The following is a 72,089-nucleotide window of genomic DNA, read 5'->3' on the forward strand; positions in this document are numbered from 1 at the left end:
GTGAAGCAAGGGAGGTGGCCAAGTTTTTGAAGAGTCATATTTTCAGCCGGTTCGGAGTGCCAAGGGCGATCATATCGGACCAAGGTACACACTTCTGTAATCACACAATTAAAGCCTTAATGAACAAATACAATTAAAGCCTTAATGAACAAATACGATGTTCACCACAGACTGTCAAGCGGAGATTTCTAACCGAGAGATAAAGAAGATTTTGGAGAAGACTGTCAACCCTTCGAGAAAAGACTGGAGTGCAAGGTTAGAGGATGCTCTATGGGCCTATCGGACAGCCTACAAGACCCCCATAGGGATGTCCCCGTACCGGATTGTTTTTGGGAAGATGTGTCATTTACCAGTGGGGATCGAACATCGAGCATACTGGGCAGTACAGCAAGTGAATATGGATGCTAAGGCCTGTAAAGAGGAAAGGAAGCTGCAACTACAGGAGCTCGAGGAGCTTAGATTGGAGTCGTTTGACTCAGCCATGTGGTATAAGGAGCGAACCAAATTGTGGCATGACAGGAACCTGAGGACCAAAGACCTCCATGTTGGGCAGAAGGTACTACTATTCCAGTCAAGGTTGAAGCTAATGCCTGGGAAGCTCAAGTCAAAGTGGACATGGCCTTATATCATAACTGCACTCCGTTCTAATGGAGTGGTGGAAATATCAGGGAGTCTTCCTAACTCTGAACCTTTTATCGTGAATGGACATAGGCTAAAAATATTTAGGGAGAATAGTGATGTGGGTGTAGTGGATGAGATTCCACTACAACCACGTACTTTGGCCGCATACTGACCAGTAGGATAGGAATTTGGAATTCCACTGGGCCAATTCTTTTGAAAGTCTATATATACTGGCCAAGTAGAGTTCCAAATTGCCTAAGAGAAATGTAAATATTGTAAATACGTAGTTAATTTTTGCAGGCAAAATAATTTCTAAAAATCCAAAAATATTTTCGGGCCTTAATTATTATTTTGGAGTATGCATTGACCACGAGATTACTTATATGGTGCAACTTCAATTTTATTTAAGTGCCTATTTTAACTATTTTCCGTATTAGGTAAAAATAGGGGAAATTTGAATTATGGTTTTTGCAGCCTTGCAGGTGAGGCAGCAAAAGGACGGGCATTGTCCAATCAGAAGGCAGCCCGCCCAACCGTCTCCGACAGGTGATAAGGGCGACCTGGAACCGCCAAATGCCGGTTGAAACAACCTACAACTGCACTCTCTCTCTCCCAAATAACTATACTGTCTCACCCATTCTCCCTCACAAACCCTCATTTCCATTTTCTCTCTTCCAAATTTCCTTTCCATCTCCACCAGGAATCGAACCCAACTTTCCACCAACAAATCACCATTTTCAAACCATGGGAAAGAAGGCATTCGCAACAAAAATCAAACCTCCTTCCAGCAGTCGTGAAGAACCCCCAAAAACGCGACAGTCACGAGAAGAACCACCGCCGAACCCACAACCAGCCGACCCGGCTCCGCAAGCCCCAGCGATGGTCTCTTTAGACGCAATGGCAGAGTTTCTTAGGTTACAAGATCCGACCAGAAATTGGGCGGCGAAATTGGCAAATTTCAGCCGAATCGGAGAACAGGGGAACCTGACCAGAGCGAGCCCGGCAGTAGCCGTATCAGAGACAAGCGCGCAGCCTACGGCGCAACCTCCATCTACCATGCCGATTTCCCCAATGATTCCGCAAGGAGAGGAAACTCTCGTTGAAGCCACACCATCAGAAATCTCGAAACCCTCCCCAAGTCACCAAGAGACAGATCCAGAAGAGAGGGAAGAAAGGCTGGGGGAGGAGAAGAAAAATCAAGAAGGAGGAAGTACGGCAGAGGAGACGCCGACGGATGAAGAATTTAATTCGATTCTGAACAGGGTAAGCATAAAGGAAGATGACACTGCACCAATGGCTGATGGTCTAGACCTCGCATTGAGGGAAGAAGGAGAGAGTGAAGAGACGGGGGTAGTACACGTACCAGAAGGCCTAACCTCCCAGTCTGGAGACCAAGCAGTTGGAAGCCAAACTAGGGAAGGAGAGATAATGCCAGAATCACCCCAGCCAGAAGCAGAGAGGGGTGATACATCTATTGAAGAACAGAAAACGGAAGCAAAGGAAGCAGAGCCGGAAATTGAAGTACCCGTCCCAGTAGCGCCGCCTGTTTTGAACCCGAACCCAGTCAAGAGGCAGTTGATTTTGAAAGGCGATCCAAAGACAGGACGGCCGAAACCAACAAGGGTGTCACTGAGATGCCTGGGAAAATGGGCAGCAAGCAAAGCCAAGGCAAACACAGCGGAAACTCCGGTAGAAATATAAAGTGAAGGGGAACGGCCCACTCCCACAAAACCTAGGGAGGAGCTTCTGCCTGCTACTGACCTGGAGGACGCTGATATGGAAATCGAAGAAGCCCCTCAGGTACAAGGTGGCCAAAGCGAAGAAGCTGAGTCAATTCCTACTGCCCAGGATCAGTCCTGAACTCAAGTGGAGGAGGAAGCCAGATATCAACAAGCAAGAAAGAGGAAGGGGAAGGCCCCAATTCAGAAGAAATCGGTCACCAAGAAGACTCGAGTAGTAAATACTGGAATAGTCATCAGGGAAGCTGCTCACAGAACTCCGCCGAGCCGAAGGGAGTTGAGCGATAGCGAGTATACAGCCAGTGAAGAATCAGCCTCCGACAGTGACATTTCTTTGGAAGATGAGGAATATGACGAACAGCAGCTTCTGGATGATCATCGGGAGCTAGTACACCCCCCCAGTAGAGAGATTAAGGTACCGGAGGTGGACAGTGGACTTCACAGACGAGATAGCGGAGGAGATGAAGCTTTTTGAATCAAAGAAGCTGCAGGATGTTTTTGACAGCATGGATGATGGGAGTAAGGACGTCAAATGCGGAAAGGTAATGCATTATCCCTCTTTGGATGAGTTGGGTGTACGCGAGCAATTTCTAGCCTATTTGAATGCATTAGGATTTGAGTGGTTGTTGCCGAATGGAAATCCGAATATTTGTGTTAGGCTTGCGAAGGAATTCTTCACTACATTCAGGTTCAGGGTAACTACAGATTTGGATGAGGTTTCTATAAGTTTTAGGTTGTTTGGAGTGGAGATAAATATGAGTCTGATTGAGTGGACGGTTGGGGATGTGCAGTCTTGAGGAGGCCATAGGGCCAGATTGGAGGAATAGGGAACGGGGAATCCCCCGTAGACATGTCGATTTTGACCCACAGGAGGCTTGGGCAGGGTTAACTCATCCAGATGCTGGGGAGTTTGTTTCAACCATCTCTCGCTCAATCCATTTCAATGACCCCATCTTACGTCTAGTGCAACTCCATCTAGATTTCAACTTGCTGGGCCAGTCAAACTCAGCCGTCCGTACCACAATGACGAAATTATATCTGCTTTGGTGTGCAAAGCATGGACGGAGATTGCATCTAGGTTTCTGGACTGCGTACCAATGCCATTTGATCGCCACCCATCCTGCCCGAAATCTCACCCTATGCAATATTCTGGGAGTATTTGTCGGGAACAACGTCATCGTCACAGAGGCTGAGGACTTATCCCCTCTAACTATGGTAAGCCCTCCGGGGTTGTTTGACATACCATTCTTCATCCGGACAAATGCTGTGTACATGAGGGAAGGTGTCCCGCATTTCTACGCAATGGGAGAAGAAGCTATACCAGCTGGGAGAGCTTCTGCAGGACAGAGAATGCAAGCTCAGAGGCAAGCGACTTTGGAAAGGACAGTGGCAGAGATGGGAGAGGAGAACCGACAGATGCGGTTGGAGTTGACCAGGATAGCGTCCATGATGGAGGAAATACTGAGGGAAGTAACCAAGGGAAGACAGGAAGGAGCAACCGGAGCCAGGGGCCATGAAGGCCAGTATACCAAACCCAATGTGCAAGAGGAAACAGAATCAGGGAACAAGAGTGCCGAGGTGCCGGCAGAAGCCGAGGAGCCGGTAAAGTCTGATGAGAACCAGTCCGAGAATGTGGAGGGACAACCGGAGGAACAACCTGCACCACCTGCACCGCGGAGGAGCAGGAGACACCGATGAACCACCCCCTACTGACCAGTTAGTTTTCGTTTTAATTTTCAGTTTTTTAGCTTTACATATTTTTTATTGTGTTTTGGTGTTTGTTTAGGTAGTATAAATTGTGTATGTGCGCAAACCCCATTCATAGCACTTAGCCTATTTTATAGTCTAAGTGTGAGAAGTACAGGGTTTGCTACTATGGCGCATGTTTCTGTGTTTTTCTTGTTTGTTGTTTCTCGTAAGCATGTTGACTCGCACTTAGCCCATTGCATGTCCTAAGTGTGAGGAGTTTATGTATATATGTGTTTTATAATTGTTGGTTTTTGCTTATATTTTAAATTCTCTCACTCAGCCTATTCTATAGTCTAAGTGTGAGAAATTTCAGTTTTTAGTATGTCGTTTTGTTTGTCATGTCTGTGTGTCAACCATACTGGCCATTACCTTTTCCACTTCACAGCCTTATCTGAGGGCAGACACTGGTGAAATGGGAGGGGGGACGCAATGGCCAGTATGACGTATGTGTATATATGTGGGTTGTGTCTATGTCTTGTTAGGTCTAAGTTTTTTTCTTTGATGTGTTAATTGGGCTTAAAACTCAACTGTCTTGAGCTGACGGTGAGGGGAATTGAGGGAGATATGACATGCTGGAAAACAGAAACTACCCCTTAGTATCTCCTAACTAGGATAGATGGCGCAAGTATGAGAGAAAAGCCCATCCTTAGAGCTAAACACGAAAGCCCTCTTAAAATGTGAGTCATAAGCCTAAAGTGGAACCACTTTCCACAAATCCAGAAAAGAAAAGAGTGGCTGCCACAAATTGTCTAGGGCGAAGTGACCGTGGTTAGCAAACACTGAAGGCAGTAGGAAACTCCCCTTTAAAAAAAAAAACCCCACCTTTAGAACCCCACTTCCTAACCATATACACCCCTAGCCATTGGACTATGTGTGTACAAGGCATAAGACAAGAGAGGCAACTGGCCAGAAAGGTGTACAAGAAATCAGAAACCAACTGGGCAAGAGAGATTGAAAAGCTCGGAGAAAAAAGTCGACCATGGAGTCATTCCAGGTCCAAAAAAAAAAAGAATAAGGGTGGCGAAGCCACAAAAAGAAAAGAAGAAAAGAAAGGAAAAAAATGGTCAGAAAGACCTGACCACAAAAAAAGAGAAGGAATAAGGGTGGTGAAGCCATAAGGAGCTACTGACCAGTTGGATCAGGAAACGCCGGCCAAAAGAAGCAACAACCAAGAGCCCGAGTGCACACAGTCCCCCGCATCAAAATAAAGTAGAAGTTTTTGAACCTTAGAGCCTTAGGAACATCCCCCGTTACAGCCTTAAAGCCCTTCAGTCGCTGCACGTGAGACCTAAGTTCGAAGCAGTTTGTGGTCCGAAACATTCCCAGTGAGGTATGAGTGACTGTGTGAACCTAGTGTTTGGCCGAAATTGTGGGCGATCCTGACGAGCGGATATACTGACTGGGAAAGAAAGGGGGGGCGGCGGAAGTTCAAGACTGTCTAAGGCCGGATTGCACCTGATCCCGATGGGAGGGATGATTGAAAATATAGCCCAATCTTTGTGTTTTAGTCTCTTGTGTTTGTTTGTGTGTTTTTTCTGTGTTGTCTATGTATTTTTCTTTGCGTCGTAGTTTAGAGTCTAGATTAGGTTTGAGTCGGTCAGGGGAGTAACCAGGCTAGAATTCGACTTATTTCTTTTTGTTTGTTCTTCACGCTTGAGGACAAGCATGTGGTAAGTGTGAGCAGTTTGATAAGTCGTGTTCTAGGCCTTGGTTACTGGTCAGTATGATGTGCATAATTGGATTATATCTGCAAATTAGTTGCTTAAGTGTGCAGGTTGAGTGTCCTAGCCAGTAGGCAAAGCTTCGGATACTTCAGGTGAAAAGGGCGTCAGAAGGATTCGATACTGACCAGGATGCATGCCAAAACTGCTCGAGATGGAGAAGAAGGATAGCTGAGACTGATCGACCACAATTAAGGGCAAGGAAGTCATATCGCAACGAGGTTTTACCCTAAAATCAAGGGTAAGTCTCCCTATAAAAGGAAGCCACTTGGAGGGAGAAAGCATCATCTATTCACCATCATCCACTCTTAGGTAGAATTCTCTCGGTAGTTCAGTTCTTCAGCTCAGTCCAGAGTCTCGTTCCTCGCCACACCAATGATTACCTGAGTTTCAGAAGTTCGCCGGAGTTCCAGATGTTCTCATTCTAGCCAGTGTGATCGTAGTTAGCTGTGTCATCGCCCGGAGTGGCAAAACAATCTTTAATCGCTTTCGTAGTTAATTTTACTTGTGTTTCTTACGTTGGATCTGTTGCATTGCTCTATATTTTCTAACTTGAAGTATTTTGATTGTGATCCAAACGTTTAATAGCTAAGAATTGCTTTTGATGATCTTTTGCGTTCGATTTTTTTCCTTCCGGCCTAGATAGCTTAGATCTAGCTGCTTTGGTTATTCTCAAGTGTGGCAAGCATGTTTCATTTATGTCTTGATAGATTCACGTACAATAGTTTAGATAGCTGTTAGAATTTAGATCTGAGTGGATTAAGAGTGGAAATGTGATTTACGTAATTTTCGTCACCTTTGCATGATGCCCAGTAAGTGAAATTTCAGTTTTCGTTGTTTACTCTCTCGAATTCAAAGCTTTTATTGGTGGATCTGAGTTTTGGTTTGTTAATTCTGAAGTTCTTAGAATTTGGAGCTGTTTGATTTTCGTTTGTGTTGGTTGAAGAAGATGATGTCCATATCCAAGTTTGGGACCACTTCGCCTTTTAGCTGCTTTTTACTTCTGTCCTTCACTTTTTAGTTTGTACCCTGCAGATCTGTCAGCCTAGTCACCAAACTACCACTACCTTCTGATATTCCGTTTAGTCTTTTATAGTAAACCAGCACTTTCCACTTATTTTCTGTTACATAATGTTCACCTATTTCCACGTACACAGCTGCATGTCTACATCTTTTCTCACCTCCTAGTCAATAGGATACACCCTTTAATTTCTCGCCTAGGTAGAGACTCAACCCGAGCGTGGTAGCTAACCAAACCTTCCAGAATATCACCACAATCACTCCAAATCGTCATCATCTCTGTGGGATTCGACCCCTACCTTCACTATACTGCCCAGTAGAAGAGGGTTGAGGATTTATTGATATCAGGTTCAGGCTTAGCTGGGGATTCATCCTGATCAGTAGGATATTCCTTCGCTTTAATGACACCTACGCAAACCTGCTCTTTCAGGAACCAACGGACCTCTGAGGAACGAAGAACGGATGATGATCGGTCCAAATTGGTTTGTACCAATTGTGGAAAACGCAAGCACACAAGAGAGCAGTGCTTCGAATTGGTAGGGTATCCGAAATGGTGGGAGTCGAAGCACAAATCGGCGGCTACTCGGCCACCGTGGAGCAAAGGCCACGCTGCCGCAGCCGTTGGAACGGATGGAGGAATCGCAACCCTCGCCGCCACCGAGGGCATCCGTGACACGGCCACTCATACCCGGGGTAACGAGCAGCTGACCGGCGCACCACCGAGAACAACCGGAATCGCGCAGTTCGCCGCTGGAGGATCCCAATCAGACGGAGAAGTAATGAGGGTGACGGCGGAAGGTAACGCGGTATTAGGGTTAGGTTTGCAACCTAACCCTCAGCCTTCCTTACCTTTAGAAATTATACCCATGCTGAAAATATATTTGATTTGGCCCTAAATAAATTCCGAAATTCTAAAGTAAACCCCAACATGTTCGAAAACTATAAATCAGCCCCCATTGAATGTAAAAATAGTTTTCAAGTCCTAGAAAATTTTGGGACAGCATGTGCTATGTCCGCAGGTATCGAAAAAATCAATAGGTGGATTTTCGATTGCGGGGCCACTGACACGATGACTTATGATGAGTCGGATATTACTAAAATTCACAAGCCTCACCTATCTCATATTCAGACTGCTAGAGGGGATTTTACGGTTGTAAAGGGGACTGGGACTGTGAAGATTTCTCCAACTTTAGAATTATCAAATTATTTGCATGTTCCCTCACTCTCCCATAAACTACTGTCAATCAGTCATGTGACTCGGGAATTAAATTGCACACTGCTAATGCAACCGAATTTCTGTCTACTGCAGGATATCAGGACTGGAGAGATTATTGGGCGTGGCACTGAAAGTAACGGGCTGTACTACATGGATGAGATAGCCCAAAAAGGAGCTGCCATGCTAACTCACGGGTCTGCCGATAGGGAAGCTTGGCTTTGGCACCGATGCTTAGGACATCCTTCTCCGGGTTATTTAAAAATGTTATTTCCTAATATCATTCCAAAATCGAGCATGTATTGTGAAACTTGTGTTTTGGCTAAAAGCCATAGAAACTCCTATCCGTTGAGTAATTCTCGTACTAAATCTATTTTTGATTTAATACATTCTGATGTTTGGGGGCCCGCACCAGTAGTTTTTTTTTCTTCTTTATAAAGGAGGATGAACGATGGTTCCCCATCTACCCCCCGAAGTGACTCAGACCCTCGGCCTAACGGTCGGAGGTGAAGCGGCTTACCACCGAGTTGTGCTTCGTTGTCAAGGAGGGGACCAACGGGACCACCAACCTCCCCTCTGGCACGGGTCCAGACCAGTTAACCTATCTTCCCAAGCATAGGCCTGACCAGTTAACCTATCTCCTCCGATACCTGGGTACAGGCCAGTGAACTCATCACCCCCCGGGGAAATTAATCCCCAAGTTGCGCCTCCCAGGGGTCGAACTTGCTAGGATGGCGCGGTATCCTTGCCCCTCAACCACTTGAGCTAAGGGGCTTGGATCCGCACCCGTAGTTTTTTTTCTCATACATAGGAGTTCGAGATACATTTGGCAAGCGAACTAGTCCAACACAGCCCCTCGTGGCTCGAATACTTTAGCTTCCCTCCGACGGGTTCGGCCCGTGAACTAGCCAATGTCCGGCTCGTAGACTAGCCTCCCTCCGACGAGTTCAGCTCCGTAGACTACCCGCCACCCTCAGACGCGTCCAGGCTCGAAAGCTTGCCAAGCCCCAAGAAAACAACCTTGAACAGGCCCACAGGGAAATTAATCCCAAAGTCGCGTCATCCAGGAGTCGAACTCAAGACCAACTATGCCAATGGGCTTGGATATCCGCACCAGTAGTTGGGGGACAAGATTTTAGATACTTTCTTATCTTTGTTGACCCGTATGACTTGGGTATACTTTATGAAGCATAAATCTGAAGTTTTCGAACACTTTGTCCACTTCTATAATCTTGTCCAAACACAATACCAAAAACCCATCAAAATCCTTCGATCTGATAATGGGGGGAGTTTGTCAATTCCAAAATGAAACAGTTCATCCTAGAAAAAAGAATGATACACCAAACCACCTGTCCCCACACTCCAGAACAAAATGAGGTAGCCGAAAGGAAAAACAGAATCCTACTAGAAATGACCCGTGTCATACTCATAGAATCACAAGTTCCAAAGACCTTCTGGCCTAAAGCCCTCGCCACTTCCGCTTACCTTCTAAATCGGCTACCTACCCATATCCTAAAATTCCAAACGCCATTCGATACCCTAGCCCTATACACGACTATTCCTCAACATCTTTGATAAGGCTAATTTCATGCATAGGTCTAGGGGATAAATTCGTGAATTTACTGGGTCTAACACATGTTTTAAGCCAGGTGTGTAGAAGAAATTCGCCAGGTCCAAGAAAAGAAGAGGACAATCACACGTCCGAGGAAACTGGCGAATAAGTGAACATTGTGAAAGAAATTGCAAGACGGAGTAAATCTCAGAGCTGAAGGGTAGAACGAAGATTTCTACGAAGGTTCTAGAAGATTATGTCCGTGTCTATAAAAGGAAGGATGCATGCATTCTGGAGGGACCTTCTCGGTGGAGGCCTCACTAACAGTCTGCAGCTCGTAGTTCACTTTTCTATACACTTGGGTTCTTAGAGGGAAATTCAGGGGGTTTCGCACTTGGGTTCACTTTCCGCTTTCTCATATTTTCAAGCTATAGTGTAACACCGTCCTGTTGAGGGTGAAGAAACAAGTTCCCGTTTACTTTTCTCGTATTTTGTGGATTCCACCGAGCTTCGTTGTTCGAAGCTCGGCACTCTATTTTACCGACTATTCCCGTGTTTTATGCAAGTTTAATTTTCTGTTATGTCGATGATGTTGATTTCTGATTTTGCCGTTGTGATTTTCTGGAGTTTGAGCTAGTTTACTTGTTTTGGATGCTTTTCGCAATTGTTCACTGAATCTGTGCAGAGTAATGGCTGGATCGGATTGATCGGAGTTTGTTGGTGAATGAATCGGAGGTTTGAATTCGGTTTTGTAGTTTTGATTGTGGAAACGTTTAAATTCGGAGTTGATCGGAGTAGATCTGTTAAATCGAAAGTTATGGAGTTGATTCCAGTTGTTGTTGGTTTCGGATTGCTTGGATCCGGAGTGGATTAAGCGTTCGGCGTGAGATCTGAGCAGAGTTGGTTTATTTTGATGCCTAGTCTTCGTGTCTTCATTTCGCTTCGTCTAGTATATTTAGATCTGTGTTATTTCTGGTTTGTCTAAATTTCCGACGACCAAACCTTTACATTCTGTTCGAATCTGGGTATGTGCTCTGTTTCCTTCATTTTCGTGTTTAATTCCGTTGAAGAAATGCATGCCATTGTTAGTTAAATGTTCAGTTAGTTATTTGCAGCTTTTCTGCTGTACTTGCTATTTCTGGGTCACGGTCCCCACTGTTAGTCGTTTCCTGTCTAGCTAATTAGGTAGTCGTTTACACGGTCTAGGAAGTGAATTTAATATACCGAAGTTTTGATGATGTTTGATCTCAGCATGTTTACAGTTTTCTAGGTCAAGCGTTTACATTTCCTGCCTAGGTCTAGTAGTAGTTATACCTCAACCCTGTTTGCGTGGCAGCAGCCGCCTTTGTCAAGAGTCTCTAAATGCTTTCTTACGTGTCCATCTTCGTGGGATCGACCCCTACTTCTCTATACTAATCTATAGTATTCGGGTTGAGGGATCTTTGTAGGGGAGTTTTGTATGTACAACGACAGAGTATTCCGTGTTACATTGAGTTCCTAGACCAAGTGATCTAGTGGATTCATAGGACTTGGTGTCTCGACCTAGCATCACATTTTCACACACTCGCTCACATAACCCCGCTTTCAAATGGCGCCGTTGCCGGGGATGGATGGCGTATTTTGTGATTGTTTTTAGAGGTTTTTGGCGTACATAGTTTTGATTTATTTTTCTTTTATTTTCAGTTTATGAGCAGAGGCTCGCGGACTGGATTATGGAGTAACTCATCTGGGTGGAGGGACGATAGATTTATTTGGCAGATCAAGGATACAGCATCCATGGTCACTACCAGATCAGGGTTATCTACGGGAGATCCATTTCCGTTTGGTTCGGAAAGTGAAGAGGATTGGAGTTCATCCGGAAGGGAGGATCCCAAGTCACCACCAGAGTCGGAAACAGAGTCAGAAATAGAGGAAGTAGTCATGGCGCAAGTAGTAGATCCAGATCCAGAGATCGGTTCGTTAACCGCCCATTTAGATGGAGAACCAGCTCAAGCTATAGTGATGAATCCAAGCCAGAGGGCTATTGAGATCAAGACAAACGTACTCGGCATCTCGCCAACGTTCTCTGGGCGTAGAAATGAGTGTTCGTACGAGTTCTTAAATGAATTCAGTAAGTTGTGTGGTTTTCAGAAGAGGCCGAATGATGCAACAGATGAGGATTATCGCCTACGTGCAATTCCGTTTGCCTTGAAGGGGGAAGCCAACACGTGGTTATTGAGGTTGCCCCCGGATTCTATCCGCACATGGAGGGACTTCAAGTTGGAATTCTTAGATTATTTCTTCCCATCCAACAAGACGAATGCACTGAAAAAAGAAATATTATAGTGTAAGCAGGATTACGACGAATCTTTGAGTCAGTATTGGTCGAGATTTAAGGGGTTGTTGGATGCATGCCCGAATCACCGAATGATAGAGGCAGAGACCTACTCTCTGTTTTACGAAGGGGCGACCCCTGAGTCGAAGGACTTAATGAATTCCTCGAGTGGGGGGAATATCACAAGAAAGAGGGGAAGTGAAGTAAGAGAAATCCTAGGGAAGTTGATCGACGCTAAGAAGGCATACGATAACCCTAGGAATGCAGTGAGGAGAGGATCGGTGAATGCCATAAGAGAGCAAGAAGATGATAAAGTAGAAGCAAGGATTGACAGGCTCGAGAAGGCTCTTTTGAACGTGATTGAAAAAACAAATCCACTAGCTTCACAAGGGAAGGAGAAATCTCCTGGTCCAGGAGATAATCAAATTCAGCAATATTACGGGACCCAGGAAGGAGATTATCAGGCTCAAGTTAATGCAATGGGAAGTTGGAATCCCGATGGGAGCTGGAATCCAGGGAGACAGAGAGATGCACCCTGGAGGAACCATTCAAATTTCAGATGGACTGACAACGAATAGAATCAGCCAGCACCACAACAGAATCAGCAGTTCGCACCTCAGCCCGAGAGACAAGGTAATTGGTCAGGAAGGAACCAAGAGGGGCAGGGCAACTGGATCAATCGGAACCAAGGAGACCACTCGAGCTGGGGAAACAGAAATCAGAACAATCAAGGGAACTTCTATGTACCACCGCACCAAAGGAATTTTCAAAACAATTACCAGGGTCCAGGAAATCAGTACAACAACTCTTCAGGAGGTCAAGGAACCGCTCGTCAGAATCAAGTGAGTGGACAGACTCTAAGTATAGGGCCAGGGCCCAGTCAGCCACCAAAGCCACCAAAGAGTATCGATGATATGGTGCACGACCTCGTCAGTTCTCAGCAACATATGCAAAACAACCTGCAATCGAACAATGACGTAGTGCACAAGCTTCAAGACGCTCAGCAGGAGCAAAAGGCAGCGATGGATATGCTGGCAAAGCAATTATCCCAAATAGCCACTTCTTTGAGTGATATGAGGGGAAATGAAGGAAAGATTCCCGCCTCAGTAAGGTCACCGGATAGAGCGAATATAAGTCAGATTACCTTGAGATCCGGGAAGGGATATGAGGGGCCAGTGGTAAGAACGAAGGTAGCGACAGATCCCAAGGAAGGCAAGAAGGAAGAGGATACAATTCCTAGGCCCAGGAACTTGGAGGGCGATAATCCCTTGGTCAAGGATGACCTTAAGGCAGGAGATTTGGAGAGACCCTTGCCTAGATCAACTGAACCATTTTTCCTCGATCCAGAGCCGGAGTTGGAAAACGAGGCAGTAGGGGAGGAAAATGGAGAGTTCTCGGCTGAAAGTTCTACAGGAGCAGGGAAGCGACTGAAACCTTTCCCAAGCCGGGGGGAAGCCAAGAAGAAGAAGGAAGAGCCGGTAGACTTCATGGATATTTTTGGGAAGTTGGAGATTAATCTACCATTCTTACAGGCTTTGAAATTGCCGGTGTTTAGCAAGTTCATCAAGGAATTTATAGCTGGGAAGGCTAGACCCAGTGGAAAAATTTTGATAGGCGAGAACGTCTCCGCAGTGATTCAAAAGCGGAGGATGCCTTCGAAGTGCAATGATCCAGGTATGTTTACTTTGCCCATCTCTATTGGTGATGTTAAAATCGAGCATGTTATGTGTGACTTAGGTGCATCCATAAATGTGTTACCACTGTCTATATACAAGAAGTTAGTAGGAGTAGGCATGGTGGACACGAAAGTTGTGATCCAACTGGCAGACAGGTCATGCATTTGTCCTGAAGGAGTGCTTGAGAACGTGATAGTGAAGGTACATGACTTCTTGTACCCAGCTGATTTCCATGTGATTAAAATGAGTGATAGTGAGTCTGCAGAGTCTGGCGGAGTACTTTTAGGGAGACCTTTCCTACGTACCGCTAAGACTATCATTGATGTCTTTGATGGTACCATCTGCCTTGATTACAATGGGGAGAAATATACATTCAGCATAGATGAGGCAATGAAGAAACCTCTTGACGTTGAAAATTTGCATGCTATAGATGTTATTAACCCCTTGGTTCAGGAATATCTTGAGACCGAATTAATGCAGGAGCAGATTGCGAATTCTGAGATGAGTCATGCTATTGATAGAGAAGTAGCCGGTTGGTGTCAAGCAATGAACACGAGTGAGTTATCAGATGATGAACTAGCTGAAGCGATTCTGGAATTCTGTACGAACTCGGAGCTAGCTAGATCAAGGAGGACACCTTATGTGGCGAGCATGGAAATTTCTACTGAGTCTACGAAGGGAATAACAACTAGGTCGACAGAGAAAAATCCCTTACCCTAGGAAAAAGATGTCCCCAAGAAAGAATTGAAAATACTTCCACCTGGGCTCAAGTATGCGTATCTAGAGGAGAATGAAAATTTCCAGGTGATTATTAACAGCAGCTTGACCGAGGGACAAGAAGAGGAATTGCTGAAGGTAATTCGGAGGAACAAGAAGGCTATTGGGTGGACACTCTCTGACTTGGTAGGAATCAGTCCTGATCTGTGCATGCATCATATTCGGCTAGAAGAAGGAGCAAAAGCCTGTAGGGACCCGCAACGCAAGATGAATCCGAACATGAGGGAAGAAGTGCTGAAGGAAGTATTGAAGCTACTATCCCTAGGAATCATTTATTCCATACCAGACAGTGAATGGGTTAGTCCAGTACACATGGTACCAAAGAAGTCGGGAATACAGGTGGTCAAGAACGATAAGAATGAGCTGGTCCCCACTCGACTTGTAACTGGGTGGAGGATGTGTATTGACTACCGGAAGCTGAACGAGGCTACTAAGAAGGATCACTTCCCATTACCTTTCATTGACCAGATGTTGGAGAGGTTGGCGGGCAAGCAATATTTCTGTTTCCTGGACGGATATAGTGGGTATTTTCAAATCTACGTGGATCCCGAGGACCAGGAGAAGACAACTTTCACGTGTCCCTTTGGAACGTATGCTTACAGAAGGATGTCGTTTGGTCTGTGCAATGCGCCAGGCACTTTTCAGCGGTGTATGATGAGTATCTTCTCGGAGCTCCTGGAGGATTGCATCGAGATTTTTATGGACGACTTCACTGTGTATGGGAATTCGTTTGACTCATGTTTGGCAAGTTTGGATATAGTGCTGAGAAGGTGCCAGGAAAAGCATTTGGTTTTGAATTTCGAGAAATGCCACTCTATGGTCCCTGAGGGAATTGTCCTAGGGCATGTGGTATCGGAAAGAGGCATACAGGTGGACCAAGCAAAGATTGATGTGATCTCAAAACTGCCTTACCCGACGAATCAGAAAGAAGTGAGAGGATTCCTATGGCACGCAGGATTCTATAGGAGGTTTATAAAGGATTTCGCAAGGATTGCTCAGCCACTCACTCACTTGTTGCATAACGATGTTGATTTTGTTTTCGATGAGGAGTGCAAAAGGGCTTTTCAGCTGTTAAAGGATAGACTAGTATCTGCTCCCATTATCAGAGCACCAGATTGGAGTTTGCCATTTGAAATAATGTGCGACGCAAGTGACTACGCAGTGGGAGCGGTGCTAGGTCAAAGAGTTGATGGGAGAAGCTACGTGATTTTCTATGCTTCGAAAACGCTCAATCAAGCCCAGAAAAACTACGACACCACTGAAAAGGAAATGCTGGCGGTAGTGTACTCATTTGAGAAGTACCTGCTAGCGAAGCATAGAAGGAGTCTAAACCGAAGTTAATTCGTTGGGTGTTACTTTTACAAGAATTTGATTGGGAGGTTAAAGACAAGAAAGGAACTGAGAACAAGGTGGCTGACCACCTGAGTCGTATTTTTCAAGGTGAGACCGACGAAGCTATACCTGATGTGTTTCCAGAAGAGCAACTGTACTATGTAGGGAAATTTCCTAGACCTATCAGTTGGGAAAAGATCATGGCGTTAACAGGTCCAGGAGATTTTGAGAAGGGAAAATGTCATCTAAACGATGAGCCATGGTTCGCAGACCTGGCAAATTACTTGGTCACTGGAGAGGTGCCCAGTTTGCAGGAAATCTCCTGGGCCCAAAGGATGAAGCTCAAAAGCGAAGCTAAGTATTATTTTTGGGACGACCCGTATTTGTGGAAAATGGGAGCTGACCAAGTAATCCGGAGGTGTATCCCGGAGTGGGAACAGAGGGATGTGCTGAGTCATTGCCATGCCCTAGCTTGTGGAGGTCACTTTGGACCTAGGAAAACTGCAAGGAAAGTGTTAGATAGTGGTTTTTACTGGCCTACATTGCATAAGGATGCTTTCGAGTTTTGTCAGAACTGTGAGAGATGTCAACAGACAGGGGGAATCTCCAAGAGAGACGAAATGCCGCAAGTCCCAGTGATTGTCTGTGAGATCTTCGATGTATGGGGGATGGACTTCATGGGTCCATTTCCGTCTTCATACGGGAATACATACATACTTGTGGCAGTTGATTATGTTTCTAAATGAATAGAGGCCAAGGCGACCACATCTTGTGAAGCTAAAGAGGTAGCGAAATTTCTTAGAGCTAACATCTTTAACAGGTACGGAGTGCCCAGAGCTATAATATCTGACAATGGGACGCATTTCCGTAACCGGACTATTGAAGCTCTAATGAGAAAGTACGGAGTTCACCACCGCCTTTCCACACCGTACCATCCTCAATCAAATGGGCAATCGGAGATCTCCAACAGGGAGATAAAAGCGATACTGGAGAAGACGGTTAATCCATCTAGGAAGGACTGGAGTAAGAGGCTTGGAGATGCACTATGGGCTTACAGGACAGCATACAAGACGCCTATTGGGATGTCACCCTACAGGCTTGTGTTTGGCAAAATGTGCCACTTGCCCGTGGAAGTAGAACACCGAGCATATTGGGCGGTCAAGGAGATCAACATAAGACCCCAATCCTGCGAAGAAGAGAGAAAATTGCAGCTACATGAGTTAGAGGAGCTAAGGCTGGAGTCATATGAATCGGCAATGTGGACAAAGAAAAGACGAGACTCTGGCATGACAAGAATCTCCGGACCAAGGAACTGCAAGTTGGGCAGAAAGTTCTCCTATTCCAATCCCGGCTCAAGTTAATGCCTGGTAAGCTGAAGTCCAAATGGATTGGACCATACACTGTTGTGAGTCTTCGTGCAAATGGAGCAGTAGAGATCCAGGGAAGTGCTTCAAACTCTACTTCGTTTCTTGTCAATGGCCATAGGGTGAACGTATTTAGGGATAACTCGGAGATATGTGTAGTGGACGAAGTGCCACTACGCGCACTCCCTGATATCGCCTAACTGGTCTGGGAAGGAAGTGTTCTTAGAGAATTCCTGGGTCAGTTAACTAAGAAGTTTCTATTATAAACCCTGACCCAGGGAATCTTGAGAGCACTTGAAAACAAAATTTGTAAATATTTAATCGCTTTACTTAAATCAAGAAAACCCAAACAAATCAGAAAAAATAATCTTCCAAAAATATTTTTCGAAATACCAGACTACTTAGGGGAATTTTTATACTGTCATATCCTTGACCTGGGAGTCTGGCGTTTCATTTTTCGTTTGATGTTTTTCTAAGTGTGATGTTGCGGAGATATTCACATGGGGCAGGGAGTTGAGGAGTAAATTTTGGAGGGAGTTAGCACCGGTTCGAATTTCAAAAGGTAACTTTATGGGGAGCCGTACGGTTGCTGGCGTCACGCCTGCAACCGCCTGCAGAACCGTCCTCTCCCATACCCACAGGCTATAACCGTGCTTTAGCCTTTATTTTCCATATCATACTCTCCCTACAAAAAATATTTCCCCAAAATTCTCTCTCAAATCCTATTTTTCTCTAACCCTAATCGGAGCAATTTTCTTCCAAGTTCTTGTCAAAATTCTACAGAATCTGCCATGGACAACACAAAGAACACAGGAAGCACCTCTGGAACCGCCGAATCTAACGCGGCGGCGTTCATGGCCGACCTATTGCAAAAGCTTGGGGGGCCAGCGGAGGCGATGAAGACGTTCGCCATGTTCACCACTATGATGGGGACGACCACACCGGCCGCAACCACCACTGCGCTACCACCACCACAAGTTTCAGAGACTGAGAGACCCCAATCGGAGGCCGTACATTCGATGGCTGAGCCAGCCACCATCGTAGCAGCAACAACCGCCGCGGACAGACCTGAGGAGGAGGCAGACCTGGCTGCGGGTTTGGAACTCTTGGCTGTAAGCGAACCAAGGTTAGACTCTGTTATTGAGGGGGAAACCTCTATTTTGGTTGATAAATCAGTTGGTGTGTCTGTGGGGGAAACCCCGGTGGATGTTATTTCCGAGGTTATTGCTGGTATTTCTGAGGGGGAAACCCCTGTTACTGAGGAGTTAGGAGATGGGGAAGCTCCTAGTGTTTGTGAGAATGTTGTGGAAGGAGAAACCCTAGAGGAATTTGGGGACGATGAGGCCCAAGTTTCTGAGAAAGACGTTGGTGAGGGGAGGACCCCTGAAAAAGCTGTGGGTACTGAGGCCCACAATGAACAAGATTTGGTTGGGGTGGAATCCCTTGTTTATATCACGGGGGCAACCCCTTTGCTGTCTAAGGAGGGAGAAGCCCTCGCTACTAAAGATGTACAGGGCCCCGTCGACGACAGAGTAGATTTAGGCGTGGATTTGACAGATGTCCCAGAGGGAGCGATTTCACCGGTAAATGCAAGGGAAGCCCGGAGACAAACTCGCCGGAGCTTGTTAGATGAAGTTGTGACTCTGTCCAGCAGACGGAAAGGGAAGCGCTGGGTCCAGAGACTAGAGCCCGTGAGAAGGATGACTCTCCTAGACACAGTGGTGGGGAGAGTGATGAGGAAGAGCGCCGCCAGTCGGCTGACAGAAAAAGGAAGGGAAAGCAGGCCGCTCCTTCCTTGACCAAGATATCGAAAGGAAAGTTTGTTGAAACCTCTCTTCCTCCACCCGCAAAGGTTTCATATGCTGCCGAATCTGACAGCCCTGCTGGATCTAGCGACTCCGAAGAGGATCTTGAAGAGGAGCTTAATTTCGAGCCTACAGAGGTCTGGTTAACCAAGGAACTACTGGATGCAATGAGGAAGTTCACTGACCCCAAGCGTGCAGCGACGTTTAAAGAAAAGAGTGCCCAGGGTAAGTATGCTAAGTCTGGGAAGAGATATGATCCCGCGGAGCTGAAGGAGATTGCTTCCGACGCTGAGTTCCGGGAGTACATTGACGCGATCGGTTTCGACTGGTTGCTGAAGCACAGCTCTTTTGAAGCCCCTACGGCGTTAGCGTGTGAGTTTTTCTCGACTTTTCGTTTGAAATCTACAACTGATCTGGATGTCGACTCTATTACCTTCCGCCTTTTCAATGAGGAGAACGAAATGAGCATCCGGGAGTGGTCGTTACGCATGGGATTGTTATCACGCACACAGGATGATGAGGACTTGTGGAATGACAGGATGGTGGGTCCACCTAAGTTTACCCCAGGTTTCAAACCACAAAGCGCTTGGGAGTACATAACTCACCCAAAGGTGGGTCAGTTTAAAACAAGTTGTTCGAAAGCTTCTCTCATAGAGAATCGGGTCCTGCGATTCGCGCAAACGTTCATCAGTTACAACTTGATGGGAACTGCAAATGCTGCTTTGACCACCGCCGACCTATACTTCACTTGGTGTATGGCCAAGGGAGTCCGTGTACACCTGGGCTACTGGCTAGCCCTGGCTTGCCATCAAATGGTCGCCAATCCTTCCAGGCACATGTACGCATGCCATCTCCTAGGGGCCTATCTTCAACGTAACGTGATCCTGAGGATAGCCAAGTCGTGCAGGGATGTGGAGATGTGCATGCCCCCAGAGGTTTTCAGTGTCGAGTATTTCTTCAACAAGGGGCTTCTAGTCATGCATGGGAAGGAGGTGTGTTTTTACGAAGTCGGCAGAACAGAGTCCCAGGTGAAAGCGGAACCAGAAAATGTGGAGGCAGGTACCAAGATTGAGGTTGAAGAGATGAGAACGGAGGTAGGATGGATGAGATCGGAAATGAAGATGGTAAGAGAAGAGATTGTGGCCCTATGGGGTATTGTGAAGGAATCAGAGGTCGTAGGAGTGAGGAAGGAGGTAACCGAGGCAAGAATGGAAGTCAGGAAAGTCAGAGAGGAGATCGTGGCCCTCAAGGGACGTATTACTGATCTTGTGGCAACGTCGTCCAAGCACATTGAAAGGATGACAGAGGCTGTCGCGCTGATGATGACGATGGCGAAGTGGTTTAAAGAGAAGTTCCCAGAGGCACTGAAGTTGCTTCCTGGCCCCGGCAGCGTTTCTAAATCGCCAGGTCAAGGAAGTCTAACTCTCCAGAAGCCTTCCCAACCGTCTGCCCCGCCCCCCGAATTGATTCCCCCCAAACCAAGTAACTTTTACTTTTCCATCTTTTAATTTTTTACTTTCTGTTTGTGTTTATCCGTGCCAGCATGCTCTGTTCTGTATATATGTGTTGCACCTTCCCACACTTAGCCCAATCCTTGGTCTAAGTGTGAGAAGGGGTTATTCTGTTTTTGCATGTTTTGGTTTTGGTTGTTGTGCTTTCTCCCACTTAGCCCGGTGTACGGTCTAAGTGTGAGAAGTTTGTTTTGTTTTAAGCATGCTGTTTGTTTGTTTTGTGTTGTTTGGTCTGTTTTGTGTTGTGCATACTTCCCTATTTCCCCACTTCACTAGGATAGCTTGGGGACAAGCTTGAGTGAAGTGGGAGGGGGAGGGAGTAAGTGCAGTATTTGTTTGTTTTTTTTTTGTTTTGTTTTGTAAATAGGAGTCTTAGAGTCTCTAGGTTTTTGTGTTTGTGTGTTGCATGAGCTAGTGGATATAATAAGGCAAAAATTCCCTTAGTGAGAGCGATTGAAGAAAGGATACACGTCAACTTTGATGCCTTTTTCCTTAAGAAACTAAAAGCGGTTTGAATGAAGTAAGGACGATAGAAAATGCCTTAGATAACCTAGCTGTGCAGCCCTACTATAAGAGCGAGTTATAAGCCTAAACACTTTACGCTAACATGAAAAAAATGGGCTGCCACTTGATGCTTAGGGAGTAGAGTATAAAGGAAAAAAATGGGTTATGGAGGAATAAGCTGGACGAAGTCCAGAACTGGTGGTATAAGCTGGACGAAGTCCAGGAAAAGGAGGTATAAGCTGGACGAAGTCCAGGGGGAAAATAGAAAAAAAAGGGGGAAAAAGAAGGTTAATTACCTAAGGGCAGGAAGTAATAATTACCTGACCCAAGAATGAAAAAAGATAGAAAAAAAAGGGAGACGATAGAAAGGAGAAACTCTCATAACCCGACGCATTAGTGGTGTAACTTTAACTTTGGAGCGTTTCGATCCTAACATCCCTGGTGAGGAATGAGTGATCGAGCGAACCTAACCGCTGGGAAATCAATAGGCTATCTTGACGAACTGACGGACCGTTTAGGTAGAAGAATGAAGGGGGAGGATTTGAAGACTGTAGACGATCGGAGAGAACTTAAGCTTGTGGGGATAGTCGCCTAAAAGTTGAAAATAGTTCATGCTTATCTGTTGTGTTTTGTTCTCTTTGTGTGTTGTTTTCTTTTATGAGTCTGTAGTTATCTAGGTCTAGGAGTCTGTTTTTGTGTTAGTGTCTTGTTTGTAGAGTCGTTCTTGGGAGCCGTGCATTAAAATTTGCCTTATTCCTTTTTCTTGTCTTTCATGCTTGAGGACAAGCATGGTTTAAGTGTGAGCAGTTTGATAAGGCTAATTTCATGCATAGGTCTAGGGGATAAATTCGTGAATTTACTGGGTCTAACACATGTTTTAAGCCAGGTGTGTAGAAGAAATTCGCCAGGTCCAAGAAAAGAAGAGGACAATCACACGTCCGAGGAAACTGGCGAATAAGTGAACATTGTGAAAGAAATTGCAAGACGGAGTAAATCTCAGAGCTGAAGGGTAGAACGGAGATTTCTACGAAGGTTCTAGAAGATTATGTCCGTGTCTATAAAAGGAAGGATGCATGCATTCTGGAGGGACCTTCTCGGTGGAGGCCTCACTAACAGTCTGCAGCTCGTAGTTCACTTTTCTATACACTTGGGTTCTTAGAGGGAAATTCAGGGGTTTCGCACTTGGGTTCACTTTTCGCTATCTCATATTTTCAAGCTGTAGTGTAACACCGTCCTGTTGAGGGCGAAGAAACAAGTTCCCGTTTACTTTTCTCGTATTTTGTGGATTCCACCGAGCTTCCTGTTCGAAGTTCGGCACTCTGTTTTACCGACTATTCCCGTGTTTTATGCAAGTTTAATTTTCTGTTATGTCGATGATGTTGATTTCTGATTTTGCCGTTGTGATTTTCTGGAGTTTGAGCTAGTTTACTTGTTTTGGATGCTTTTCGCAATTGTTCACTGAATCTGTGCAGAGTAATGGCTGGATCGGATTGAACGGAGTTTGTTGGTGAATGAATCGGAGGTTTGAATTCGGTTTTGTAGTTTTGATTGTGGAAACGTTTAAATTCGGAGTTGATCGGAGTAGATCTGTTAAATCGGAAGTTATGGAGTTGATTCCAGTTGTTGTTGGTTTCGGATTGCTTGGATCCGGAGTGGATTAAGCGTTCGGCGTGAGATCTGAGCAGAGTTGGTTTATTTTGATGCCTAGTCTTCGTGTCTTCATTTCGCTTCATCTAGTATATTTAGATCTGTGTTATTTCCGGTTTGTCGTAAGTTTCCGACGACCAAACCTTTACATTCTGTTCGAATCTGGGTATGTGCTATGTTTCCTTCATTTTCGTGTTTAATTCCGTTGAAGAAATGCATGTCATTGTTAGTTAAATGTTCAGTTAGTTATTTGCAGCTTTTCTGCTGTACTTGCTATTTCTGGGTCATGGTCCCCACTGTTAGTCGTTTCCTGTCTAGCTAAATTAGGTAGTCATTTACACGGTCTAGGAAGTGAATTTAATATACCAAAGTTTTGATGATGTTTGATCTCAGCATGTTTACAGTTTTCTAGGTCTAGCGTTTACATTTCCTGCCTAGGTCTAGTAGTAGTTATACCTCAACCCTGTTTGCGTGGCAGCAGCCGCCTTTGTCAAGAGTCTCTAAATGCTTTCTTACGTGTCCATCTTCTGGGATCGACCCCTACTTCTCTATACTAATCTATAGTATTCGGGTTGAGAGATCTTTGAAGGGGAGTTTTGTGTGTACAACGACAGAGTATTCCATGTTACATTGAGTTCCTAGACCAAGTGATCTAGTGGATTCATAGGACTTGGTGTCTCGACCTAGCATCACATTTTCACACACTCGCTCACATAACCCCGCTTTCAATCTTTCCCTAAAACCTCGGATCTTTCGCTGCTCCGTCTTTGTCCATATACCAAAACATGAACGAACAAAATTATCCCCGTGCGCTATTAAATGTGTATTTGTGGGTTACGGGGTGAACCAAAATGGTTATAGATGCTTTGATCCTAAGTCAAATCGTATGTACACGACCATGAATTGTGATATTAGGAAAACTATTAGTGACCCACTAAGCTGGGTGTCAATGCCAAGTGTACCAAAAGTGGACCTACTAGAGGAAGTAGTACGCAACTCCGCTGGACAAGTCTCTGACGTGGTGCAGACTGAAGCGGCAGGTGACACAAGTCCTAGTATTGACTCTCCGCTTCTGATATCGAATGTAAGTACTCTTGCCCTTGTCAATGAGATTACTGGAACTAATGTTGTGGATGAGACTCAGGGGGAGAATAGTGATCAACCTGAAGAAGTTGAAACAGATGAAGTTGAGGGAGTCGATCCTGACACTGAGAGATATATACTACTTCCAAGGGCAAACAGGGGAGTACCACCAAAGAGGTACACTCCAGAAAAAATCAACAGAAAAGCAAGATACTCTATTGCGAACTTGGCAAAAGGGCACCTGACTGAGATGGCTCAGGCATTCGAGGAAGCACTCTACGACGAGGAGGAAATCCCACAGTCAGCCGATGAGGCGATGAGGAACAAGCATTGGAGAGAAGCTATGAAAAAGGAGATAGATGCTTTAATGCGTAACCACACCTTGACAAGTGTATACTCCCCGAAGGAAAGAAGCCAGTTGGGTGTAGATGGGTGTTCACCATTAAGCGGAGACCGGATGGAAGTATCGAGCGGTATAAAGCTCGAGTGGTGGCTAAAGGGTACACTCAGACTTATGGAATAGACTAATCAGAAACTTTCTCTCCTGTAGCTAAGATGGGCACGGTCCGAGTACTACTTTCCATTGCCGCCAATCGAGATTGGCCACTGTACCAGTTCGACGTCACTAACGCCTTTCTTCATGGGGAGTTGAAAAAGGAAATATATATGGAGGCGCCACCAGGCTTCTCTGACGAGTTCAAGGCAGGTGCAGGATGCCAATTGAGGAAGACTCTGTATGGGCTGAAGCAGTCACCGAGAGTCTGGTTTGGTAGATTTGCAGACGCAATGAAGAGCTATGGATACAGACAAAGCAATTCAGATCATACACTGTTCCTGAAAAGGCACGAGGGAAAGACTACCTGTTTAATTGTGTACGTTGATGACATGATTATTACAGGCGATGATGCAAAGGAGATTGAGAATTTGAAGGAGAAGCTTTTCAAAGAATTTGAGATGAAAGATTTAGGTGATCTCAAGTACTTCTTGGGAATTGAAGTCCTTCGCTCACCACGGGGGATATTCTTGAGACAGAAGAAGTACATCTTGGACATCTTAGCAGAGACAGGCCTACTAGAGTGTAAGCCAGCCGAGACCCCGATTGTACAAAACCATGGCTTGAAGATACAAGATGGAGCTGAGGCCGCAGATCGAGGGCAATATTTGTGACTAGTTGGGAGACTCATCTATTTATCTCACACTAGACCTGACATTGTTTATGCTGTAGGGGTGGTAAGTCAATTTATGCATCAACCCCAGGCCGAACACTTAGAAGCTGCACTGAGGATAGTTCGATATTTGAAGGACACCGTCGGACACAGAATAGTGTTTAAGAAAAATGGAGACTTAGACATCCATGGGTATATTGATGCAGATTGGGCAGGTAATCCAGTGGATAGATGGTCGATGATAAGGCCTATTTCATGCATCGGTTTATGGGTGAAATGCATGCTACTTGATCGGTTTATCGCGCAAAACAAGTGTTAAATGTGCAGAAATGCCGCTTGACCAAAGCAACTGAGCCAAACTGATCAAGCAAGTACAATCGGCAGAAAAGGCCAAATAATCAGGGGAGTTGATCAAGGGAGAGTAGCCAAGCAGTTGAGGAGGGGACCACTGGCTTCTGGAGGAAGGTACGTGGGGAAATGAGCTGGATATAGCGCACCATTCTGTTAGCAAGGACGACGTTCTAGAAGGGGACACGTACTGGAATATAAGACGCAACAACGGAGCTGAGTCACGAATCTTTTCTAAAAGGCGTCGACATTCTAGAAGAACAGCACGTAGCAATCAATGAGTCGCTCATTCTCAGAATGAGTGAATATTCCCTGACAAGATCGTTATTCAGCTGGAGGCAGAATCGAGCCTATAAATAGAGGGTGTGCCACCACAAGAAAAGAATCCGAGACTTTACTTTCCGTCTAGTTAGCTTAGATAATTATCTAGTTTAGTTCAGCTCTCTAGCTTAGCTTAGTCCAGCTCTCTAGCTTAGTTTAGATAGCTTAGTTAAAAGGGTAACCAAGGAAGCGCTGCAGAATACTTATTTCTGTTAGCGTAACTTAAGTTTCCCGCTGAGATTTCTTTCTCAGTTTACCGCTTTCTAGAATTCAAGAGTTAGCGTAGTTTAATTTCACACTATAATCAGTTTTTAGTTTAATGAAGTTCTTTTCATTTTAAAACCCGCGCATTTACTTTTCTGCAAGTTACTTGATCAAGTAGTTAAATTTACCTTGTGCAAGTTAGCCAGTTTAATTTCTGCCTAGATTAAAATCAGTAGTTAAAACTCCCAAGTTAAAGCGTGGCAGCAGCCAACCCCTCTCTGTTCACTACTCACACACTCGACACACCAACTTCCTTGTGGGATCGACCCCGACTTGCCGCTTACTGTTAAAGTTGAGCAAATTGGGAGTTATAAATTACTTTGGCAAGGAGGAAAGAGCGAGAACTAGAGTGCACTGATTAAGTGGTAACGACATTTGCTAACTGAATCAATCGGTTCGGTTATCATTCCATATAACTTGATCCGCATTCTATCCGTGTTTTCGACCCTTTCTAAGACCTTCCAAAATGGCGCCGTTGTCGGGGAAGCATGGTGTTACTTTATGTTTGTGCGTAGTGTGTAGGTGTATATAATTTTGTTTCTCATTTTTTCTTGTTTTCTACTGCGGATGAGAAGGTACAACTAAGGCGATTACTGGAATCATCCCTTGATATACAAAAGAGCTAACACTCAGTGGAGAATCCAGGAAGCCGACGTTGTCATCACTCGTCGTAGGGCCGCATTGGAGGCAGCAGCAGCCACTGAACAGAAAACACAACCACCACCACCAGAACAAACGGCAGCAGAGATGGCCGCCGTCATCGATGATTCAGGGATCGGTTCTCTACATGCTCATGATGAGAGAGAGCCCACGCATGCTATTACAGCAACTCCTGGAATGAGGACCATCACCATCAAATCAGGAGTACTGGTCGTCTTGTCCCACTTCTATGGCCTTTCAAATGAATGTCCGTACGCCTTCCTGGAAGAATTTTGCCGATACTGCGATATTCAGCCTGTGCCGGCTGGGTCCACGTCCGAAGATTACAAGCTCAAAGCCATTCCCTTCGTATTGAAGGGCGACGCAGGCGTCTGGCTGTCAAGGCTGCCAGAAGGATCCATCAGGACATGGACCGAGTTTCGCATGATATTCCTTGATCGATTCTTTCCAACATCAAAAACAAGTGCCCTAAAAAGGGAAATTACAGAAGCCAGACAGGAGTACGACGAATCCCTCGAACAGTACTGGGATAGATTCCAAGGGCTGCTTCAAGCATGCCCTAACCACAAATTGGCAGAGAAGGAAGTCTACTCGATTTTCTATGGCGGACTCACGGTGGATAGCAAAAACGACCTCAATCTCGCAGCACAAGGAGATTTCTCGAAGACCGCATTTAGCCAAGCCAAGAATATACTGGAAAGGTTGATCGAAGCTAAGCGATCATATGAAACCTCTCGAGGGCAGTACAGGAGAGGAGCAGTGCATGCAGCAGAGGTGCGCAACGATGAAAAGCTGGAGGCTCGATTCGAGCAGATGGAGAAAAAACTGCTGGAAGCAGTAGAAAAAACGAGACCACCACCACCAATTTCACCAAAGGAGAAAAGGCACATACCACAGCCGCCACCTCCAGAAGAGCATCATTACTATTACTGCGAGTTTCCTCCAGAGGTAGAGCCGCAAACTCAGGTGAACGTTGTTGGTCACTGGGATACAAATAACAACTAGATCCAAGGAAGGCAGAAGGATGCTCCATGGAGGGACCACCCCAACTTCAGATGGACTGATCAGAATCAAAGCCATCCACAACTGCCCTCGACACAGCAGATACAAACCTCTGACGGGCAGTCCGACTGGCCCGTCCGCATCCAGGATGGGTCAAACACTGGACGGAACAGAATGCAGGGGGGTCAAGCAGAATGGACAAATGGATCTCAAGGGAACTGGTCCAGTGGCAGGCAGCTCAACTGGTCAAGTAGGCAGCTTGGTTTTCAGACGAACAATCAGGGAAGGCAGCCGAACAACCAACTAGTTAGTTATGTTCCGCCGCATCAACGAGGGAACCAACACCAAGGAAATCAACTCTACAACGAGGGAAGAGCCCAATGTAGCGGATCAAGCGAAAGAGAAAGGCAAGGAAAAGATAGGAGGTGAAACCTCAGAAGGAAATCAGAAAGCGGAGGTTGAGAAAGTTAAGCCGTACCCGTACCGCGGAATGGTGACAAGAAGGAAGGATGCCACAATCGATGTGGCAAGTATGTTCAAAAACGTAGAGGTGCAAGTACCGCTCTTAACAGCATTGAAAATGCCCCCAATTAGCAAATTCATCAAGGATTACTTGGCTGGAAAGGTCAACGAGGACGGAAGGCTAATTACAGAAGAGAACGTCTCTGCCGTAATCTAGAGAGGCGACCTGCCGTCCAAAAAAACTGACCCAGGAATGTTCACACTCCCAATCTCAATCGGAGAAGTCCAGGTGGAGCACGCCATGTGCGACTTAGGGGCATCTATCAATGTTCTGCCATACTCCATCTACCGAAGGCTGGGAAGGGCAAAACTGGTCGACACAGATATAATGATACAGCTGGCCGACAGATCATGTATTCACCCGGAAGGAATTTTGGAGGATGTTATTGTTAAGGTGAATAACTTCCTGTACCCAGCTGATTTTTTCGTAATCAAGATGACGGAGCCCGCAACAAAGAATCAAGCGGAGTCCTACTAGGACGGCCATTCTTGTCCACAGCCAGCACTATCATAGACGTTCGAAATGGAACGATCAGTCTAGATTTCAAAGGAGAATAGTACACGTTCAATATTGATAAGGCCATGAAAAGGCCAGTCGACGGAGAGAACATATACTCCATCGATGTGACTGAGCCCTTGGTACAGGAGTATTTAGAAGAAGAATTCTTAAAAAGGCAGTTCACTGACTCCGCTGCAGATGAGGAAGTCGAAAAAGAAGTAGAAGAATGGTTTGAAACCATGAAGGTCGGGGGGATGGACGACCAAGCCGTCGCAAATGCAATAAATGATTTTTGTGAACGTCCAAGGCCGGCTGGGACAAGTAGAACAGCTCAAGTGTCTAGCCTAGCAAAGCGGCTTGATCAAGGCGAGCTACTGGAAAAAGAAGCAGCAGAAAACCCTCTGCCTAATGAGGATCCAAAACCAGCAAAAGAATTAAAACCTCTTCCCTCACATCTAAAGTACGCTTACCTGGGTGAAGGTGAGACCAAGCCTGTCATCATCAAAAATCAATTTACCCAGGGGCAGGAAGACAGATTGCTGGAAGTATTAAGAAGGAATCAGAAGGCTATCGGCTGGACGCTGACAGATTTGGTGGGCATCATCCCGGACTTATGCATGCATCACATCCGACTGGAGGATGGAGCCAAGCCACACCGCGACCAATATGAGGGAAGAGGTGCTAAAGGAAATTGTCAAGTTGGTTTCGATTGGGATTATCTATTCCATTCCCGATAGTAACTGGGTTAGCCCGGTACACATGGTGCCTAAGAAAGGAGGTATTCAAGTGGTAAAAAATGAGAAAAATGAGCTAATCCCGACAAGGCCAGTTACTGGATGGAGAATGTACATAGATTACAGAAAACTGAACCAGGCTACGAAGAAGGACCACTTCCCTCTACCGTTCATTGATCAAATGTTGGAGAAGTTGGCAGGGAAGCAGTACTTCAGCTTCCTGGATGGGTATAGTGGCTATTTCCAGATTGCTGTAAATCCAGAAGACCAAGAGAAGACGACGTTCACCTGCCCTTTTGGCACTTACGCTTACAGAAGGATGCCTTTTGGCCTCTGTAATGCTCCAGGCACCTTCCAGAGATGCATGATGAGCATTTCTCAGACCTATTGGAAGATTGCATTGAGATTTTCATGGATGATTTTACTGTCTATGGGGATGATTTTGATCAAGGATTGCATAGCCTGAACAGAGTATTGGAAAGGTGCCGCCAGAAGGACTTGGTTCTAAATTTTGAAAAATGCCATTTTATGGTAACCGAAGGAATAGTTTTGGGCCACGTAGTGTCAAGCAGAGGGATCGAGGTTGACCCAGCAAAGATAGCGGTCATTGCAAAACTGCCATATCCTACCAACCAGAAGGACATCAGAGCCTTTCTAGGGCACGCTGGGTTCTATAGAAGATTCATAAAAGATTTCGTGAAGATAGCTCAGCCACTGACGCGACTTCTTCAGAACGAAGTGGAGTTTGAGTTCTCAGATGCTTGCAAAGCCGCGTTCCAATTTATGAAAGATCGATTGATAAGCTCTCCAATAATACGTGCCCCCGACTGGAATCACCCCTTTGAGGTGATGTGCGATGCTAGTGACTATGCTGTGGGGGCAGTATTAGGTCAGAAAATCGAAGGGAAGAGTTACGTCATCTTTTACGCCTCCAAAACCCTGAACCAGACGCAAAAGAACTATGATGTGACCGAAAAGGAAATGCTATCGGTAGTCTTCGCGTTTGAGAAATTCAGACCATACCTGCTTGGTTCCAAAATAATCGTTTACACGGATCATGCGGCCATCAAATATCTCTTAGCAAAGAAGGAGTCAAAGCCGCAGTTGATTAGGTGGGTACTCCTTCTACAGGAATTTGATTGGGAAGCAGTGGATAAAAAGGGATGTGAGAACAAGGTGGCAGATCACCTAAGTCGAATTTTGCAAGAGGATAATGGAGAAGCAATTCCAGACACCTTCCCTGAAGAGCATCTCTGTCTGATCGAATCATCGCCTGAATGCCAATGGATCAACCAAGCGGAGGGAATTGATCAAGGCAACCAAGGAAGCAAGGGGCAAAACACGAAAAAGGAACCATGGTTCGCAGACATGGCCAACTATTTGGTAACGGGCGAGTTACCAAGAAGTGATGATATTACCAGAGCACAAAAGTTAACGCTTAAAAGCGACTCCCGATACTTCTATTGGGACGATCCTTACCTATGGAAAATGGGGGCAGATCATGTAATCCGACGATGCATTCCGGAATGGGAACAGGAAGATGTGATGATTCACTGCCACGCACTGGCTTGCGGTGGGCACTTTGGACCGAAGAAAACAGTAAGGAAAATACTTGATAGTGGGTTTTACTGGCCTTCCATTCATAAAGATTCTTATGAGTTCTGCAAGAAGTGCCCTCGATGCCAGCTTACTGGAGGGATATCTACTAAAGACGAGATGCCTCAGATCCCCATTATTGTCTGTGAAATATTTGATGTATGGGGAATGGACTTTATGGGACCCTTTCCCGCGTCTGAAGGCAATCTCTATATACTAGTGGCAGTGGACTATGTGTCCAAATGGATCGAGGCAAAGGCAACTAGGACGTGTGAGTCCAGAGAAGTGGCGAAGTTTTTGAAATCAAACATATTTACCCGATACGGGGTACCACGGGCTATCATCTCTGACCAAGGAACTCATTTCGTCAACAGAACCATCGAGGCCTTGATGCGAACGTATGGAGTCCACCACCGCTTATCCACACCTTATCACCCGCAATCCAATGGTCAGGCCGAGGTTTCTAATAGAGAAATAAAAGTTATCCTAGAGAAAACAGTCAATCCCACAAGAAAGGACTGGAGCCATCGTCTGGAGGACGCACATTGGGCATACAGGACCGCTTTCAAAACACCTATAGGGATGTCCCCATACCGGCTGGTATTTGGAAAAATGTGCCACCTGCCAGTGGGAGTGGAGCATCAAGCTTACTGGGCCATCAAGGAGATGAACATGAATGCCGACACAGGAACTGCAGAAAGAAGAATGCAACTACAGGAGCTTGAGGAGCTCCGTCTGGATGCCTATGACTCTGCTATGTGGTACAAAGAAAAAACGAAGATGTGGCATGATAAGAATCTCCGCAAGAAGGAGCTCAAGGTGGGCCAGAAAGTGTTGCTGTTTCAGTCCAGGCTTAAACTGATGCCAGGGAAGCTCAGATCAAGGTGGATAGGTCCTTATACCATTGTCGCCGTCCGAGCAAATGGAGCAATCGAACTCCAGGGAGGCGATCTAGATTCTCTTTCCTTCATGGTGAATGGTCATAGGGTGAAGCCATACAGAGAAGGAATGGAGGTATTTGTGGTGGATGACATTCCACTACTCATGCCTAACTCCCCCCAGTAATCAGGTAAAGGGAATGATCAGGTACTCATAGGTAGTCTGCTTGATCAAGCGGAAAAAGTTTCAATCTATTAAACTGATCAAATGACAGCCTAAGGGAACCCGATCAACACCCTTATTAATTAGTGTAAATAGTTTTTAGTAAGTTTTATTTTCTTATTTAAGATAAAAATTTGGAAGAAAGGACGGAAACTGATCAAGTGGAGCTAATTGAGTTTTTGCTAGAAATTAATTGTCCACTTGATCAGTGCATTTTAAATTTAACTGGTGGTACAGTTGTTAAGATAAGCAGGGTATGAGATGAAAGGACGTGCGCAGCCACTGAAAAGGTGTCAGGAAGCACCAACCGCCACAGTGAAAGGACACCCTGGAGAGAGAGACGAAGCGTATCAAAGAAGCTAAGCCAGCTGGCACTCTGAAAAGGCGCGACGGTACTTGAAAAGCCGTAGGGATCTCAACAGTAGAGAATCCCAACAGTCGCGATATCATTATAAAGGGCGGCTTTCAGATCCGCAAATTACTTTTACTCAAGCCGTCTATCTATCGCTCCTTTTGCTCTCGCCAAAAATTCCCTCAAAAAAAAATCGGAATCTTTTCCCAGAACATCATCTTCTTCACAAGAAACCTACATTACCAGGAAAAATGCTGCTCAAAAACTCTCAACTTCATCCTCCTCTTCCAGTTCCCGTGCTGATGATAACCAAGAAACTACCTCACAAGCCCATTTAGAAAACCCTAGCCCATCTATGCCGACCACCGCTCCGCCCCAAACAAACGCCGCCACTTCATTACCCGAGGTGGACGAGGAAGCGCAACGGCGCTTGACGAAAATCCTCCGAAGTCTTCCCTCTGATATAGATATCGCGACGGTTTACGCAGCTGTAAAAGCCCAAATGGGAGTAACCTTGTCAAAGGACAAGGCCGTGGCCTCCACATCCCAGGATCATCCCCAAAACCCTTCATCCACCACTCAAACACAGACACCCTTCGTTCCCTTGGTACCATACGATGAGGACGACCTTGAAGAAAAGGAAGAGGAGCAGCCCCCCGCCGCTCCGACTGAAGGGATATCGTCCGTGCCGCCTCTGCGTGCAGAAGGAACGGCTGTTTTTAGTACTCCGACGCCATCCAATGGCGACGGCTCCGGCTCCCTTACTCTCCTCGAGCCAACACAGTCGATCGAGGTCATAAATGTTGATGATGAGTCTGCGGAGGGCCTTCCGTTTCTTCCCAGCGAGATATTACAGAGGGAGGCAGGATGCTATTTTATTCCTCGCGCAGAAGATGACTCGGTCCCGGAGGAAGAAGAGGAGCTGCTGCACCGCAGGACGCGCAGGGGGGGTCAATAAATTGGCGGAGGAGGTGGAGGCCAGGATGGCCAACATGCAGCGAGCAAAGGAAGGGAAGGAGGAGAGACTCGAGGTAACACGGCAGCTATTAAATGAGCCAGAAGAATCGGAGAACCTAGGAGCCGTTGGGGCGATAAACCAGGAGGTCAGAGAGGCTGAGGAAGAGGAAAGGGCTGTTGAGAACAGCCGCCGAAAAGCAGAGAGGAAGAGGAAGGGAAAGGAGGTTGCCCCTCCCCCAAAGAAGATGCGCTCCGCAAATCGGGGCATTGTTATTTCTAACCAACCTCCTCCTCCAAGCGAACGTAATGAGGGCATCGATGATGAGGAGAGTGAGCTCCGGTGGGCCCGAAAATCCCGCAGGCAGCAAGGAAGGTCTACATCGCCCCCCGCCGCTGAGTATATTAAACAAACGGTGATACTGTCCACGGACCTCCTCCGGCAGATGGTGGTATTCGAGAACCCCAAGTGGAATGAGGAGGTCCACCTGAGAGTGACAGAGTCAAAAACGCTGAAGGCGGGCAGGAGACTCCACCAACCATCCCTGGAGACAATCAGGGTTGAGGAAAAGTTTACCCAGTACATCACTGGGATTGGTTTTAAATGGTTGTTGGAGATTGAGGACACCTTCGTACCTACGGAGCTGGCCAAAGAATTCTTCACGCCCTTCCAGTTTTCCGGAAGTACGAATTTGGAGGCAAAAAGTATTTCCTTCCGGGTGTTCGGACATAAACAAAGGATGACCCTGAACGAGTTTTCCGTAAGGATGGGGCTCCACACACAGGCCCAGGTTATCAGTGGGGAGTGGTTTGGACGCGACATTGGCCTGCCTCAAAGGAAATCGGATTTTGATCAGCAGGGCGTCTGGCAAATCTTATGCAATAAACGTGCCCCCGAGTTTAAGGCTTCTGAGTCTAGAGCGGAGCATATTGCTGATCCAGCCCTCCGCCTTGCCCAAGTTTATCTAGCCTGCAATCTCCTCGGCCAAACCAACACATTGGCAATCCTTACTCTGGCCGAGCTCTATTTTATGTGGAGTATGAAGGAACAGAGGAGGGTGCACTTGGGATACTGGATTGCCCATTCGATAAGTCAAATAGCCAACCGCCCTGCCCGCCACCTTAACGTCTGCCACCTTCTCGGAGCTTACCTAAGAAGAAACTGGGCTCTGGAATTCCAGGAGGGAATGGAGATCCCCAGGCGCTGTCCGAAACCAGAATTGTTCAACACTGACTTCTTTGTACGAATTTAGGTACTAGAGAGGTTGCGCGATGGGAAACTCCGCTTCATTTCGAAGACTCGGAAGGAAAGGCAGGCGGTACAACAGGGAACCGGCCAAAATGAGGAAGAGAAGGCGACTCACAAAAGAAGGAGCATGGCGGTAGATCGTCCGGCGAGCCCCGAAAGACAGCCAAGGCAGAGGTTGGACCTAACAACCGCAACAGAGCCAGGGGAGGATGTACATGCGGTAAATGAATGGAGACTCCGCATCGAGCAAATGCTATCGACGTTAGTGGAGAATTCGCACACCCAATTGATCGCTCAATCGAGGGTTCTACAGGCTATTCGCCACCAAACCCCCGCCATGCCTACGCCACCTCCCTCTACAAGCTCTCCTCCACCTCGGGGCCCGGCGTCCTCCAGGCCACCCTCGGCATCTCCAAGACAGCCTCCCAGGAAACCATAAGTACAACCTCCCCCCGTATCTCAGCTCCTTTTAAGCCTCAAAAACAATTATTAGTTTTCCTTTTCGGTTTATAAACACTGATGTTCTTTTGATCTCTCACACTTAGACCTTTGTTGGGTCTAAGTGTGAGAAGTATGCATGCCTATTTGCTATGGTTTTTGTCTATATTTTGCCCTTCTGTTTTATCATGTTTTGATTGTTGGCACTATCTCACACTTAGCCCAGTACCTGGTCTAAGTGTGAGAAGTTTTCCCTGTTTGCATGTGCTGGTGCCTGTGCCTAACCCTTTTTCCACTGCATCCAGTCCCTCGAGGACGAGTTCATATGTAGTAGGGAGGGGGTACGGGTTAGTTACAGTAGAATCATACATGCCAAAATTCTCAAAAATCAAAATTTAGTTAAAATGATAAATAGGCAGTATGTATGAAATCGAATAAGTGAAAGACTTGATTACCTTTTGGAAGAGTAAGAAAAAAGATGCAGTATGCTTACATGCAAAAAACTTGATTGCAATAAAGCTTGATCAGTTTGAACGACGTAAGTATGATGGAAGCGCTCAATTTCTAAACCAACTGTGAAGCCTCTCTATATGTGAGTTAAAAGCCCAAAGTAGAACACTTTCTACTATTTTTACAAAAGAAAAAAATTATTATGAGAGGCTGATTTTTAATATTGAGATGAAAATTGCACAAGTAGTAATGACTAAAGGCATTAGGACTTAGCCATGTTGAGCCGTGTTCTTCCTTCGTTCCACGAACCTGCCTCATTAATCAAGGCACCCCCTAGTTGGCCAATTCGAGCCCATACACTCTTACCATTTCTTCAAAAAACTTTAAAACCAAATTTTATGTTTATTATCACATGAAGAAAAAGGGCCAAAGAGATGAAGTTTTCCAAAGGAAATGAAAAGGGTAAGCAGGTAGATCAAGTTATCAATCGGGTTGATCAAGTCGGAAAAAAAAATTAATAATAATAATAATAATAATAATAATAATAATAATAATAATAATAATAATAATAATAATAATAATAATAATAATAATAATAATAATAATAATAATAATAATAATAATAATAATAATAATAATAATAATAATAATAATAATAATAATAATATATTATGAAAGAAAGGGCAGGGAAAAGTTGTAACCTGACCCAGAAAATCAAAAAGAGTAAGGAATAGGCCGGAATTTGAAAAGGCTAAGGGTCGAAGCTCGACCAAGTTAAGTAATCAAGTAGAAGCAAATAAAACCCCCACTTTTATTTAGCAAGTCAAATCTTTGGTCTTTAAACTCATGTGATTTTCTTTTTACAGTTTAAAATTTTAAAACCTAGAACCCATAGGACCCTACCCTAATACGTTACTTCCCTCAAGGCCCGTTATAAACCAAAACAAAAAGACCTTAAGGAACTACCTTGTGCAGTCCGATTCAAGGTATTAAAACTGTGGCATTACTGAGTGAACAGTCCTAACATCTCTGGTGAGAAATGAGCGACTGAGTGAATCCAACAAGTGGTTTAGATTGAGCAATCTTGACAAACTGACATCTTGATCAAGCATATGCAAGAAAAGAAGAAACATAAGCTGCTGGAGATTGGATTGACCTCGACCTCGGGTATGATTGTTGGAAACTTACTCGGTCTAATGCATACACGTGAATATATGTTTTGAGTTTTGTTTTTCTTTTCTTTTTTTACTTTTGAGCAACCGTGCCTGAAATTTGCCTTATCTTTTCTTTTCTTTTCTTTTTCCTTATACTTGAGGACAAGTATGTTTTAAGTGTGAGCAGTTTGATAAGGCATATTTCATGCATCGGTTTATGGGTGAAATGCATGCTACTTGATCGGTTTATCGCGCAAAACAAGTGTTAAATGTGCAGAAATGCCGCTTGACCAAAGCAACTGAGCCAAACTGATCAAGCAAGTACAATCGGCAGAAAAGGCCAAATAATCAGGGGAGTTGATCAAGGGAGAGTAGCCAAGCAGTTGAGGAGGGGACCACTGGCTTCTGGAGGAAGGCACGTGGGGAAATGAGCTGGATATAGCGCACCATTCTGTTAGCAAGCACGACGTTCTAGAAGGGGACACGTGCTGGAATATAAGACGCAACGACGGAGCTGAGTCACGAATCTTTTCTAAAAGGCGTCGACATTCTAGAAGAACAGCACGTAGCAATCAATGAGTCGCTCATTCTCAGAATGAGTGAATATTCCCTGACAAGATCGTTATTCAGCTGGAGGCAGAATCGAGCCTATAAATAGAGGGTGTGCCACCACAAGAAAAGAATCCGAGACTTTACTTTCCGTCTAGTTAGCTTAGATAATTATCTAGTTTAGTTCAGCTCTCTAGCTTAGCTTAGTCCAGCTCTCTAGCTTAGTTTAGATAGCTTAGTTAAAAGGGTAACCAAGGAAGCGCTGCAGAATACTTATTTCTGTTAGCGTAACTTAAGTTTCCCGCTGAGATTTCTTTCTCAGTTTACCGCTTTCTAGAATTCAAGAGTTAGCGTAGTTTAATTTCACGCTGTAATCAGTTTTTAGTTTAATGAAGTTCTTTTCATTTTAAAACCCGCGCATTTACTTTTCTGCAAGTTACTTGATCAAGTAGTTAAATTTACCTTGTGCAAGTTAGCCAGTTTAATTTCTGCCTAGATTAAATCAGTAGTTAAAACTCCCAAGTTAAAGCGTGGCAGCAGCCAACCCCTCCCTGTTCACTACTCACACACTCGACACACCAACTTCCTTGTGGGATCGACCCCGACTTGCCGCTTACTGTTAAAGTTGAGCAAATTGGGAGTTATAAATTACTTTGGCAAGGAGGAAAGAGCGAGAACTAGAGTGCACTGATTAAGTGGCAACGACATTTGCTAACTGAATCAATCGGTTCGGTTATCATTCCATATAACTTGATCCGCATTCTATCCGTGTTTTCGACCCTTTCCAAGACCTTCCAGTCGACTTCAGGCTACTTTACATTCGTTGGAGGAAACTTGGTAACGTGAAAGAGTAAGAAGCAGAAGGTGGTAGCCATGTCTAGTGCAGAGGCAGAATTCAGAGGAATTAAGAGTGGTCTGACCGAGATCATGTGGTTGAGGAAATTGATGACAGAGATTGATTCTATTCCAAGTAAGAGTCAGTTATACTACGACAACAAAGCCGCCATAAGCATTTCAGAGAATCCAGTCCAACATGACCGAACAAAGCACGTTGAGGTGGATAGACACTTCATCAAGGAAAAGATTGAAGAAGGAGTGGTCGAATTCCCTTTTGTACGTTCTGAAGATCAACTGGCGGATATATTGACCAAGGCAGTTAGCTCAAGGAGCCTTGAAGGAGTTCTTGACAAATTGAGTATCGGTGATCCCACTACTCAATTTGAGGGGGAGTGTTACAATAAAGAAGAGATTTGGAGAGAATAAATTAAGGATCAATTCCCTACATTAAGGGATTGATCAAATCATGTATTAACTAGGGAAGATCTAGTTACCATATGAGAAACATATTGCACTCCTATTTAATGGAATGGTTGTAATGAGAATAAACATCAAACATTACACCGAAAAACCTTCTTCGTCGTTTGTCAATTACAGTATGGTTTTTCATTGACTGGCGAAGTGTTATCTAAAATATCAATATTTATTTTATTTGGGTAAAGGGTTGTTGCAGCGACAAATATCTTTGGGCTATATTCGATCATTACCTACCCAACATTTCATGCCTTTATTTATTTATTTAAGCTATTCCTTCCTCATTTTTTGTAAGAACTCATCTCAGTTTAGGTTTATTTTTATCAAATTAAGATACTTGTATTAAATTGCTTATCAGAATATAATATATCCGTATTTCATAACAAGTAATACAGTAGTACTATATTTTATGCTTCTTTATATCATTTGAGATTTAAATTTTATTTTTTAGGGATTTTGGTCTTTAAAATCAATAAATTTGACCAAAACTTTGGTATTTTCTACAAATTTTAAAATATGTCTAAAATTTTACAAACTTTTGTTTGTTATTTCCCATGACAGATCATAAATCATATCCGACTAATTTACATGCATTTTTTAATCCTACTTGACACTACTAAATCAACGTAAATTTCTACTGTCGCTTTTTATCATACTTGTCACGAACTTAAAAAGTGATCTAAAAATAATAAGCATTCTTGCCCAAGTATGATAAGTAAATAAACACTATGTAAAGTTTGTGATATTTAATACAATTTTAAAATTTGTGAAAGATACCAAAATGTGCCAAAGTTGATAGCTTTAGGGACCAATATCCCTTCTACTTAATTAATGTACATTTCAAATAATTGAAAATTCGAACAAATTTGTAAGAATAGGTCTTCCAAATAATATTAAGAGTAAGAAATGAAAAAATAGAAAAAATAATGTAAAATTTTTAATGTGCCCAAAATCTAGTGTCATCTTTGAGGAGTCTTCACACCGACACGCAGAAATAGAAAGGAAAAGGTAAAATAAATAAAACGAAGCAGCAAAAAGCGTGCAGTAAGAGCATCCACAATGGCGGCGAGCCCACCGGCTAGCCGATCCCTAGCGCTCGTCGGTCCGCTCACCGAACCATTGCAGCCGGCGAGCGCCAAATCGGCGAGAAAAACGGCATGCGCACGCCGATTCCCGAGCGCTGGCCGATGCGCTCGCCGATCGGCTGGCCGCCATTGCAGGCTCTCGATCGGCGAGCGATCGGCAAGCGAATTTTTTTAATTTAATTTTCGAAAACTATATATACGCGATTTGCACGTCATTTTCATTTGCACCACTTGTATTAACTAGTATTCCCTCTATCTTAATTTATGTACAAGAGCAACAACGCGAAATGGAGCACAACAACGAGCCTACTCCAGGGACGAGCGGGTCTCAAACTTCCACGGTACCCGTGGGAGGTGGATGGGGTCCGATGGCCGGGTACTACAACATGTACCCTTAGCAGCAGATGATGCCGGGATGGCAGGGGATGCCGGGGGGGCCGGCGATGCAGGGCGGGCAGGCGATGCCGGGCGGGCAGGGGGTACCGGGGGTGCAACCCGGGATGCAGATGATGTCGGGGTACCCGGGGATGCAGGGGACGCCGGGGGGGGACAACGTCTATCGCCCTAGTTTTGATTTTGTTACTGCTTCTACTCACACATCGACCCTAGCGGAGACGCAGTTCACTGGGTGTGATACTTTCTCCTTAGAGGAGTTGGGGATAGATATCGGGGATGCGGACACTCCCGTTCAAGCGGGGAGAGTAGGGCGGGGTCGGGGAGCGCTAAAGAAGAAGAAGGGGAAACGGGTGGTCGGCGAGTCGTCGCAGTCGGCTGGTGACGACAGCCCGGCAAGGAGGAAGTGGACGGACGCGGAGAACGTCGCGCTGTCCAAGGCGTGGGTGAGTATTTACGATGATCCCCTCGCCTCGAACAATCAGAGGATCGTCAACTTGTGGGCTAAAATAGCAGAAGCTTACAAGACATTTTTCCCGGAGGAGAGGCCACGCAGAGGGGAGGAGTGCCGGAAGCGGTGGGACCGAATCTGGGCTGGGGTCTCCCGATTTTCGGGCTTGTACACCAACGCCCTCCGAATGCAGACCAGTGGCCAAACTGACGAGGACTGCAGGAGGATAGCGGAGAAAGCCTTCCCCGTGCCCGGGCTTTACAAGGAGTTCACCTACTGGAACTGCTATGAGGTGCTGATGGACTCCGAGAAGTTTCAGGCATGTGTCGATGCTGGCTGGCCGAAGAAGCAGCGCCTGAACTATGCCGGTGATTACAGCGGCGGTTCCCACGACCTCCCCGAGGATGTACAGGAGTTCCCGTCCCCTCCCGCGTTTGCTCGCCGCATTCGCCCGGTTGGTCAAAGGCGGGCGCAACGGGCTTGTGAGGCCTCCCAGGAGGTCCAGTCGACATCCCCCTTGTTGGCGGGTCGAGAGCTGAGCTCCTCTTCTTCGCGCGTCAACAAACGTGAGCTCAGATGTACAAGATCTTAGCTGAATGGAGGGCAGCAACTGACCACGAGGAGAAGAGTTTTTTTCACGCAATGCTCGTGAGTATGCGGGCCGATTTGAATCCCGCCCGGCACAGGTGGGGGGCTCAGACGCGGGCTCAGATGCCGCAGATTTGGGGGGTCTCGGATAGCGGCGACAACGGCGGCGGCGACAGCGATGAGTGAGGCAGAGGCGGGGGTGCTCATGTGTGGAGGAGTTTTTTTTTAGATTTATGTAAATTTTTTTTAATTAATGTACTTTTTTTTAATTAATGTAATTTTTAAATTTTAATATTATTATTGAGTTTTCCCGTATCTGTGTCGTAAATTTAATTCCGTATTTTGTGTGATTGTTAATTATTTGTTTTTATAATTTTGTTTATTGTGGCTAGGCTATGACTGGGCTATTGCTTGTCCAGTTGCTTATCCTGATGATGTGGCAGGAGGAGTTTTTAGTGCTGCTGATGTGGCAGGAGGAGTTTGTGGCTAGGCTATGGCTGTGCTATTTCTATGGTGGATGCTCTAAAAGCAGTGCAACAAACAATCCAAATAGGGAAAGTACAGATTTTGATGTGATTTTTCTTTTTCTTTTTTTAGCAAATGTTGGTGACTCATTGTTTTTGCCTCTCATTTTCCTTGACTTATTAAGTAATCGCGTTTGCTCTATGACCTCATATAATGGATAAATAAGACTTAATTAGAATCCTATATTAACTTTTTCATTAAGCTTTTCTATTTTTGTTTTTTGATCGAATTTAGATCACGTTTCTTATATTTGCTATATAAAAAGGCTAGAAAAGAATGAACTTTCTGTATCATTAGCTCTTGAAAAACTATGTACTGTTACAAAAGCTCATAACTGGCTGCCGGAGATGATATTGGTCGAAGAATCTCACATACAAAAGACAGAGCGTATATATATGTAATCTACTACATAAGTATATAATCATATACAAAGAATGGCACTGACTACTACATGCTCTATTATACATTCTGTACCTGACGAGTGACGATTCTTTTGGAACACAACTCACATACATGAGGCTGCTTGAAACCTCACCTTTGTTATCTTCCGGGAAAACTAACCGCGCATTCAAACATCTGCAAATAACATGGGGTCCACCGTTACACTATGTTATCCTCCTCCACACGCTCAGACAGTCTCGAATCGTCGGCACTTCTATCAAGTTCTAGTAAAGGTTCTAGACTTTTCTCCACCATGCAGCTTTGCAGCTCCATTTCCTCTACAACCATAGACATTGCATTCTTGCAGGATTCCTCATCCTGGAACGCCAGAGTCCACCTTCCGTCAACCAAAGCTTTAGATTTTACCTTGCCATGTCCAGCATACATAGCAGTGTCTGTAAATGGGAATGAGGAAGGACGGATTCGAAGGTGCAGCCACTTTAAATGTTTATCGTCTACTCTTGGCTGAAAGAGAAAAACCAAGTATGTTTATATGGAATCAATCAGCTGCCATATCCTTTGAGTTCAATAATCTTTTGTTAGGTAAGAAACAGTATGTCCTAACACGAGGCATTTTAAACAAATGGATAAAATACCAAGTGAAAGCACAAAGATGTAACTTGAAAATATGCTCAGTTTTAGTACATAAAGATTAAGAGATCATCTAATAAGATGAGGGAGGAAGGCTACTCTCATCTCTCATGTGTTCACAACCCACAAATATTTTTCTGAACAGGGTTCGGTGATGCATTTTCTTAGCATGATTTCACACTGATCTTTAATCATGTGGTAAAGATTTATTTGAGATAGCAACTCACATTGCATCCAGCCAATGGTGCCACAACTCGTACCAATCCTCGCCCTGGTTTCACTGGTAATTCCTCCGCAAGGACAAGCCAACCACAGCTACTCATAGAGAGGGCTAGAAAGAGGAAATGACGTTCTTTACCCCTCTCAAATGCAATTCGACATGGGATTGCACCCACTATAGATAAACAGGAAACCAGGTCAATTAGAAGAAAGCAAGTGACAACAAAACTTTGGACTGAACTCAATTATTCACATGCATGCTCAGTCCTTATAGTTGGCCTGTAGAGGCTTCTGGGAATGCAAAGTCAGGGCAATGACAGAAACAGACAAACAGCATGCAAAATGATGGAAGCGCACAAACAAGATGCAATTCCAATCTGATTTACCAAGATTGATTTCAACATTCGGTTTAAGTTCTGGAAGATTTAAACCAGCATTCCTTGCTCTGGACTTCTCTGGAGTATCAACATCAGAGAATACAGGAGGTTGATCTGGCAAAACTTTACCAAGCGAGAAAATGTGGAGATGATGAAGCAGCGCAAACACCTACGGAGGTGAGAACTTTGTCAATATACAGTGGTTGTCTACAGAAGTGCATGACATTTCATGCATCCAATCTATGTCTAATAAAGCAGACTCTGTAGACTTAATCCAAATATAAACAAAATATTATTACTGAAGGACAAACCTTCACTGCTTCACACATTCTCTCTCCAGCAGCAAATGATGATTCAGATGATGCATGCTCTGTAAGACAGAAGAATAACAATAAGATACATGTTCCTAAAAACATTCTCAGATCACTCATGTGGGGGAGGGGGAGAGAGAGAATGACCGTCATAGGCAGACTTGAATGGCGGCAATAGGATACACTTTGGATCTTTTCGTAGAGAAGATGCCTCAATTGCTGAACAGATAGATTGTTTACCAAGTTACAAGCCACATGACAAATCATTCTTAGTTAATAGGAGAAAAGAACCTCAATTGCTGAACAGATAGGTTATTTACCATGAGTTATTAGCCACATGACAAATCATTCTTAGTTCAATAGGAGAAAAGGAGAGAGAAAAAGGCATACCTCTTTTGCACTTTCTCCACTGATCACAAATAACTGCCAATAACAGATCAAACCAAGCTCCTCTGGCCTCCTCTAGAACACGAGCAGTGGAATGGTGAAATGAATCCTACAGACAGATGTCCTGTCATTATATGCTCAACTATTTGCTAACAGTATACTTATAACCATAGGAATACCACAAAATATTTATTAGAAATTTACAGTTGCTAAGTGAACCTTTCATCCATATTCCAGCATGACCATAAGGAGGACCAACTATATGATTACAAATGGTGATGTTAAGTCGCCAACGGAGTATCATTTTCCAGAGATCTACTCAACTGACCATAAGATGACTAAAACTTCCCGACAATTAGGGTAACAGATATCCAGCTGAAAGTTTGCTTGTATTGTCACTTACGGTAAGTAAAGTAAGATGATGACTGTTGAACTCCGCTTTGCTGTAAGGTAACAACTGCCGCAAAAGCCAACCACCATGCCACAATGTTTCTGCAGAGATGTTTGATCTACAGAAGAGACTAACCAAAGAATCGAGTACCTAAAAATGAGACCAATAATCCATTACAAGAGCATTTGAACTGAAAAGCATGAAACAAACAATAACTCTTCAGATTATATAACAAAACAAAAAATAAGGTGGGCCCAATTTCATTTTAGCACAAGACAATATTCTTATAATTTCTAAATAAGAATTATTCTCTTAAAGTCAGTTTGGTTTGCTGTTTATTAAGCAGTACCAAGGGATACAACTAAGTGTGTAAACTGATTCGGTTTCCTCAAAGGGGTTGGACCAGGAATTATTAGATCTACATTTGTTGAATATTGAGTGGAAAACAAGATCATTATACAAGGGAAAAACTGAGACTCAGAATACTTTTATCTGTTTGCAGCAGCAAATTTAACAAATTCACCAAATGGACTGCATTAAGTTTATAATTTCATTATTAAGATTATTTCTGAAAGTCCTGCTCAAAATTATGCATGCACCCACAAGTGAGCCTAGCACTTCATGAAACTGACATAATCAAGCCAATACAAATGAGCCATGGCACTGGCCCTTGTTATCTAAATTAGCCAGATAAAGGGCACATGCAACCAATATTATTTTCTGTAATGTGAAAAGTACATACTTGAAATCTATGCAGACGGGGACTCGCTCCAACCTCTGGGTGTACACATGAAATTCCAACATACTCCTGTTGGACAAAACAAGGTATAATAAGTTCATGCTATCGCTAAAACTTTTACGACCATGTTAATTGATCCGCTTGGCTTAAAAAGAAATTCTAGACAATAGAAGCCAGCATTCTGAAATTAGATTTATGACCAGATGGTGGTTTCAAATGGCAAGTCATTAGGTTTCAGAACTTGATTGTTTATCCTGCTCTGATGGCTGTGATGTCAACAAATGATTCATGATTCTAGAATCACATATGGACTGTTATTGAATAAGTATCCACGTAGGTTGTGTCCGATTCAGGCTTAGTCTCTTGTAATAAATATAGGTGGTTTGTACAGTGATAATAATCAACTATTCCCTCCGTCCCTTAAAAATATGAACTTTTGAAGGGACACGGGTTTTAATGCACAATTGGTAAAGTGGGAGAGAGGTAGAAAGAATAAGTGACTAAATATTGTTAGTGGAGAATAGAAAATGCATAATTTTAAGAGACAGACTATAATGGAAATAGTTCTTATATTTCAGGGGTGGAGGGAGTACTATTTTTCCCTAATATATTTCATTTTCCCACGCATGTCTATATTTTATTGTTCTACATGGACTATAGCAAATGTGAGTGTTTCCCACATTAAGTGTTAGTGGAATCCGGATAAATATCACCCTTGTTGTGAGCCTCGGGATCTCAAATCTTATCAAGATAGAAGGCAAAGTCAAGAAAACAAAGACAATGTGGCAAATTAATGTCTAAAAAAACTGAATAAATTTTTCCATTGGAAAACACGATGAGGCAAAACTGCCCTCAAGCACCAAGTAACTTAGGAGGCAGTCACTAAATCCAACTCCAGAGAACCTAAACTAATTAGTATATGACTAGAAAAAAAAAATTATCTCATTTTTCCAAACATTGATGTCTCATTCAAGAAGGCGAACAAAAAAGTTCAACAGGGAAAAGCAGATAAAGGAATTTATATACCTTCAACTTTTGCAGATAGATATCAAATTCACCACTGATGCGATCTTTGACCTTAGTACCTTCGAAAAGTTGCTCTTCTGCAGAATCCTCCCCAACCAAGGCTTGCTGTATGCACACAACAAAGCAGGCATTACTGAAACGTGCACATCACGTAAGCTGTTCTATCAGCTGCAAAAGACTACATCCCCAAGAGTACAAACAAAAAAGAAAGCAGGCAGCAGCACATATAATGCTACTGAAGAATATTTACTATGACGGACTAACACTATCTGAGAGAACCGGAAAACAAAGATACTTAGTGGAGGGTGAATGCATATAACCTGCTGAATTGAGTAAAAACCTTGAACAAATTTTGAGAGCGCCAAGTGAGTCATTGTAGTCATATAAATGCTAGATGTGATTTAACATCATATGAGGAACTATAAGAAATAGTTTTTCATACTTAAATAAACTTTACTGTTTCCTGGCCCAGGGCAAAAACTTTGAATATCATCAAACATCAACATCAGTCTTCTAATGTACATATACATACTGTAAAAAGGAGGGTATCAAATTGAAGCAGTAAAGTTTGCTCCAGTTTTTCCAGACATTTCAACAATGATGGGAAAGCCTTTAGCATTAACACCCTTCACTTCATGATTCCAATTGTACATTATTTAAAAAAATTCCCTATTAGTCGATAAAATAGAGAACAAAACTTCCAACAACATACCAGCAGTTTCTTTTTATGTTGTTTGCGTTGCGGAAGTATGCCAAGAGCATCAACCATTGACTCGTCTAGTTCTGCAAATGCATAAGTTCACTTAGTTAATTGCTTATGAGGCTTATCAGCCAATAGCTAGATAATTTGTGCTTTAGGACCTTTAGTCTGCAACAATGTTGCTAGAACATTTAAGGAGCCTGAGACTTGAACTTCATCTCCACTGACAACAAATGAAAGCAAAGCTTCCCTGTACAGTTGAACACATAAAACATACTGGGGTTTATAACAAAAAAGTACAATGAAAATCTCTTGTTTTGTGGCGGTCAGAAAAGCTAACAATATCTCAATAAGTTAATTTAATAAGACGAAAACATTTCCAGCAACAGAATTATTAGTCCTTTCACCTTATTCAGCAATTATTCACTTAACAAAGATGCACAGGGAATCATCATTCTCTATTGCGCTACGCTATGCTACCCGATAGTTACCAAGACCACTACTCTATAATGCAATAATGAACACATAACTAAATGACAGAAGGCATGCATTAGAGTCATGTTGGATGTGCTGCGTGTAAATAAGTTCATATCCCATTGACTATGTAACATTAAGACTCAACTGCAGACTGATAAAGGGATCAGTAATCTATATAAAAAATAATATTTCCAAAGAAAGCAGCTAAGCAATGCATTCCAAGAATGCTTTAAGGAAAAAATAAAAAAACAAATAAAGCTATATGCAAGATATAGGATTGAATACCTCAGAGCAAACCTCATACCACCATACTTATGATTGAGGGCACTGTGCAGTATATGATTTTCGGTATCGGAAATGGAATTTTGATTGTTTGCATCTTTATTTTGGCTGGCTACATCCGAAGAAGCATGGCTCAACATATTACCATTGATCTTAGCTGCAGAACTCTCAGGAATCATCTCTGGAGGACATAGAAGAGCAGCAACAACAATATTTGCCAGATCTTTGATTTTGACTATGCGCAGAATGCAACAAAGTAAATATAAAGAAGTGACAGCCCCAAGACTTGGTTCCTGAATATATGCAACTCAGATAGTCACAAAAATATTTATATAGACCCATAAACCGGCAATCAACCAAATATAAAGAGCTCATGAAAATTCCAGAAGCATAGATTAGGGCAAGCAAATAGAATGGTGAGTATGTACATTGACTGCTTCAGTCCTAAGGGATGGGAGAACCAACGGAAATATCAGAAGCCTCAGAACTTTGTCCATTATCAACCTCCCAACATCAGGGATTCCAGCAGAAACAACATCACTAATGTAATAGAGATTGTCTTCAATATCGTCAACAGCAGAAAGAATGGAGGATGAAAGTTCTGCGCTTTGGCTCCTATTCAAAATATAATTCTTCATGTGAGCAACAACATAAAGAATTGCAGATGGACAAATGATATTCAGCATCTTACTTTTTAGCATTTGAAACAATTGAGTTCAAATGGATACACCGATCTCGGAAAAATTCGATCAAGTGCAGGAAATAATCTGAACGTGGGGCCCTAGATACAAACCTATTTACAGTGTCATCCCCAACTGCAAATCAGTCAAGCTCATTGTTTAAAACATAGGATTTTAACCATATTGGTTATGAAAGCAAAAGTCAAATTAAGAAAAACTCACCGTGATAAACGTTCAATGTTAAAGCACGAACAGCAGTTCGGATCATACTTTCTTCATGGAAAGCAAACCGTATTGCCTCAACATAAAGGGGAAAATCAACTACTTCATCCTAAAACCAATAGGAAGCAAAGGAGAAAAGAACAAAGAAAATGAGATATGCGAAAGCAACACATATTTTTTGAGAAATTGATGTCAAATTATTTAGTTGAAATTTTGAAAACATAGCCATCAATGGCCTGTTTAGTTTCAGTTTTATTTTGAACTTCTCTACTAGGTTCTGCTCAAGAGATGCATGCCTCTTAAAATCAATTTCAAATTAATTGTTGGTAGTGTCGTGTGGAAACCGTATGATAATCCAAAAAAATTCAAAGGACAATCTCTTGTAGAATCAAGATACTCACAAAATCTTTATTTCCTTCCGTATCAAGTTCCTAGGCTGAAGAAGACCAGTGTGATACCATAACTACAACTATGCACACTCAGACATATAAAAATATTTATATATGTAGCATGTCTCATTTGTACGACACAAAGCTCTCCCCAACTAAACATATACCCAACAAAGGTCTACAGAATATTTCAGTCAAATAGAACTCACAATTTCAGTAGTCCTAGCTAATTCTAATGCTACAAATTGATTGGTAATCTTCTTGAGCTCGTGGAGAATTGCACCCAGCTCTAACACCTTTCGATAAATATACTTCAACCAAGTGTTCAATTCAGAAGGTCGTCTAAATCAATGAACTTAGAATAATAACAGAAAGATAAGCTCTTAACATTTCTAACCATGGATTACATAAATGACAGATGCAAATGCACTCCTTGTAACTATTATGTATCTGTGTACAAAACTCTTCTCTTATAGAAACAAAAAATGAAAATTGTGGATACTAGTAATCAACTTATTCTGAAGACACAGTAATCTAAGAATATAAATGATGATTCACAAAGCAAGTTCAAAGTTCAGGTTGAAGATATGGGTTTGCAAGAATCCACGCTTGTAACAAGTGACAACAACTGAATTACAGAGAATGTGCTAGGAAAAACAACACTGCCATCAGTATTGGTAGAAGACTCATAAACTTACAATTTTTGTCTTAACAAGGAGAGAAATTGTATCCTTGTTCAGTTTCCCACTTATCGCTCTTCTCAGTCCAGATGCAGTTGCAAAACCAAAGTCAGAAATCAAAAAAATGATATACCAAGTGGTCGAGATAAAAGAAAAAAATACAAAGAGCTGCCAGAGGGCTATTTTGACACACCTTAGGAAGGATATGTAATAAGATAACAACTCTTCATTTCTGAAGTCAAAAGGGTATGCTATGAGGTAGTTAACATGTTCATTTCTAAACATATAGTCTGCACAATATTGCAAAGAAATACTTCTTAGAGAATCCATGCACTGGGCAGACTAGGCAAATATGGTGCTTAAGAACCAGATGTTATTATGAGAGCTTACATATAGAATGATCATTTTTCAGGTTCTGTATCATTATGCTCATTGTCTGCAAAAGCTGGCGTGAGACAATCAGAGATTCACATATTCTTAATATGCGTACAAACTCTCCCATGACCTGTTTCTCCATGAAAAACCTAAAAGGGACCAAAACGATAAGAATTGCATGAAAAAGAAAATGGTATGGACCTTAAGAGGATATATGAGCATATAAAACACATAATGGACTGAAAACCCACTCAAAATAGGCAGCATCATGCTGGTCACCATATGTTATCAACTCTGCAATAGATCTCAAAGCCTCAACGACAAACTCCTGGCCATGTAGCACATGAGGATGTGGTTAAGAAACAGCATCAGGAACACCCAAAATTTAGCCAACTTGAACACATAACAGAGATAGCAAGACAATGACATACTTTGTTAACTTCATTCACGACTTGAACTTTTGTCAGTTGATCAACTATGAATCTGGGGAAGAGAACAAGTAGAGGGAAATAAAATACTGAGAAGCTTGAGAGCCAAACATATACATGTTGCATTTGAGAATTATACATACATTCAGATGGTACCAAAGAAAATACCAGAAACAACACAAACACATCATCTTAAGCTCATAGGATTGATGCATTCTTTGCTTGGTTGGATAAAATTAATGAAACTGATACAACAAAATGATTATAATCACTTTATAAAAACTTACTCTATGGTACAAAATGTCAATCCCAGTTATGATTCCCTATCTAAAATTCCTAGCTTCCCGGGAAACAGACAGCTAAATAAGGAGTCCAAACAACCATTGTGTAAAACCATATACTCCATCCGTCCCTGATAAATATAAAATTTTGTGGGCACGGGTTTTAATGCAAAATTGGTAAAGAGAGAGGAAGAGAAAAGGTAGTGAAAGTAGTGTTAGTGGATAGTGGGTTCCGCATTATTAGTAGTGTTTAGGATTGTTATGGTATAAGTTGTAATGATGAGTAGGGGTAATGTGTTACTCAACTATTTCCTAAATTATAAAGTTCATAACTTTTCAGGGACGGACTAAAAAGAAAATAGTTTATAGTTATTAAGGTCAGAGGGAGTATTACATATTTACATTATTACTCTTAATGAAATTTAAGTATATTGAATAATATTAATAACATATAGCCCATTACACCCAGTGTTCCACAATTCTTCAGTATCTTTCTAAGATATCTCAAAGAAGGTCAATATCCTCAATCCATCATCTAAATCTTATTTTTGGAATATAAGCTACCAGCTATGCCTTAATGCATATAAACTACCAAGCACAAATACCCTTGATAAGAAATTACTCCCTCCGTCCCCAAAAAATAGACTAGTTTTTCCATTTTTGGCCGTCCCCCAAAATTAGACAAAGTCTAAATAAGGAAAGTTTTGAACAAACACACACCACTAATTATGTGGATCCCACAATCCACTAACACTATTTCCACTACCTTTTTCTCCCTCTCTCTTACTTTTTCCTATCTCTATCTTACTTTACCAATTCAACATTAAAACCCGTGCCTTATACTCCCTCCGTTCCCTCATAGTTGAGGCGGAACTTTTCAACACGGAGTTTAAGAAATGGATGTTGAGTGAGTTAAATAAATAGATAAAAAAGTAAGAGAGATAAAAAAGTAGAGAGAATAAAGTAGAAAGTGAAAAAAGTAGAGAGAATTAAGTAGAAAGTGAAAAAAGTAGAGAAAATAAAGTAAGAGTGAGAAAAAGTGTTACTACATATGGAAATGACTCAACTATGAGGGGACTTCCCGAAATGGAAAAATGACTCAACTATGAGGGAACGGAGGGAGTACAACTTTGTCAATTTTTTGGGGGATGGAGGGAGTATAAAATAAAGTTTTATGCTTCTTGAGAGGTTGAATCTGCATAATAAATGGGCCATTATGCATTAAGATTGCACAAAAGATCTAGTTTGCATAGTCAAGGGCATCCACAAAAAGGCAGTATATATTAGGGCTGGCAAATCGTGTGGATTGGGTCGTTATCGGGTTGACCCGATAACGACCCAACCCAATAAGGCCAAACCCGAACCCAACCTGTTAAGGAAACCCCAAACCTGAACACGAACCCGACCCGCCACCTCCAAACCCGGACACGACCCGGACACGACCCAAACACGATAGCGACACGAACTGCTTTGGGTTGACTCGACACGATAGCAACACGATATCGAAACTGCCGTGTTGATCTGAAAAATTCCAGAAGCGACCGCCTGCGTCGGGTCCTGCTTGCCATTGGCGTACCCCCTTCGCAACCCGCTTCCTCGACCCGCCTCCAGATCTTGAAAACTCATCTTCCCCCTCCCTTATTTATCTTTGTTGCAGCAATTGAAACTAAACGTCACTCCTGAACAGTATAATCAAACCCGCGTACTAGAATCCTCTCACTGCAGCCCTGGATAACAGAGGATTACGGATAACTTTTTTCCAAAATTCACGGCTTTTGAGGAACAAAACAAACCCTAGGGACAGGGTTTGGGGAATTTCGCAGGGAAACTCTGCAATTCTTGGAGAAACGAAGAGAACCGGGATTTTGGGGGAGAATATGAACAGATTGCGGAAGGAAGAAAAGAGAAAGTTTGGTTGGCTCTCCTTTGCAATTATCCTTTTCACCCCAAGAGAGAAGAAAAAATGTTTTTTTGATAAAATCGCGGGAGAAGAAGAGAGAGACAGAGAGAGGGGGGTGGTGGGGGGCAACGACAGAATGAAATATTAATTTTTAACAGGTTACCTGCATCCGACCCGCATCCGACCCGCATCCGTCCCGAATTTTTCGTGTTCTTATTGGGTCAACCCAATAATGACCCGTATCCAATAAGACTTGATCAAAACCCAATTATTTCGTGCGGATTCGTGTCGGATTATCGTGTCGTGTCAAAAATTTCCAGCCATAGTATATATAAGCTTTCTTCTGTATCTCCCTAAGATATCTCAAAGAAATACAATATCCTCAAGCCCGATTCATCTAAATCTTATTCCTCGAAAATATAAGCTACAAGCTATGCCTTAATGCATAAAAATAATGGGGAAGCACCAGAAACCCAACTACCAAGAACATATACCCTCGATAAGAAAATATAAAATAAGTTTTACGCTTCTTGAGAGGTTGAATCTGCATAATAAATGGGCCACTATGCATTAGGATTGCACAAAATATCTAGCTTGCATAGTCAAGGGCATCCACAAAAAGGCAGTAAATATATGATATTTGCACCCCTCAAAGAACAAATACAGACCACCTATCTCTTCCTTCCCATGAAGGAAGAGACATAGGTAGTTTTCGCAAATTCTCAATATAGTTTGGTCCCTAAAAGAGCATCACTTTGGGGAAGAAATTTCAAATTTCATTTCCTGCTTAGAAGGATGCATGTGAAGAACTCAATACAATTTTCCATGAGATGTCATCATACTCAGATTCCACAAATAAGATAAGTTTGTGACATAATTGTAGTAATTGTCAAACCAATCCAATCTATCTCGTTCAATTCCTTCCAGTAAAGAAGTCTGATTGAGCTCTGGCCCACTTCAAGTTGATTGTCGTGGTCAAACTGATCTTTTAGCTTAACAGTAAGAACGAAATAGACCAGAGATTCATCAGAAATAACATGCCTGCTAGGATATAGGCAGTGAAGTGGCACATCCAGAGCATGAGGCAAGACATATCCATCGCTGGTATGTGGTTCGTTTTAATCCAGGTAGCTTACCAAATTGAGGAATAAGTCATCCCAAGTTACCAGGCTACCACCATAGCAATAATTTCTAGAGCCACAATACCTAAAGTGGAAAACGATTATTGTGCCACTCATGCAACCACACACCATCCACTAGAGTTAATGCATCCAGATTCCCTATGATTTTACACTACACCATAATTTACCTATTATAGTTAAATAAGATGTTGTTTCACCTTGTACTCAGTAATTCAGTGGACCATATTATGAACACACCTGCCGACTAGGTTTTGCAATACCCCATATGCCACCCATCTTAACTATCAAGCATTGGTCTTCTATGACATTCTGTGACTCCAATGGCAACGATGGAGCAACAGAAAGACTAAATTTGCTTATGCTTAAAATCCCAACTTTGTAACACGAATACACTTCTTATAACCATAAGACAATTTTTTTCATCAAGGGGTGGAACATTGCCAAGTCAAATAGATAAAAAGTAAGTTTTGTGTTCATAAACAAGTTTCCACTGTTGAAGGAACTAGATGGAAAGACCCCTTTTGTTTTGATGCCAATTTGCAGCGCAGGCACAAAATACAGGCTAAACTGAAACACCATCCCTTGGCTAATTCAAGATGGCATATAAGAAGCACCAATTCACCCGATCCTCCAGCCAAATGTTCAATACAGAGTATCCTACTCCTCATAAACTAATTCCGATACCGATGAGAAATAGCAAGTAGAGCAAAAATGATATACGAAAAGGTAGCGTCAGAGAATGCAGCATATATAGAAGTACCTGAGTTCATCTAACGATAGTCTATCCCTGGATCGCCAAAAGGAAAACCACATCCTTTTAAGAGCTCGCGATCACCGATTCCTTCTTTGCGGCATCAAAATTCATTCTCATGAATTATGGAACCGTCCGAAAAAAATGAGAGATGTCAATGAGAAGCAATTAGAGAGAGAGAGGAGAAGGCAATCCAGATGTGAGCATTGGCGCCAATAGAGAGATAGGGTTTGCGATTGCTTCGACCGGGAATTGAAGCAATGAATGGGATCAAATCCAGAAAGGCGATGATCAGCATCCGGGTCGGATCCTTTGCAATTGAGGGGTGATGGTCAGAGAAGAGAGGTGTAGTGATGTACCGATCTGTCAGACGTAATTGAAGTTAATCATCAGTTATTAAGCTCTGGGATTTTCAACTCAATTGCGTTTTACAATAGAGGAGATCAAACACAATTCATACTGCATTTAGTTGGAAGAGTTCTGTGTTGCTAATAACATCTGGGGTTTTTTCTATTTTTGTTCTAAAATAGAATTTAGATTCCTCGTTTGTTCTAGCGTTTTTTTTTTTTCTGGATTTGGGAGAGACGCATGACCCTCATTCGTCTCTTTTTAATGAGACGCATGACGATTATGCGTCTTTCATAGAGACGCATGATCCTCATGCGTCTATATTTTTTTTCGTTTTTTTTAACGACGCATGAGGGTCATGCGTCTTAGGGATAGACGCATCTCCCTCATGCGTCTCTTTTTTTTAAAAAATTTAATAGACGACGCATGAGCGTCATGCGTCTTAGGGAGAGACGCATGAGCCTCATGCGTCTCTAACTTGCTGAAATTCGACTGAAACAGGCAGTTTCATGCATTTTCCAGACGATTTTAGTTTTTTAGTTTTTTCCATGCACTGAATTCTGGAATGTATAATTGCATTGAAGTAATTGGAACAAAATGGAACAAAGTTTTCAATTCATTCTGTTAATACAACAAAATGGAACAAAGTTTTCAAATTCATTCTGTTAATACAACAAAATGGAACAAAGTTTTCAAATTCATTCTGTTAATACAACAAAATGGAACAAAGTTTTCAATTCATTCAAAATGCACCAACAAACGCAATAGTAAAATTGCAAATCACTACAAAATACACCGAAAACATTTCGAATTTGTCACATGCCACAAGTCCTGTTACAACAGAAGGAGTATGAGTTCTCATGAGCAAAGTGTCAAAAATATATGAACATCAAAGATTGAGATAAAAAATACCTGTGCTACAAATGTTAATGACCCCTACATAACACGACCGACTGTGCAATTTCTTCGGTCATGCCCCTCTACGCCGCAATTCCTGCACTTGCGGGGAGCTCTGGGTTCATCGTCCTCGCGAACATCCATTTGATTAGGAATCCTCGCTTTTCTTCCTCGTCCGCGCTTTCGAGGAAGCAACTGCTCAGGGGTGATACGCAATTTCCATCCAGGATTTGACCAATAGTCTTCGTGTCTTTGTGCATTAAATGAGACACCATAGTACTGTGCATACCATGTAGCTTTGTGGTTGTGTTTTTCAATGAGTTCGAACATAGAGTTACCTCGATCTCTGGCAACGGTGCACGCATGTGAACAAGGAACTCTCCACATCTGCCACTTCCCACAACTGCACTTTGAATCCATAAACTCGACGTCTTGTCTGTTATCGCCCTTTGCCAGTCCCTTTTCAACACGTGGACGACTTCGAACTTGGTAATGACCTTTTTCTCGGTCAACTACTGAACAGTAATGCATTTGCCCCTTCGCATCATACGCAGCAAGTTTGTCCCTCGCCCACGGGGTCAACCGACCTTCCGTATGTTGTATTTCTGTCTTTCTATCTGCCCACCATTCCACTGTTCTCCAAAATGTCAGATCAACCAAAGCTCTAATTGGGATCTCTCTTATACCTCTCAACACGTTGTTGTAGCTCTCTGACATGTTTGTCGAGGGCACCCCCCATCTCAGTTCATCATCGTAACAAAGAGACCAGTTCTCTTGTTTGGCTTTGTTGAGCTCGTGTATCGCAACAAGACTTTCCTCCCGTAGTGCACGTCGCCTTCGCACATACTTGCGTACTTGAGTTGTGACACCCAATGCCCATATCATGCCTTTCGCTTTAGCTCCCTTACCCTTAAGTTTAGTCAAGATATTTTTCCTCACATGGATCAAACAAAATTTGTGGTGACATATCGGCGGCTTTTTCCATTCATCAGAACGCATAGCCTTTAGGATTCCTTTATGCCTATCCGAAATGATGCACACCTCCCTTTCGTACTTCACCACATGGATTCTGACATGATCCAAAAACCACTCCCAGCTGTCGCCAGTTTCTTCATCGACAACAGCATATGCAACAGGCAGACATTTCTTGTTAGCATCAACACCACAAGCAACAAGCAGCTTACCTTTAAATCTTCCTCGAAGGTGAGTCCCGTCTATTGTTAAAACGGGTTGGCACTCCTGGAAAGCATGTATAGCAGGCCCAAGTGCCCAGAACACGTAATAGAAGACTTTAGTACGGCCCTGACTCAACAACTCGTTATGTCTCCACTCAACGATTGTGCCTGGATTCCTATACTGCAGTTCAAGCATGTAGCCTGGCAAATCCCTAAATGACTCCTCCCATCCACCAAATACAATCTCTAAAGCCCTTCTCCGTGCATACCATGCCTTCTTATAACTGATTACAACATGAAATTTGTCATGAACAAAATTTCTTACGGCTGCGGCACTGAACTCGGCATTTTTAAGCAACAGATGTCGAACACACAAAGCAATCATTGGTGATGAAAAGTTAGCATGTCATCTATCATTACGATGGCCTTCACAACTATGGCGTCCATACCACTTCCTAATCTCCCACATATCATCATGGGCCATGTGTGTAACAGAAACTTTCCACCGACATTCATTCGCTTTTTCAGCGTCGGTCTCGCTGATAATAGCTGTCCCATCTTCTGTCCTCCCTGCTGGATATTTGCACACGGCATGCCACCTTCTTACTTTGCTCAGGGCCGGACCTGAGGGGGGGCAAGTGGAGCGGCCGCCCTGGGCCCCCAAATTTGCAGGGCCCCTCCCTAGCCTCAGGTATATATATATATATATATATATATATATATATATAGCGGTGCGTTATATTGATAACCCCCAAATATCGTAATAACCCTATAACTAAATCTGAACCGCACATTTTTAAAATCACGCGGTTGAGATTCAAACTTAGATTTACTTCATAAAAAAAAGGCGGAGGGGTAAAACTGTCATTTCGCTCATTTAATTTCGCAGCCGATAAAATGATACTTCGACCTAAAAAATGACGAAACTATCATTATAAGCCAAAAGTATCATTTTATCAACTTAGAGTATCATTCTATCATTCTATACGCCAAAAGTATCATTTTATTAACTAAGAGAATCATTCTATATGATGCGAGTATCATTTTATCATTTTATCAGTCAAAAGTATCATTTTATCAACTCAGAGTATCATTCTATCCGGCAAAATTATCACTCTATGCAATAAACTTAACATAATCGGCACAATACATAATATACAAACCTACAAAGCAGTAAACGTATCATTTTATCAACTCAGAGTATCATTTTTATAAGGTTACTGTCATTTTATCCACTTAGATTATCATTTTATCACGTAAAAGTATCATTTTATTAAACAAAAATGTCATTTTATACACCAAAAATACCTATCATTCTATCGGCTGAAAGTATCATTCTATCCGGCAAAACTATCATTCTATCGGCTGAAAGTATCATTTTATGCAATAAACCTAACATATATCATTTTATCATTTTATCAGTAAGTCAAAAGTATCATTTTATCAACTCAGAGTATCATTCTATCCGGCAAAACTATCATTCTATGCAATAAACCTATCATTTTATCATTGTACGTGATATTTGGGGAAATTCAGAGTATCATTTTATCATTCAGAGTATCATTTTATCAACTCAGAGTATCATTCTATCCGGCAAAACTATCATTCTATGCAATAAACCTATCATTTTATCATTTATCATTTTATTAGTTTAAATACCTACCAAGAATGTAAATACATAACATTTATAAGCCAGAAGTATCTCCTTAACTACCAAGAATGTAAATACCTACATATCAATAAAAGTATCATTTTATCAACTTAGAGTATCATTCTATCATTCTATACGCCAAAAGTATCATTTTATCAACTCAAAGAATCATTCTATATGATGCGAGTATCATTTTATCATTTTATAAGTCAAAAGTATCATTTTATCAACTCAGAGTATCATTCTATCCGGCAAAATTATCATTCTATGCAATAAACCTAACATAATCAGCACAATACATAATATACAAACCTACGAAGCAGTAAACGTATCATTTTATCAACTCAGAGTATCATTTTTATAAGGTTACTGTCATTTTATCCGCTTAAATTATCATTTTATCAGGTAAAAGTATCATTTTATTAAACAAAAATGTCATTTTATACACCAAAAATACCTATCATTCTATCGGCTGAAAGTATCATTCTAACCGGCAAAACTATCATTCTATCGGCTGAAAGTATCATTCTATCCGGCAAAACTATCATTTTATGCAGTAAACCTAACATTTATAAGCTAAAAGTATCATTTTATCAACTCAGAGTATCATTCTATCCGGAAAAACTATCATTTTTATAAGGTTTCTGTCATTTTATCCGCTTAGATTATCATTTTATCAGGTAAAAGTATCATTTTATTAAACAAAAATGTCATTTTATACACCAAAAATACCTATCATTCTATCGGCTGAAAGTATCATTCTATCCGGCAAAACTATCATTCTATGCAATAAACCTATCATTTTAACATTTTATCATTTTACGTGATATTTGGCGGAATTCAGAGTATCATTTTATCATTCAGAGTATCATTTTATCAACTCAGAGTATCATTCTATCCGGCAAAACTATCATTCTATGCAATAAACCTATCATTTTATCATTTTACGTGATATTTGGCGAAATTCAGAGTATCATTTTATCATTCAGAGTATCATTTTATCAACTCAGAGTATCATTCTATCCGGCAAAACTATCATTCTATGCAATAAACCTATCATTTTATCATTTTATCATTTTACGTGATATTTGGCGAAATTCAGAGTATCATTTTATCATTCAGAGTATCATTTTATCAACTCAGAGTATCATTCTATCCGGCAAAACTATCATTCTATGCAATAAACCTATCATTTTATCATTTTATCAGTCAGTCAAAAGTATCATTTTATCAACTCAGAGTATCATTCTATCCGGCAAAACTATCATTCTATGCAATAAACCTATCATTTTATCATTTTATCATTTTATCAGTCAGTCAAAAGTATCATTTTATCAACTCAGAGTATCATTCTATCCGGCAAAACTATCATTCTATGCAATAAACCTATCATTTTATCATTTTATCATTTTACGTGATATTTGGCGAAATTCAGAAATTAAATGAGGGAAATGACATATTTACCCCTCCGCCTTTTTTTATGAAGTAGAGTATCATTCTATCCGGCAAAACTATCATTCTATGCAATAAACCTAACATATATCATTTTATCATTTTACGTGATATTTGGCGAAATTCAGAAATTAAATGAGGGAAATGACATATTTACCCCTCCGCCTTTTTTTATGAAGTAGAGTATCATTCTATCCGGCAAAACTATCATTCTATGCAATAAACCTAACATATATCATTTTATCATTTTACGTGATATTTGGCGAAATTCAGAAATTAAATGAGGGAAATGACATATTTAAATTCTGATGTGGAGGTAAATGATCTAATATCTGAGTTGAAGGTTTTGAAGCTAAGTTTGCCGGAAAGGCCAATGTCTTCTATGGACATTTTTTAGTATGTTAGAAAAATGGATTCTTATCCAAATATCTCAATTGCTTATCGCATATTATTTACTGTGCCTGTGACTGTGGCATCGGCAGAAAGAAGCTTTTCAAAGTTGAAACTGTTGAAGAATTATTTAAGATCTACTATGTCTCAACAACGGCTGAACGGGCTTGCCACTTTATGTATTGAGAAGAAATTATTAGACGAGGTTGACAGCAACACCATCATCAACGACTTCGCATCAAGAAATGTTAGAAGAAATTTTTGAAGGTAATATGTAATAATTATTTGAAGTGAATTTCTTTTGATATGCTATTAGTTTTTTGCTGGATGAAACTTATTATAAAATGGAAGGAAAAAATATATAAATAGGGCCTCAACTTTTAGTCTCGCCCCGGGTCTTTGGAACCTCAGGACCGGCGCTGACTTTGCTCTCAACCACCCTAAATTGCCGGTGTTGCCTCAGACTCCACATAGTAATAGCAGTCTTCACATGCAGCTTGCTATCAAATTTTGTTCCCGCATTAATCCGATATGGGTGTTCTTCATCCCAGTACATGGTACTGCGTTCATTACCAACTTCAGGTACCTCAGAAGGACCACTAGGCAGGCTGCGAAAATATTTCAACCCAGTGTGAACGTATTCTGGAAGTGGTTGTTCACCTTGCACGACGGGTTTATACACTACCTCCTCGTCACTAGAGTCAGCACCAGAATCATCACTTAAAATCTCATCAGACGATGATGACGACAATTCTGGATCATCAAGGTCTCTTCGTACAACATGAACATCATCATGCTCTTCTACAGTCTCTTGAATATTCAATCCAACATCAGCAGCATCTGCAACATCTGTTTGCTCATTCATACCGCAATCCATGCTCAAAGGTTCAAACCTCGCAGATGATCCAACACCATGATCAACAATTGGTAGGATGAAGGCATTTCCAACAGACGAATACTCAACAAATAATTCAATATGCCGAGTAGAATTTAGAGCCGCATTGAACATATAAAACACACTTTGATCACTGTCAACCGCAGTACATACATAACTCGTACCGGTACCCAAGAAACAATGCCTCCAAGATATTTCGATGAAGTGTTGGTTTGAATCTATTCTTATCTTAGCACATATCATGCCAACTAATTCAGATAATGAGACACATGAATCCAATACGATGGAAGCTCTCGCACGAGGAGGATCATAACAAATGCCCACTTGAGGAAGTTGATATATTCTACCACCCCAATATAAACTCACGTATACTTGCATGATTTCTGCAAAAATATATATACAAACCAACAACAATTAAAGACAATTTTTTCAATAAACCCTAATATAGTAAGTATACAATAGATTTATCAAAAACCCTAATAATATGCAAATAAACAACAAATACGGGAGCAATGTTGAAAGATTGAAGGAAACTTACCGTAATATGAAGGGAATCGCCAAGAAATCGCCAAGAAAATCGCCAAGAAAATCGCCAAGGAAATCTTCCTCTCTTTCTCTCGCGTATTCTGCCTATTCTGCCTTGGGCACTGATTTAAGCAAGTTAGAGACGCATGAGGCTCATGCGTCTCTCCCTAAGACGCATGACGCTCATGCGTCGTCTATTAAATTTAAAAAAAAAAAAAAGAGACGCATGAGGGAGATGCGTCTATCCCTAAGACGCATGACCCTCATGCGTCGTTAAAAAAAACGAAAAAAAAATATAGACGCATGAGGATCATGGGTCTCTATGAAAGACGCATAATCGTCATGCGTCTCATTAAAAAGTGACGCATGAGGGTCATGCGTCTCTCCCAAATCCGGAATTAAAAAAAACGCTAGAACAAACGAGGAATCCTATCTTTCTTTTAGCACAAAAATAGAAAAAACCCTAACATCTGCAATTCATCCTACCTTTTCAATTTTTTTGTTTTTTCCGTTGAGTTTGTTTTTTTATTCTTATAACAAAAATGGATTTAAATTAATGAAACACAGCTGAATTTATAAATTGCTCTCCTTTAATTAGTCAACGAATGTTTTAAAAATAAACAAAAGCTGAAAAGTTTTATTTCGATAATTAATAATTAATAAAACAAAACAAAAGCGGGAAAACTAAAAATGCCATAATTAGTTAATTACAATAAAATTAAACTAAGTATGCAAATTTCTATACACAATTATCAGTTTTCATCATTAAATTGCATCAAAAAACGTGGAAAGAATGAATACTATTTCGATTAAATTAGTTCAATTTCTGTTAACTTTAGAGTTTCAGATAGGCTTAATTCCATATCATGAACATGTGAATTATTATGTGTAGTCCTCTCCTCGTCTTCTCACTTTCTATTTGCAAATTGCACCTTCTTCTGAAAATATAATGTGAAAAATACAAGCATGAGGCAAAATTCGTAAGGCATTTCATAGATTAGAGAGAAATTATGAGTAGAGAATGTATTTTTAATTCTTGAATGATTTAGAGAGTCAAATCACTCTTGTAACATGGGAACATTACACTCATTTAATGTGTTCTAGGAACTCCCATCATAATAACAATAGCAAGAAAATGAGATCCACACAAAGTTACAGTCGTGAAGCTCAAACTAATTACATTAATGTTTATACGTATTTTGTGATTTTTTTAAATCACAAAATGCATATAAATCTATCTACACAAGGTCGGGTCGTGCTACTCTCTCGGACAGGGTTCCTCATGTCTCCGTATCTAATCTCATTATCTCAACACTTTCCTACCTAAAAATGTGGATACCTTTTGTTCAGATAGAAAGATCTAATTATCAAACATTATCAATTAATCTAATTAGTATATTTTCTTTTCTAGTATTTTTTTTCTATTTTGATATATCCTTCAAAAATCAAAATTAATCTATATTTATAATCAAGTGAATTTCAAAATTAGTCCTTAAAAAATAGAGTTTGCACCTTGTAGATATCTGGAGTAAGAAAAATACTGCTTCAAAGACCTAGATAAGGAAAAATTACACATGAAATGCTTCTGATACCATTTTGCCACTAGGACCATGAATGAAGTACTCCATAAGTTTTTTTTATCTAACATTACTCCCTCCGTCCTACAAGAATATGCATTGTTTCCTTTTTAGTCCGTCCTACAATAATATGCACTTTCTAATTTTAAAAACTTTTTTTTCTCTAATGAGACCCATTCTACACTAACTATACTTTAGTTATTATTTCTCTTTGTCTCTCTCTTACTTTACCAATTTTATATTAAAACTCGTGTCAAACCCAAAGTGCATATTTTTTTGATACGGAGGGAGTCTTACTTTATGATGCAGTCATTATTCTTGTAATTAATACTTGTTGTGTGTCTTCATTCTTTGATTTTTTTATATTTTTTTTCCTCTTTTGGATTACATATACAACTATTTTTATTATAGGACTCAAAGTGTCACGACCGCACTTCCTAATGATAGAAAGTACGGTGGATCGCGACTAATGGGGGAATTAAGAAGCGGGGAAGAAAGGGGAATCAATCAAGAGGTACGATGTGTAGATCAAAAGATGAAACTTTATTACCAAATTATAGTCTGAAATAACGAAGCAACAAAGTTCGTAGGAAAAATAGTCCAACAGAATAAAGAAAACATAAGAGTTCTAAAACTTGACGTAGCGGAAGCATTTGAGAGTTGGCTACTACTATGTATGAAGACACAATAGCAACCGGAACATTTATTGAATACAGTCTTTGTCCAAATGTTCAACATCCTCCGTCCTCGTCAACGCTCAACCTGCACATAGGGAAAACACATGCAGGGGCTGAGTACTTGATGCACTCACTGAACTCATGCCCAAAATCTATTTTATCAATAGTTATGCCAAGCCCTCATTGAGTGAAACTCGGGTTTTACTTTAAAATGCCGATAACACTAAAACCATTTCCATAAAAAGTTGCCTGCAGGCAAATATCATCGTCATCCTCCATCATGTACCATATCTGAACCATCATGTGAAACGAGAATGTGGCCACAAACTCGATCACTGGACCGGCCGACCCAAAGGACGGCTCACGATCCCCATCAGTGCACTAGCCTAAGTAGGGACTCACTCCCTAGTCAGACCCGAATTCGTTAACCATCAAAGTCTAGTAGGACATTATCCTAGTAGACAATCAGATAGGCAATTCAAAACAAAATACGGCATGACATAACATTTAAACCACCCTTATCTCACCATATACATACACATCAATCTCAAGAAAGAAAACATTTAGAATGCATGCACTCTAATTAAAGTCTTTTATCTCGTTTCTCGGTTTTCGTACATTCTCGATTATTCGGCGGCCGCCCAAGGCGTCGCGTGCGACGCCGGTCGGCCGCTTACGCCAATACTTCCTCCGTTGGCTCCTCGTATTTTCTCCACGATATCGAATTACAAAACCTCAAAATTATTCACGCTCATAAGTAAATTATCGCAACCATTTATCTTCGAAAATATATATATACTTTTCTTATTTTGGACTTAGCAAAAATTTATTCGCGTCCGCAAAAGTAATAAAAATCATCAGCCTATGACTTTATTAAGAGCAGCCCAACACAAATTATTTAGTTTGACCCAAGATCTTAGCTCTCTCTCCATTTATCTCTTAAAAGGCCCAATTTCCAAATTAAAACATTCTGGCCCAAAACTAATCCAGTTACTTGAATCAATTTGTAAGCTTTGTGTAGTCCAGCTTCTAACTTAGAGCATCAGCAGTGGGGCGCCCTAAGGCGCACCCTAAGGCGCGCCCTATGACGCGCCACGTCATCAGTTTTATCCTCCTACCTCCCCACCTGCAGTGGGGCGCCCTAAGGCGCGCCCTATGGCGCGCCACATCATCATTTTTTTTAATATTTAAAAACACATACGAATTTAAAAAAATTAATACATTACATAAAAATTTAAAAAAAACTTCATTTCATTTATAAAAATTAATACATTACAATGCGAATTTCAAAAAATTAATATATTACAATGCGAATTTACTTTGAATAAAATTTTATTACAATACGAATTATACGTATATAATATTTCAAATATGATAAATAAATTGAATTAAACAAGTCCGGATTATTTATAATGCATATGAATTTTGATAATGACGGCTTTTAATATATAATAGAATTTAATTAAATTAAACAAATTTATTAAGATGATTAATTTCAAAATATAATAGAAAATTATTTATTTTTCAAGATATCTCAACTAATGCTTGTAGCCCAATGGTAAGGATTATTGCCTTCCAAGCAGTAGACCCGGGTTCGAATCCCAGCAAATGCATATTTTTAAGTAAAATGTGTGTCATCGTCCGCGCCCATCGTCCGCCGCCTCCCCAATGGCGCGGACGATGGGCATTGTCTGCGCTATACTCTGCGGCCTTAGTATAGGGCGCGACGATCGTCCGCGGCCTATCGTCCGCATCTGCAATGGGGAGGACGATGCTGGGCGCGGACGATGCGCGCCATCGGGCGTGCCATCGTCAGCCCCATTGCGGTTTCGATTTTACCACGGTTCCGGCATCTCCGGTGAGAGACACTAGCCGTGCTCACCCCCGCGCCATCATCCGTTCGTCCCTCCGTCGCACGCTGTCGAAGGTCTGCTACAGGCCTCGTCCAGCCACTGCCTCCGTCAGCCACCGTTGTTGTTTCGTCAAGAATCGCGCAGCGCCATCGCCGTCGTCGCTGCAAGAGCGAATGTCCGAGTTCGCCGTCGTTTAATGCTCCACCAGCGCTGCCCGGACTGAACACCACGAGATCGTCGCTGCTGTTCTCGGGCAGCCACCCCCGATTCATCCCGGAAGTAACCCGAACAACCCCGCACAAGCCCGAAACAGCCCCGTTTACATTCGAAAGATAAGTTCTCATTCAATTATGTTTCTTTTCGTTTTTAGCTTCGATTACACTGTGATGGGCGTTCGATTGTTGGAGTTTGATTGTTGATGGAAATTATGAGTGGGAGTGATGTATGATGATATGTTAAGAATTCATGCTTTGGAAATGGGTAGAGATTATACCTCAGTGACTTGAACTTGGTTGTGGAAGAAAAAATGGCAGCAACTTCTTTTACCTCTCCTTCTCTCGGCTCCCTCTCTCGGCTATCTCTCTCTCTCTCTTCTTGTTGCAAGGTGTGTGTTGTGAGGAGAGAAGTGAAGGGATTGATATGTTTAAATGGTGTGCCCTTTGGTTGTAGAATTGAATGAGGAAGGTGGAAGAGTTGAAAGATGGAGGGTCTCCATGGTGAGGGAACCGACGCAAGGAAGAAGAAGAAAGAAGGAAGAAGATTTTGGGCTTGCCCCAACAATTTCTATGAGTGAATTGGCCCAACACATTATTTGTTGAAATTCATAGGCCCAAAATGATTTATTTTGTTGTAAATAAATCAAGCTCAACTTATTTATTTTTGTCGTTTCCTTTCGTTTAGACAAATTATTATTTGTCTCATAGAAATTTTGGTGTTGTTCCAAGTACTATAAAATCCATCTCAACCATCTCATTCAATCATGCCAAGTATAGCAACATCAACATCATTACTTCAGCGAGACTTCCAAACATGTCTTCTAGAAAACTTCATTATTTAAATAAAACACGTCATTACTTCACGACATATTTTAATTAGTACTTAAAAAGTAGGGGCGTTACACAAAGTTAATAAAATTTCTTAAAATTTATTTAATCAAATAACTATTAATTATGATTTATTCTGTATTTGATTTTTTATGCAATTGAATTTTTAAAGTAATTAATTTAGTAGTGAAACATAATATTTATTTCGTCCACCATTAATTGTCATGAGTTGATTTGACTCGGGTTTTAAGAAATGTAGAGAAAATAAGTAGAAAAATGATATGGAATGTGGATAATAATTTTATATAGTATTAATTTTATAATAAAATATGAGTGAAATGAGTTGACATAATGTAAAATTTATTACTAAAAGTAGTAACAAGTAAGTAAGACAAATATTAACGAATGGACCGAAAAAAAACTAATGACAGATAATAACGGACAGAGAAAGTATGATACTATAATGGTAATGAGAGTTGTAAATTTTCCTTGTCCAGGTCACTAAACCCTTCGGGGGTGTTCGATTTGCAAGATTTTATCCCAAGATTAAATTTGAAGTTTGTGTAGTTCATGAGATTCAATCCCACAATTCAATCATAAATGGATAATCATGAGATAATCATGAGATGGTTTTTATAGATGGTTTGTGTGGGTATTTATAGGATGAGTGAATCTCATGATTATCTCATAATTGCCTCTTTAAGATTTCTAAGTATAAAAACCATCTATGTGAAAAGATTTGCCTCTTTAGTTATTTCTCAGGGCATCCACCGCAACGCAAGAGATGCGTTGCGGATGCCCTTTGTCCAAAAGATAGATATTAGTAAATGGATAATCATGAGATAATTAGTCATAGCTAACCCCTATAAATGTTGGAAGTAAGATTATCTAACCGTTCTTTTAGTATTTGAAATTTATTGGTCAATCCACCTCAGTTTGTGTTATAGGTTTAAATTCTTTAAAACTGTCAATTCTTCTTCTTTGTGCTAACTTTTGTTTTAAATTTCGGCTTAATTGTTACAGAATTCACATTGACTCATGTTGATGAGTACATCGATGAGCTTTTGACAAAAGATTACTCATGTGATATCGCACTACCTCGAATGAAAAAAAAGGTATCCGAAATGCAATGTTGGCAAGGTTCTTATTGTGTTTGTGTTCATTTCAATTTTCCATAATGCTTAATTTGAATCTCCCGCAGTCAATTTTATCTCGCTAACCTGTTTCCATTAAATTTGTAGAACTACTGAAGATATCTTAATCTTTGGCCTAAACCTGTTTGTTGTTATGAATGGTGAGTGTGGTTCTCTATAGGTGGAACAGTGAACTTGAGAATGCAGAACAAGTTCATATTATCTAATGATCACTGAGATAATAAAGTTTAATGAACATTTTACAGTGTCTGATTGACCATTATATGAACTGGTAGAAATTGTTATTGTATTAACTATTAAGTGAACATGCCTCTGTAGATTTGTAAATCATAGTGACCCATTTCTTGAGCATATCCAATTTCTAACTTCTGATTCAGCAAAAAATTTTACTCCATGTTTGATAGCCCATTCATTGGTTGTTTCTTTTGTTTGATGTATGTGCAATATTTATTGGTCGTTCTGAATATCAGCTTAACTTTGTGCTTGCAGATGGACTCTTGAAGGAATTGGTTCTCTTGAGCCTCGAAGAAGTGCTCTTGAAGATGATTTTGAAGAGGAAGAGGATGACCAACTTGTAGATGGATTAGATTCTACTGTCATTGACAAGGTCAATATTCTATTTTCATGGGAGTTCTAAGCAAGTTGGATGCTGTTGTTTAAATCATGAATGTACTTAATCGTACGTATCATAATATGGTGATTGCCTGAGCAACACGGCATTTCAAGCCTTTGTGGCTTATAACAGCATCCTAGACTAAAAAGGGACAATTCAACGAATAGACAAAAGATCATTTTATATGGCTCGTGATAAAGAATGTATTACTTATAGGCTCACCAAAAAACCCTCTGCAGAATGCTTTTATCAGACCACAGATAGCACATCCCAAAAGCTGCCAATTTCAAACCTACGTGTGGCTCACAGCACAATCCCCATGTCACTTATCAGCTTCAGCAATTATCCTATCTTTTCTGAATGCTCATCCTGCAAATTTGTGCATATGATCCAAGGTCACTCAGAGTTATCACACATGAGACAGTGTGGAGGATGAAAATTGAAGCAGTTTAGTCAAGACAATTCATAACATTTGTTTATCATTAATCAATCATCATTCATAATTCCTCTTGAAAAACTGCATCAAATTCAGAAAGTAAAAAGAAATATACATACCAGCTTTTGCTTGATATCACAGATTGTCTGTTCCCGTTGCCTGGCGAAGAACTTCAATGACTATTGGAGAGGAAGAAGGAAAAGCTAAAGTATAAGCACACTCATTAGCAAAACAAGCAAAAAATGGTGTCACGTGTTTATGACCTTCTTCTTTAAAAATAAACTAAAGTTTATTGAACTAAGAAAAAAACTACAAAAAAAGACAAGTTCATCTATATGTTTATGAGCTTAGAGATACTTACTCCATGTCTTTGGATTTCCAGTGACCTGGATAATGCCTCCTTTTTGTTCAGCAAATTTACTGCAGCTGACTTAGGTCGATTATAGTTTTTACCACGATAAACTATAATCGCATGCCCTTCTTTCAGCTTAACTACAGCAACCAAGATCCCACCACTTTCTGCCTCAACAAATTTTGCTGTATGCATGACCTGCAAAAAAGATTTCTGCATCGTAATCACTTTCACAATTTCTCTGTGCTTCCAGTGTTGATGCATTCCTTCTATGACACCATCATAAACTCCACACCTTCCTGTAGCCATAACATGTCATATAGAAGTTCATATGAGTGAGAAATCAATACGAAAGTTTCATACTCATTACCTAAAAGTAAAAATGCATGTGTTCGGCTGTAACTAATAGTATTAAAATAATCTATTCCAGATTTGATAAAGCTCTTACTAACAAGCAAAGCTAGGGTGGCTATAGGTATAAACAGAGTCCTGGATCCCGACACATTGAAAGTGAATATTGAGAGTTTTTGGGGACACACAGGTTTTGAGAATATGATTAAATTACTTACGGTAACTTATGAGAACAATAAAACTTGAGTCATGCACCGTATCAGGTGTGTATTAACTGGAATTCACACCATTGTCAGCATAAGAAAATAATACTCCCTCCGTTTCCTATAAATAAAAACTCTTTCTTTTTTGGCTCGTTTCCTAAAAATAGAAACTCTTTCTATCCCTCTCTTACTTTACCAATTTTGCATTAAAACCCATGCCGTTTCAAAAGTTCCAATTTTTAGGAAAAGGAGGGAGTATAATAAGTAAAGAAAAATTGTAAGATGAGATTTTCTTCTTACCAAGCACTAAGCTACTACTGATCCTTAACCCCATCTCACGCAAGCACACTCTTTCCTCTTTGGATATAATCTCCAGATCCGGTTCTTCATCAGGTAGTCTTGATTCATTTCTCAGTTTGTTTAATACCTTTGCGGATTTCTCAATCTTCTTCTTAAGCTGTAAAGTAAACAAATGTGTATTTCCACGTTACTTGCTATAATAGTAAAAAAACACAACGCAATATGAAACACTAAATCTTACAAGGAAGAGCTTTTGTTCTTGATCTTTTAGTTCTTTCTCTAATCTTTCCCTTTCAGCTTCCAGCTTAACATCAACTTCTGTGTTCGCTTTCTTCAGGCTCCCAATTTCTGACTGCATTCTATGAAACTCAGATAAAGTTCCCATGACGTCCGAGCTAACTAAATGTTTGCTAGTAATGGAGAAGCTTTCACTAGCTCTTAGTCTGGCAGCTTCTTCATGAAGTTGGCATTGTGTGAGCTCTGTTTCTCGTTCAGCCACTACTTTTGCAACTTCAGAGGGAACAAAATCCTTGCCTCTATAGAGAATTATCAAGAACTTATTACGCAGTAAAAGAACTCCTCCAGTAAGTTTCTGCAACAGGAACAATGTGATAGATGAGAATATTTCATTTGTAATGAAAGTCTTACGTGAATCATAGCTTGTTTCTACTGTTGTTCTATGACCTTATTGACAAGGGATGCAAACATAAATTCTGCGGCTGGTTACCTTTGATATCATATTAGCACATCAATTATATATCTAATAAAGATCCTACATATTAGCCCTCACTATGACAATTTAATTCTACTTCCATAGACGGAGAAGTTCGTAGACATTTCTAGATTCTCCAAATCCATGATGTTTGTAGCAAGTCAGTTTTATGGATATACAAAAATCATTCTCTTAATTGATACTTTAGACCAACTAACCTAATTACCAAACACTGACTTCTATCTATGCACTTCTTAACCTAAGAGAATCTAAAAAATAGGTTGTTTCAGACTTTCAGCTTGATTCAACATTTGTATCCAAACATATACCCATCCCTAGCTAAGACTTTCGTTCATCAACAGATATACTAGAACATAGCCAATGCTGTAATATCGCAACATATTAAATTGACTCTCAACAGACATACAAAATCATACGGTATCATATTTCAACCAGACTTGCCTTGAGCTCATTAGCCATTTGTTCATTGTCAGTGTTTGGGACTCCCCACTTTAAAGCGATCTTTGCTATATGGCTTTTTTCCCACAATTTTAGGATTGCTGCAGCTAGTCCTTGGAGATTCCTGTTTCTTCCTTCAGAATACTCAAAAACAAAATTCTATCAGAACTATTGGTATTGCAATTTTACAGGGAGAAATATATGCAAAATATACATGCTAGTGCCTGTTGGACTGAAATGTAAACCAGATGGATCAAGCTGCATAGTAATCCGAAACTCCAACCTAAAATTGATTTGAGTTCAGAACAACAATATTACTACCTCCGTACACAAAAAATAGACTACTTTTGAGGTGTCCACCAAAATTAGACCAAATCTATATATTTTTAAACAAATATTAACCTTAAACATCATTCTAAACGTGGACCCACAATCCACTAACACTACTTTCACCACTTTTTCCCTCCCTCTCTCTTACTTTACCAATTGTGCATTAAAATTCGTGTCAATTTTAACTTGTCTATTTTTTTTGGACAGGGGTAGTATAAAACAAGAGAAGAAAGTAATAACCTAGAACAAAATGAGTTGGTTGAAGGCGAGCAAGCTTCCTCAAGTATGTAAGCTCAGCATCTACAAGCTTTGCGCTAGTAAAAGGTGGACACAGCCTGAAAGGTGTCATATATCCTGGAACGACAGCTGGAAGCATGTCTCCATCAACCGGTAAAGGCTTTTGCATCCACCAATCAACAAAGCGAGGGCCTAACTCATCCAGTAACCTATCAGCTTCTCTTTCATATAGTGATGCCATATGAAAATTTTCCCATTTACCATCCCTCCCATGAATCAACTCATCCGGGTTACTTCCACCAGAAGTTACTTGAGCAACAATTATGGTAT

The 72,089-nt window shown here is 41.7% G+C and overlaps 2 protein-coding genes across 4 annotated transcripts in view; both read right to left on the reverse strand.

Annotated features, from left to right (window-relative positions):
* Positions 1–41,613: 41,613 nt before the first annotated feature.
* On the reverse strand, positions 41,614–54,605 carry LOC121795273 (protein TRANSPARENT TESTA 9-like). 2 transcript variants are annotated; one of them, XM_042193777.1, is made up of 21 exons: positions 54,139–54,605; positions 50,059–50,110; positions 49,879–49,955; positions 49,643–49,776; positions 49,446–49,542; positions 49,271–49,328; positions 48,184–48,292; positions 47,973–48,096; positions 47,710–47,896; positions 47,285–47,574; positions 46,684–46,772; positions 46,535–46,605; positions 45,823–45,927; positions 44,800–44,865; positions 44,070–44,207; positions 43,670–43,775; positions 43,427–43,498; positions 43,280–43,338; positions 42,978–43,137; positions 42,600–42,766; positions 41,614–42,246 (listed from the first exon to the last, which is right to left on the reverse strand). In XM_042193777.1, the coding sequence occupies exons 1-21, from the start codon at positions 54,189–54,191 to the stop codon at positions 41,941–41,943; spliced, it is 2,520 nt and encodes an 839-aa protein (XP_042049711.1). In that variant the 5' UTR covers positions 54,192–54,605; the 3' UTR covers positions 41,614–41,940. The 2 variants fall into 2 exon arrangements, with proteins under 2 accessions (XP_042049711.1, XP_042049712.1); XM_042193778.1 differs by lacking the exon at positions 50,059–50,110.
* A 13,730-nt stretch (positions 54,606–68,335) lies between these two features.
* Positions 68,336–72,089, reverse strand: part of LOC121795276 (chloroplastic group IIA intron splicing facilitator CRS1, chloroplastic) — a 5,309-nt gene continuing 1,555 nt past the window's right edge. The window contains exons 2-8 of one of the 2 annotated variants that reach the window (XR_006049445.1): positions 71,763–72,089; positions 71,196–71,326; positions 70,263–70,613; positions 70,022–70,178; positions 69,177–69,466; positions 68,935–69,018; positions 68,336–68,748 (exon numbers count right to left, since the gene is read on the reverse strand). The exon at positions 71,763–72,089 is cut by the window's right edge and continues 154 nt beyond it. Coding sequence is in view for 1 of the 2 variants with exons in the window: in XM_042193780.1 (XP_042049714.1) it covers positions 68,722–68,748; positions 68,935–68,994; positions 69,177–69,466; positions 70,022–70,178; positions 70,263–70,613; positions 71,196–71,326; positions 71,763–72,089 (1,343 nt within the window). In the remaining variant the exon portion in view is untranslated. The remainder of the gene's footprint in view (positions 68,749–68,934; positions 69,019–69,176; positions 69,467–70,021; positions 70,179–70,262; positions 70,614–71,195; positions 71,327–71,762) is intronic. The other variant, XM_042193780.1, reaches the window with a different exon arrangement.

This window comes from Salvia splendens, chromosome 3 (assembly GCF_004379255.2).
Source record: "Salvia splendens isolate huo1 chromosome 3, SspV2, whole genome shotgun sequence".
Classification (NCBI taxonomy): Eukaryota; Viridiplantae; Streptophyta; class Magnoliopsida; order Lamiales; family Lamiaceae; genus Salvia; species Salvia splendens.

What these genes read in the sequence shown, in the direction of transcription:
- LOC121795273 (XM_042193777.1), bottom strand. Translation starts at nt 54,191, where the DNA reads ATGTGGTTTTCCTTTTGGCGATCCAGGGATAGACTATCGTTAGATGAA. An exon ending in ATCATCTTACTTTACTTACC is followed by an intron (nt 43,776 to 44,069) that starts GTAAGTGACAAT and finishes ATCTGTCTGTAG; the next exon opens with GATTCATTTCACCATTCCAC. An exon ending in GAATGTGTGAAGCAGTGAAG is followed by an intron (nt 43,138 to 43,279) that starts GTTTGTCCTTCA and finishes TCACCTCCGTAG; the next exon opens with GTGTTTGCGCTGCTTCATCA.